The sequence below is a fragment of the Carassius gibelio genome, chromosome B14, assembly GCF_023724105.1.
Source record: "Carassius gibelio isolate Cgi1373 ecotype wild population from Czech Republic chromosome B14, carGib1.2-hapl.c, whole genome shotgun sequence".
In the NCBI taxonomy this organism is placed as follows: Eukaryota; Metazoa; Chordata; class Actinopteri; order Cypriniformes; family Cyprinidae; genus Carassius; species Carassius gibelio.
Window position 1 is genome coordinate 18869211 of NC_068409.1, and position 60948 is coordinate 18930158.

Here is a 60948-nt window from a genome sequence, read left to right on the forward strand (position 1 = left end):
CATAAGCTTTGGATTTATGCACTAAAAATCCACCATGGACCTTTTAAAGCTATCTGATATATATTCTCTTTTAAAACAACTTTCTGATCTCAGCTGAACAGTTACAGTATGTCTCTTTTTCACTTTCACTTCACTTTACTCCCCACACATGAATCTTTACACTAACTTTAGTGTAGTTCCCGAGGGACGTGTAATTGCATTCGTCTCAGACCAACAGTACAAGCAGACAAGACTTATGCATTATTCATCTGCATTCCCTTTGCTGTAGTTCAAATTAGAGGTCATCGTCTAGCAGTGGACGGGGTGATATTACACTAGCCCACTGGAAATAAGCTCCTGTGGTGGGAAGAAGAACCATAAAGCTTTCATTGTATTTACAAGTACTACCATGAGGTTTAGGTACCTTACAAGGTGTTGTCTGTCCAGCTCTCTTAACTGTCGTAATCTCCGCACCTTGACACGCTGCAGGAACTCTCTCTGATCACTGATTCTGCTGAAGAGGTAGAGGGCTCAATAACTCAGCAGGCTCACCCTAACACCTTAAGAGTGCAATTAACGACAGAGACACTCTCATTTCTCTTCTCTAGAATAAAAAATTGATCATTGAAATTCATACATCGGGTAGTGAAGGCACGGATATTATCAGTACAAACACATAATGGTGGATTACAAATCTGTTTGGCTCTCCATAAACGCACCAAAAGAAGTGTTTTTATTTGGCCTTTTCAGTGTTTTGCTAATCTGTTTACACACACACACACACACACACACACATATAGATCCTTGTTATTTAGAAAAGGGGGTTTCAATCTTTTGGGTCATAAAGGGATGCAAGCAGTATTACTATATTAAAATCCACACCAGTGTTCAAAAGTTTGGGGTCAGTAAGTTCAGGATTTATTTTTTATTTTGTTTTATTTTTTTACATTTGCTTGAAAGAAAACTTTTATGCTCACCAAGCTACATTTATTGGATCATAATCACAATAAAACAGAAATATTGTGAAACATTATTACAATTTAAAATGTTTTCTGCTCGAATATGTTTTAAAAGGTATTTTATTCCTTCAGCAGTATTACTTCAGCAGTATTACTTCAGTGTCACACGATCCCATGAATTATAACAGTTGTGCTTAATAATTTATCATGACACAATTTTTCCCCAGGTTTCTTTGATGAACAGAGAGTTCAAAGTGACATCTTTTTTAAAATCTTTTCACATCTTTAGAATTTTTTTTACTATCAACCTGGCTTAATCTCTGATGCGCTGTTAACATAAGAAAAAAATATTTCCTGATAACATATTAGCAATTTACTCTGGTGCTATGCTAATTATAACATTTTGTTGTCAATGTTATATCACACTTACTGTAATATTTTAGCGGCCTTTATAATTGAAGAAAGGGATCCGTTGCAAACAAATCATCATATCCGGGAGTCCTTGGTCTCAGAACATAATTTATTACAATGAATTTATTCCAATGGTCACCCCAAGCGGTCATATTCAGAGGTCTTTGCAACCTCAAAACACGCATCGCTTTATTATTTCTGAAATAGGACAGTGCTCATTTCCAGGGCAGTCAAATGTTGGGACCTAACACGCTGTGGCAGTAAAGCACCAGCCCTGCGATTTATCAGTCTTGCTAAATTAAGGAGAAAATGTGGTTCCCTGCGTGAATATGAACAAATGCGGCTTTTAATGTGATTGCCGGAGGCGGTTGTGCCATCAGTCAAGGTTAGGGCCGGTTGAGGTCAGGGAGTGGTTTCATAGCCGTCTTAAGCGTGAGACAACAGTACATGCGAATGCTTTGAAATAGCACCTGTTAAAATTAATGAGCCAGCTCTCCTCCCTTCATATGCATGAGATACTTCTGAAGACATGATGGCACCGCTGCGTCGGATTAGAAAATGCACGCTCTCACGTCCGATACAGAAAGCTGTAATTTACTTTGGCAAGTTGGTAGAATCATTCATAAGCCACTCGGTTAACACATAAATGAATTTGTCAGAACAGACAAATAATCTTGCATCGGCTTCTGCAGATTTGTCACACGGCATCAGCGACATGCGCTCCCTCTGATCATTTTGAGCCTGGATGAGAACCGGAGGATGTGCTCTTTCACTCCAGAGACAGGTGGATTTATCATCCCCATAACAAATGCTAGACACATAATTCCACTAAAACTGAAGCCAGATGGAGGCAGGAATCATAACTAGCAAATTGACTTTCTGCAGCAAGGTGTTCCTTCTTAAGATGAAGCAGCGAGGGATGAAAAATCGCTGACAGTTTTCAGAATTGGCATGTGTGACCTGCGAACATTGGCTCTCTGGCGTGTCCTTGCTCCTGGACGCGTGATCCCGAGCACAGGTGTGCCCATTCAGCATGAGTGATCAACATTATGTGCCATGCTGTTGTATACAGACACAGAATGTGTTTCCCAGTTGCTAAAATTTTATATGATCAGGATAGACAGAAAGTGAGGGATCCTCAGTCACACTTTTAACATCCATGGAGCCGTTCCACTGAATAAAAGGTTTGTTAGTGGATGGTTATTTTGGAAGCTTTGTTTTTATAGGAATAATTCACCCAGAAAGGAACATCTGCTAAAAATGTACTCGCCCTCAGGCTGTTTAAGATGAAGACGTGTTTGTTTTTTCATCAGAACAGATTTGGCAAAATGTAGCATTCCATCACTTGCTCATCAATGGATCCTCTGTAGTGAATGGGTGCCGTCAGAATAAGAGTCTAAACAGCTGATAAAAACGTCACAATAATCCACAAGTAATCCACATGACTCCAGTCCATCAGTTAACGTCTTTAGAAGCAAAGAGTTGCATGTTCATAAGAAACAAATTCACCGTTCTCTACCCATAATATTACTTTGTCCTGTGAAAAAGTCTGAATCAGGAGAAACATATTCACAGACCAAATACTGTTTACAAGAGAAAACAGCTTTAAACAAATATGTGACGGTATTTTAATGTGAGAGGACAACAGGAATGGGCTTTTTCACTCGAGGAAGCATTATTATGGATTATGTACTGGTATGTTAGCCAGAAGCGACAGCTTACAGATAAAACATTTTCATGATAAATTTGTTTTTATAAACATCAGACATTAATTGATGTACTGGAGTGTTTTTTTTATTACGCAACCTCTCTTGACTAGAAAGTAGCCCTACCTCAGGGAACTTTTTTGCAAGACACGAAATACGTACCATGTACTTTACGTGACATATTCAGAATCAGAATCAGAAAGAGCTTTATTGCCAAGTATGCTTGTGCATACAAGGAATTTGTTTTAGTGACATAAGCTTCCAGTACACAGAGACACCAAAACACAGAAAGAAAAAAAATTGCAGGCTAATAAATAAGTGTATAAACAATTGTGCTATAAATGATAACTGAATAGGATTGAATAAGATGCAGGGATGTACTAGGATGGAGGGTTAACAAATAAATATCAGGATATTGCACTTTTTTTGCATAAGTGGGGAACATTTAACTGTTCATGAAGTAGATTGCCTGGGGGAAGAAACTGTTTTTGTGCTTTACTGTTCTGGTGTTTGCGGCTCTGAGGCGCCGGCCAGATGGCAAAAGTAAAAAAATGGGGTGACTTGGATGTGAGGGATCCAGAGTGATTTTCTGAGCCCTTTTCCTCACTCTGGATGTATACAGTTCTTGAAGGGTGGGCAGGGGAGCACCAATAATCCTTTCAGCAGTCCGAACAGTTCTCTGTAGTCTTCTGATGTCTGATTTTGTTGCTGAGCCAAACCAGACAGTTATAGAAGTACACAGTACAGACTCAATGACGGCTGAGTAGAACTGTTTCAGCAGCTCCTGTGGCAAGTTAAACTTCCTCAGCTGGCGAAGGAAATACAACCTTTGCTGGGCCTTTTTCACAATGGAGTCAATGTGAATGTCCCACTTCAGGTCCTGAGAGATGGTGGTTCCCAGGAATCTGAATGACTCCACTGCAGTCACAGTGCTGTTCATGATGGTGAGTGGGGAAAGTGCAGGGGGGTTTCTCCTGAAGTCCACGGTCATCTCCACTGTTTTGAGCGTGTTCAGCTCGAGGTTGTTAAGACTGCACCAGACAGCCAGCTGCTCAACCTCTTGTCTGTAAGCAGACTCGTCACCGTCCTGGATGAGGCAGATGACCGTAGTGTCGACTGCAAACTTCAGGAGCTTGACAGAGGGGTATTTATAGGTGCATGTCCACGGAGTGACCATAAAAAAAAGAGCTCAGGGCCCCCCCCCCCCTGGAACAGATGAAGGTATATATTGTACAGTTTATGTGATGTTGCTTTTTCAGGTGCCACCGCAGTTCTGGACTTGAAATGTCCATTGAGTGGCACCACGAGTCTAATGCTCCGTGACATTTTAAAATACATTTCCATCTGTACAACACTTAAACCTACCCCATGGTATGAACAAAAGTGAATGTAATGTAAAAAATGCAATGCTTTTTCTTCGATCACTCATCTTTCAGCTCTTTCATCCTGAGTCATGTTTTTGAAAGGACTCGTACCCTAGGATTCCGCATCCAGTCCAATTCCATCCCTGCAAAAACATTATAATCATTGCTGTGCACAAAATAATTACAAGTGCTCACTGTTTTACTATCAGCAGTTTTCATTTCTGTTGGAAACTGCAGTGATATGTAATTATTGGTACGTATTTCGCATCTTGGCAAAAATGTTCCCAGAGGTATGTTTTTTGTCATGAGACCATGTAGTGATTATTTGTGGATTATTGTAATGTTTTTATCAGCTGTTTGGACTCTCATTCTGACGGCACCCATCCACTGCAGAGGATCTATTGGTGAGCAAGTGATGGAATGCTACATTTCTCCAAATCTGTTCTGTCCTGAAACAAACTCATCCTAATCTTGGATTGCCTGAGAGTGAGCACATTTTCAGCAAATATTTATTGTGTTAACTATTTCTTTAAGAGTCTATGTCAGTCTGACCGCAGCTGTAAAGAATAGCACACCGTCAAAGGTCAGTAAGACACATCACTTTCTTCACGTTATTTACCAGTTTAATTTATCAGCTGTAAATGCAAGCAGAAGATGTTTTATTGTGCATTTCTATTGCTGCTGAACCACATGTATAGAGATGATTACCAGCAAGCTGTTTCATCAAGAGAGAGATAATATGAGCACGCTACATTGAACTTATGAGTTTGTGCAGTCTTTGTGTCTCCTACTAAAACAGCTTTTAGTTTATGATGAAGCATACAACACATTTTCATCTTTTCATTTCGTGGCCTTTCCAGAGGAAACACATCCTTGATTACACTGAGAATATTCCTCATGTTTGCTATGTAGATCTGTATTGGGTCGTGTAAGGCTCAGGACAGTCGTAAGTCATTTTGATTAAGTCATAGTGATGGGCTGGCCGCTACAGAAGCCCACTTTTCATTTAAGGTAGAGAGGTGGGCTTGGGCTTATGGAAATACCTTAACAACATTCACAAAACAGCAGCCTGACTAATTCATCAATAACAGGAGATACTAAATAGTACAATATCTGCATTGATACATGCATACAGAGTTTAAAGGCATTGTGTTTTCATTAAAAAAAAAACAATTACATTAAATAAGAAAATGTTATCTATTTACGTGGCTTATAATGAAGATGTAAAGAATATGTATTTATATTTGCATTAATATATTTAGGATTTATTCAATTTTATAACTTTACTTACTCAAGATTTATAAATACACATTCCGATCTTGTTTAGTCAGAATTATAACTATATATTAAAATTAAAATTAAATTAAGATTTATGCATTTAGCGACGTACAGTGCATTCAGGCTATCAATGCTCTACCACTTGAGCTCCAGGAACACTATTTACAGTTAACAATCACGGATTCAAAATTATAACTATGTTTTTTTTTTTTTTTAATTCGACATATTCATATTCATACTTATAACTATATATTCAGATTTGAGATATATTCAGATTGTACATATGTATTAATATATTACATTTTGTATCTATATATTCAGACTTTTATCAATATATTCCAAGAGTTAAAACTAAATACTCATGATTTACATTTACTATTCACTGTATATACTCATAATTAGAACTACATACTACACTACATGTATATTATATTCAGATTTATACATTCAGACTTATGTGTTCTAACAATATAGGCTGATTTACTTCTGTATATTCAGGTTTTACATTCATATCTTAAGATTTGTATTTATAAATTCAGACTTATCTATATTCCAGTTTTCATGTAATATATACATGCAGATTTACATATATGCATGTGCATGTGTGGGTGTATTTAAAAATGATACAGGCTAATGATCACTACTGACGCAGGAAGCGCTATTGAAAGTTCATTTCTAATGTGAAGTAATCTCATAATGTATGCCTACCCAGTTACATTACATAAGAGAGACATTCAAAAGAAAAACAGTGTGTGTTGGGGTAATTGGGATATACTGATCTAGATGATTCAGTCAGCTCATTCACCTCCCACTGATGGAGATATGAGATGAGAGGAAGTGCTTTCTGTGCCTGAACAATAAGGGACGGTGTTTGCATAGCACCACTGAAAATAGACATTCGTCACACTGATCATATGAAACCAACCGGATTAAATTAGGAGCATTTTCTCATTAGATAACAATTAGAAATATTAATTCAGTGTTTAGATACAGTATATTTTAGACATTTAGTCACAGTGCCAGAATGTGGGGGAAAAAGTGCAAGAATCTGTTATTATATCATATATAAAATGGTTTGGCGGTCCGGTGCTGTACGACACAGGCATGTGAATGGAAATAAACATTTAAAGAAACATTTTTTTTTTTTTTATTCATTCTGTCATTCTGTCAGCTTGTCCAGCATCCAATGCTTGTGTTAGCGATTTTACATGGTAAATAACTTTTTAATCTTAACCTCCTATTCAAAGGTTTTAATATAGTACATTCAAAGCAGCCTGAACTGACATTATTCAATTCTGTCAGTGTTTTGGCCCACTTACAACAATGGCAGTGGGAACAATGCAGAACGGGCGAATCTACCTCCAGACTCAGCCGCCGAGCTGTTGATGTCTTTAATCACTTCTTTCTGTACTGTTGGTGTTGTCACGGATAACAAAATTTAACTGAATTTCTAGACTCTTTATTCATCATGAAATATTACAGCTGTCAAGGTGTTATAGAGTTTGACAAGAGATATACAGAGCTTATATGAATAAAAACAAATACAAGTCAGTAATTGATCACAGATCCAAACTGATCCAGGGAACGCTTCTGTGCTTAAGCAACACTTAGAGATATAATATATAACAGATATATAATATTCATCATTTGATAAACCAAGTCCAACTTTACTTTTTATCAAAATAAGAGGCTATGCCTTTTCTCAGGTATCATATTCATTAATAGAAAGACAATGATGCTGACTGTGTTACACTGTGACAGTGTTTATTCGAAACATGTTTGTTACGATTACGTCATGTCGGTTTTTACAGCAGCTGTGCGCCGGCGAACATCACGCTGGTTATTATCCCTGAAGTTGAGCTTCACTCCTGATGTGTGTCCAGAGGAGGCTGGGGCTAGTTGTCACATGGGATATATCTCACTAACTACAATTTTGACTCATGTCCAATTACAACAATGTATGTTTTCTCTAGCAAAGGGTTTGTGATTTTGTTATAAATGTCTAGTTCAAAACACTTTAAAATGAGATTTTTGTGAATTCTGTCTTCTAGATTAGAATTATTAAGAATTTTGTATGTTTTGTTTGTCAAGTTATAATTCATCTTAATCATAACTATAAAATTATGTTCTCTCTCTGTCTCTTTTACATGATATGTGTCATTATTCACCATTTTAACCAGTGTCTTGAAAATTAGCAGTTTTATACACCACCTCCAGATAACCTACCTATTCAAATGCACGTCATTTTTAAACTCTTGGAACATTGTAAGAACAAATGCTAACCTTAACGTGTTCTATTAATAAATTTAGTTGAAGGAACACTGTACTAACCTTTAAATAACATTGTTAACATTAACGTTTTTGGAATGTTCCGTGTTCCTGGAATGTTGTGGTGTAATAGAATTAGGGGGAAAGAACATTGCAGGAACATTATGCTAACATTGATTTTTGGCTTTAGTTATCAAGTTAACAAGTGAACTCAGACTATAGCTAAAGCATAACATTTGTTCAGAGCAAGTTATTACATGTGTTTATTTTTTCCCCTCAGTTTTATTAGGCCTGCTTGTTTTTGTTTCATAATTATTGTACTGTTTATATTTGACTGATTTCAGTGTATCCTGTTGACATGCCATAGAAAAGGTGGATGAATAAAATGGTTTAAAATTTGTTGTGGATTATACCTTTGTTGCCAAGATTTTAGTGTTGAGTATAAAATAAACAAACTAAAACTCGTTCCTTTTTAGGTAGGCTAGTCTATCCCTTCACCCATTTAATAAACATGGCAACTGGATGGTCAGAAATGGTTGTTATAGGCACTGCAGCTCTCTGCCATCCAATGTGTTTTTGTAGTATGTTTCAGAAAACTAACACATGTAAATACTGTACATAATACAGCCCCAAAACAGCGTAGCCCTACAAGTCCAACATATGGCAGTGCGCATCTCCAATCCGAGCAGGAGGCATTAGTCTGGAGTGCCATTCAGACCAATGACAGCAGCATGTGGGCGTGTGTTCAGAGTGTGTGAGCTGCTTCTGGAGTTTAGTAAATGACTGCAGCAAGAAATACTGTGCAGCTGAGGAGCTCACTAGCGATGGTACAGGCTCTGTGTGCCGAAATATCAACGTTTGGGCTTTTCTGACCAGGATTCGAGAAAAACGTTGAAACCCAAAATGAGCATCGTCTCCTAACTGGACCAGACAATGGAAGTCGCTTCCTGCAGCACTAACAATTCACCCCTGGGAGACAAGTACGTACTAAATCAGACTACCTCGGCCAGAGGTAGCTAAACTAACGCGTGGTTCAGAAGCAGCACATTTCTTTAGTGGGGATGCGTGTAAAAAGGAGCGCGGAGGAAAAGAGCAGACGCGTATGTGTAGATGCTACTGAATGACTTTGGAGACATTCCGGCGCTTCGAGGAGATATAGTGCATAGTTTCGGTTGTTCTGAATGTTTGCGATGGAGCGTCTTTGAATTTTCTTGCATTTAATGCTTCTATGGATCGTCCGGAATGAACGTCTGAATTTAGTTTTTTTTTTTCCTTTTTTTTTTCCTCTCAGCGCTGTTTCTTCCACCTGCAATTCCGCAACCCGCGTGAAACAGGAGCTCCGCTTCACCTGACGTTACACAGCCTCGCATCGGGAAGATGACCAGCTCGTCTGCATCCTCCTGAGATTTCTTTGGCCTTTCTGGGAATCCGAAACAAGCAAAGGACGACTTGTTCACGTCAGAAGTGAGAGAAGAAGGAATTGTAGCGTGCACTGAGCTGTAGCGAACTACATCCACACATCTCCAACCTGACACAATGTTCGCACTCGGGATATATTTGTGGGAAACTATTGTATTTTTCAGGTACGTATCGTGCTGAGTGTTTTATTATTTTTTACTCTAGCATGCTATTTATTCTCTTGTTTGGATATATAGCTGGTTTCTTTACTTTTGCTGAGAATGTTTGTATTTTGGCAAATAGGTACGATGATTTCAAGTAGGCTAGTAGTAATTATTGTCTAGTTGGGCCTGATAAATCATCTACTGTAATCTCATGTCTGCTAATTAAAAACAAACTAAGTCATAATTCTGTGTCATTCAGCTATCCGAGTCAGAAATGGCAAGGATTCCCTTTAAAACAGGCTAAACAGCGAACACTAGTGGCGATTCGACGAACAGCAAGTTATCAACAGGCATACAAAGGCGATAGTATTGGATAATGTCATAAATGTAGCAGTGTTATTAAAAACAATAATTCAGCAGAATTATGTACAGATTTAGTTTTTGTCAACACTATCCCCGCAAAAAAAAAAATGTTCTGAGAACGTTCTTAACGTTCGAATTTGGTTGAAGGAACGTTATTTTGAATGTTCCAAAAATGTGGAACTGTCCAGTTTGCTTAACGTTGCTAGAACGTTATTTTATGGTTAGCATAACGTTTCTACAACGTTCTTGAAACTTAAATTTCGTAAAAAATATATAATCAGTTAGCGATATAGTCAACTGTCTCAACGACAAAACAAAACACTAACATTATTTTTATGTGTTTGTGATGTGTACATCTGTAATAACGTGTTACGAACTTCTGTTGTTGATTGAAATAAAAATAATAATATTTATAATCATAAAATAGCATTTATTTATTTATAAATAATATGATCTATCTGTTGATTTTTTATCCATTTCTATTCTATCTACAAATCATTTTCATTCATTCATTCAAGGAACATTGCATTAAATTACAGTTGTATGACAAGAAAGCATAGGCCTCTAAAAATCTTACGTGTATGCAGATTTATTCATTATTACAGTTTAATTGAAACGGAACACTTGATTTGATAGATGCAATATCAGGCTCTAGGTTAATGGTCCACATACGGATTATTCTATCATAATGACGATTAGAATCCTTTAACAATAGCTGTATCACAAAAAGATTCACCTTATCTAGCCGGTGGTTTGCAGTAATTATTTTGCATTCAACGGCCAGTGTTTAGTTAATGAACTGGAATCAGGATATTGCAGTCTCAGCTCTTGCTGCTGAACTTTGCAAAGCCTGTTAATTGATATCTCTTTCCCCATCGTCTCTGCCTACACCCCAACCTCATTTCACATGCAGAATTATTATAGACATTGATCACTCTGTCAGTGCTAATGCCACTGACGAATACAAATTGTACACAACCATAATTTGCTCTATGAATTGCATTTCTCTAATTGATTTCCATATTAGCCTGCACATTTTCCATGCAGGAGTTTTCACGTGAGAGGCTGACGTGTGCATGTCACTGAGGCATAGCTATTAAAATACAGCACATGAATAAAGCAGACAGGATGTTATGTCATCAGGCTAAAATATGCAGGTAAAACCATGAACGGCTAATCCAATTAACGGCAGAGGCATGCGGTGAGCATTTAGATTATATGCACTGTAAAAAAACATGCTTCTTGTGGTGACATCTATATTAATTGGTTTAAGATGAACAAAAACATTATTTAATATGACCCTAAATAATCCCCAAATTAGCCTAACGAAAGCGACATATTACAAAATAGCTACATCAATTATTACAAGATATTAGGAAGTTTTCTCAAGTCTTCTTGTAATGCAAAATAATCTAAAATTATAATATTTAATTGTATAATTTAATAATATATAATAATAATATAATTATATTTAAGAATGATGAATATTTGCAATTAAAGATGTATGTTATTGTTATCAAATTTAATTAAAATACAAAAATTTATAAATAAATAAATAAATGGTTGGTTTGTAGGTTATGTTCAAGCTGAGTCAGAAAAAATATACAATGAACCCAAGCAAGGACTTGTCTTTGTAGTGTTGTGCCAATGACACTCTGTTCCCTGTGTCATTTTAATTTTTTTCTTTTTTACAATGTCATCTCCTCTGGTTTGCATGAAGTCCCAGATGTGCCCTGCACTCACTTTGAAACTGTAGTTGCATTGTTTTGGGACATTACTGCATATTCTTTCTCTGTTAAATTGCTGCTAAAAGCTCACCAATTAAAATTTGCAATTGCCTCAAGGGTTAATATCTGCTAATAGAGATTAGTATCAGAGTTTAGTTTTGGTCTCTTTGGTAATTACATATGCACAGGTAGTTACTGAAACAAGCAGATGCATATATGCTCTCAATTTTGTGCTCTGCTTTACAGCTTTTTACTGATTTTCTCATTAAAGGTATTGGAAGAAAAATGGAAGTAATGGGGGAAAGATAGCTAACTCAGTATCTGAAGATAAAGCCTACAAATAGTCATCTTTGTAAACATTATTTTTACTAATAATGTATCATTAATAATCAAAGACAAGATCATGCCATAAATAGCACTGACACGTCACTAGCCGTATGCATTTTTGGTTTTGGATCCACCAACTTTAATTTTTGTATTTGTAGAGGTTTGTTGTAGGTGTGCAAAGATCAGGTACTTTCGGGCATATTGTGATTTGTTCTCTTCTGTCCTTCAGTTCTGTAACCACACTGACAAATTAAGAGCGGCTTGTGGAAATGGCATTTTGGTGCCAGAGAGGATTTCTTGTGTGTTACAAGATCAATAAGGATTGTGTCCATCAGTGGTCCTAAGAACATAATGAGCTACACTTAGGGCTAATGATTGGATGCTCACATTAAAGTATGCAGGTCTCTGGGTTGTTTGCATATATTTTCTGGCAGGATGCTCTGCTTTGGTTCCTGCTGCATCAGCAGAAGGATCAGAGCGTCTCCACTGCCATGACCAGCATCGATCAAGGTTCATTTGTTCAGTGGTGCCTTGATTAGTGAAAGCATTAATTACTAAAGACGCAGTCTGAAACCCACATTACGTATCCGGCTTACTCCGTCCTTTGGCAGCTATGGTCACGATGAGCTGGATATGCAGGGAAGCAAAACTAATAGAGACTGTATCCTCAGATTTCACACTGTCACAAAGATTTTTTCAATGGCGCGTTCATGTAAAGAGTCTGTAGTGACAGAGAATGGCTCTGGAAGAGACTCGATAATCTGGCACGCTGTGACTAATCTTATTATGTTTGCATTGCAACATTTTATAGTAAATACAAAGGAAAGTGTTTCTCACAATGAGCGAATTCACATGTTTTATTTTATTATATATATGTAAACATTTGACTTCAGTACAAAAAATATGTTGGGTTTGCTGTCTCCTTTTTTGTTTTTTGGTAAAATAGCTTTGGATTTTAAAAACTGAAATACTGTGAAATATTATTACAATTTAAAATAACTTTTGTTTTAAAATGTAATTTATTCCTGTGATACAAAGCCTTTACTCCAGTATTCAAAGTCACATGGTCCTTCAGAAATCATACTAAAATGCTGATTTGCTGCTTATGAAGCATTTGTTATTAGGGGTTCAAGCACATAATCATTACCTGAGATTATCACTTTCATATTTTGTATGTTATTCCTGCTGCGACGTCGCAAAAAAAAAGAAAGTGTCTTTGTCACATGTGGTTAGTACAAAAACTACATGGAAGATATACTTTTTATCACATCGCGTCGATATTTGAGGAACCCTTCCCTATTGTAGAAGTTAGGTTTTTTATTATTATTATTAAACCATAAGGCCTAGAGAGCTGAAACTTGGTCAGATTGTAGTAGTCTGGCCTTCCTCTCATATCTAAAGCCTATCCGTGGTGTTCTTTTGTGAAAAACCTACTTTTGCAGAAATATTCTCTGGACAGTGATTATCAATAATTATTTTTAAAAAAGTAAAAACTTTGACTCACCGCAAAACGTTCGAAAGAGGCGGGGCAACTTTTACTAAAATGGCTGTAACTCTTGAATGCAATGAGATATCTTCACCAAACTTGATACACGTTTACAAGCTCAATCTTTGGTCAAATAAAAAGCCACTTAGATGGCACTATAAGATGGAAAAAAAAAACATATAAATTCTTATAACTACACCATTGTTGGTCCAGTCGACTTGAAACTTGGTATGCAGTGTTTTTGTCCAGTGTCCCACAAGTGTCTATGAGGACATTGGTGTATCTCAAAAACAATGAATTTTAAGCAACTATTAAACAAGGTTAACAGAGGCAGATCGGAACGAAACTTGGTGGGCATGTTTGACCCATGGGCCTAAAGGTCTATAAGAATTTTGAAAGAAATCAGCCACTAGTTCGCGCTAACAAGTTTTATACACATCCACACAATATGCATAGCATTTGATAGATCTCCTCATATTGCGCAACTGCTGTCGATTAAATAATCTCAATTATTTAAAACCTACTTTTGCGAACTAATCCTATCAAACTACTGCAGCTTCATGTCAAATGACAGATGTCAACCAATCTTAATTTGCTTCATTGCAGCTAGTTGACAAGTCAACATTTCTTGTTTTCTTTAAGTTCAACTCAATGTATTAAAATACAAATAAATTAATGAAAACTAAATGGACATTTTAAACACAAAACTAATAAAAATGCCCAAAACATTACTGAACATTTTACCTATCATGAAAAAAAAAGAAAGAAAGGTGTTGTTAGGACAAATCCCTAAATTTTTACCTCTAAAAGAGAAATGTAGAGCAGCACTTCCCAGAGAAGTTTTTCCTAAGATGTATCCGCATTTAAATGCCAAACACTTCTCCAATTTAATAGTTACCCGGCTCCAGTAAATGTTAATGAGCAGAAAGAATAATGATGTGCAAGAACAGAAAAAGCCTGACTATTGGTTACTTTGAAAACAAAGGATATCTGGTGACGCAGACGGTCAATGGCTATGAGAGAATAATGGATATGCTGCCAAAACAGTTCGACGGGATTCAGTGGCTGGTTAAGAAAATCGAGCAATTCCCCACAAAGAAAGACCCATGAAATTGGCAAGAAGAGGACCATGTCTCAAGGACTTAGATGAAATCAATATACCACAGGCTATTTTATGATTATTATCCTCCATTTTTGTCAGACACACTGATCCTGTAGATTACAAAAAAAATGTCCATTGTCCCTGTGAGTCTTCAGCCGTGTGTAGGACGACCTGAACAAGTCGATACATATTAAAGTCCATCATGTAGAGCAGATAAACAGCCCTATGGAAGCACTTAAAAATGCAACTAATCTGCACTAAAAGTGCTCATAGACTAAAAAGCCCATGGGATATGTTATCATGTGATTCACAGGCCGGTTAGTGACCTGACGTTTAGTGTAAACTCAGGTCATACTGAGTTGTCAAAGCCACAGACATGCACCCTTTTATCACTTATTCATTTCTAACAGCTTCCAATGCTAATGAAGATACTTGTGTATAGGGATGTCAAATTTCGATTATTTCCATGATCGATCGTCGTTTAAATTAACGATCAATTAATCGATTAATCGTTAACCATAATACTGCAAAATGCGTCTATTGCAGGCACGCAGTCAGCGGTATGACAGGATGTGCAAAAGCCACACACACACACACACACACACACAAAACGCTTTCTCACTTGAATTAAAGAGGTTTTAGTCTGAATAAAATGCTAGTAGCAGGATTATAAAATGAATAGATGCGATTATGATCATTTGATAAAATGAAGAGAGCGCGCCATACTTTTGAGGTCATTTTACTTTGTTGACAGTTTCCAATCCCGCACGGAGAACGCTGATCGCGCCTCTTTAAATGGTTTTGTGGTGCTCGTTGTTGTATTTTAAAGCACAATTGCAATGTTTTCAACTGACATTATTGTATTTAAAATAAAATTATCCGAAATGTGGAGCGCGTGTGACTGCGCTGCACATTAAGTGAACTACATCGGCGCTGCTGCACCAAAACACAGTTGCTCACATTAATTTGATCCTGCTGGATTCTGTCCTAGAAAATGCAGATTTTAAAAAATCCGGCATACAGCGCATTAGATCGTGACAGTGCATGCGTGCACACGAGGATGAGCGAGCGCGGCTTTGGCTAGATTTATTTGGAGGTTATTGCTCATGTCTCATTCGGCACAAATCGAAATGTTTCCATATTCGCAATGTATTTGAATGTTAAACTATTATTTGTAATGTAAACTAGGCTTGTACTTAACACGCATTCGCATATAGACGGAAAAGATGATCCTCTTCATATGAGCAAAAACGTCCTTGGCATAACAGCAGAGTGGACCGGTTTTAAATCCGTTAATCTTAATTATTTAAGTCGGATATATTTCGCATAGCCTATTTAAAAAAAAAAAAAAAAAAATTGTTATTTTTATGTTGGGCCTATTACTTAGTAGGCTATAAATTTTCCTTAAAGCATCCCATTTTGTCCCAGGGCTTAGAGCCCTAGTCAGGTCCATGGAGAAACTTGTGAACGATGCTCGGCGTCACCGTTTAGTGACAGCAGTGATAGCTCCAGGAATGTGTCGGTCACAGCGCCTATTAATCGCTGTTTTGAATCCAGCAATTATTTATTTAGAAATGATAAGATCTGATTATGACAAGTGTGGTATAAAAGCTTTGTTTATTAGAGGAATAATAGGTTAACTGGAAAATGTTAGATCGCGACCATGCTTTTGGACCCCATAGTCTTCATTTACGCGGCTTTGTTCTGGTTTGCCGGTTGGTCACGAATTTCCACAAATTCAGTATATTTAGGCATCGTTTCTTTTCCTAAATCTTCATAGTCTAACCCTCTAATTTCCCATTTTATTATCTTTCGCTTTTAATAACTGTTTTCGCATCTCTTACTGTGGTAAACATGGGAAGGGAAATTAAAGATTTCATGAATTAAGAATTCGTTCGATTTATTAATTTGTTCCCTTATTTCACTTAAATCATGGGTTATTTAGGGAACAAAATTAATGAAACATGGAAAATTGCCACATTAATAATTCGTAGGAATGAATTAACAAGTTGTAGGAATGAATAGACTACCTGTCCTGTCACTGTGTCCCGCAGCCCTGCAAAGCGCACGATATAAAACAGTTATCTGATGAAATGATTAGTAACTACATTTCTATTGCATTTAATGTTGAAGAACTTTTATGTTGTTTCTATTTTAATGTACTTTAAAGATTAAATCACATTAAAAGCTTAATTTGTACATTGTGAATGAATGATGATGCTTTTATATATCGTCACCGTCACTCACAGCCGCTCGCACGTGTTGAGTGCGCATGAGCCGCACGCAGCCCAACATTGAATCGGTTAACCGACCATCGACAGCCTTAATCGATTGCATCTCTTATCGACAATTAATCGATCATCGATTAATCGTTGACATCCCTACTTGTGTATGATGAGGTCTCGATTCACTTCCATGTTCACATAGCTCTTTTATTGCTTCTTTTTCTTTGCACCAGTGTGAATGAACTTTAAATCTAAAGCTATTTTCTTTTTATTAATTTTTAGTATTGAAAATGACAGTATATATTTACATTACATTTACGTTTAAACATATAGCAGACGCATCTATCTAAAGCGACTTACAAACGAGGACAATAGAAGCAATCAAATAAACAAAAGAGAAATAATATCATACGTAAGTGCTGTGACTAGTCACAGTTAGTCTAGTGCAGTACACATAGCAAAAAAAAAACATTAAATTAAAAGTATGAAAAGTAGATAGATTAGAAATAGAATAGAGCTAGTGTTTGAGGGTCATGTTATTATTATTTGATATAATATATAAAAAGAAAACAAGTAGATCGAATATAAATTGAATAGAGAGTGCTAGTGTTAGATGATCAAGTTTTTTATAAATATAAATAAAAGTAAACAGAACAGATTTTGAATAGAGTGCAAGTGTTAGAGGGTCAAGCTTTTTATATACAATAAATAAAAGAAAACAAGTAGATATCAAAGAAATAGAATTAAGTGCCTGTGTTAGATGGTCAAGTTTTTTAATAAAAAGAAAAGCAGATAGAAATAGAATAGAGTGCAAGTGTTATAGACTCGATCTTCAATAAAAAGAAAATACAATAGAAATAGAATGCAAGTGGTAGATGGTCAATTTTTAATAAAATATAATTGATATAGAATAGAATCCCATAGTTTTTTTATAAATTAAAAGAAAAGTATATAGAATAGAAACAGAATAGAGAGTGCAAGTGTTAGAGGGTCGAATTTGTTATAAATAAAAGAAAAGGTAGATGGAATAGAAATAGAATAGAGTGTGCAGGTGTTAGAAGATCAGGTGTAGATGGAAGAGATGTCACCACCTTAGAATTACAAGGTTCTATCTGCATCCTGAGCAGTTTTGAGATATAGAGCTTGAAAGGTTTTGGATTCCATATATTCCATATCCTTTGTGAATAGAAGCTTTCTGTTTTCAAAAAAAAAAAGTGCACAATTTAAAAATATATAAAATATATACAGAAATATATACTATGTAAATAAATTGCCACAAAATAAGAATAATTTTGACAATACTGTCAGACAGAACCTCATAATTCCAGGGTGACAGTGTGTGTTTAGCTGTTTCTTGAAGATGGCTAAAGCCTCGGCTGCTTGGATTGAGTTGGGCAGGTCGATCCTCCAGCAGGGAACAGTTGAGGTATGATGATGGACATATAATCTAACGTCAGCTTGAAATAAAAAACTGACTTGAGTCAGAGATATCCATTAGCCTCAGGGCAGAGAATGTAATAATAAAAATAAAAAAAATCTCATAATGCATAACGCTTGTCCTCCTCTGTTCATTAACACACCTGTCGTTGTCCCAATCCACAGCTTGGCAGCGTCCCAACAAGCAGCAGCTCGGAAAGCTGCCACCCCAATGCCTCCGTCAGAATTCCTGGACAAGCTTATGGGAAAAGTGTCCGGTTATGATGCAAGAATCAGACCTAATTTCAAAGGTAGGTGCATCCACCAAGACACTGCTGGAGGTCACAGGAATGTAACCAAGCACTAAAAGCTATTTCAGTGCAAACATATATACAATAAGTACATACAGATGATGGATCTTTTGACAATAAATAGAAACAGGTGATATATTATTATAATAATCCAACATGTTTCCACTGACATTTTAAAATTCTGATTTCAAATCACATGCAATTCAAAGCTGCTCCCAAAATGTAATTATTCACTCCAAAGGTTAAAGTTATCAAAGAACAGCAGCCTGCTGGATACCACAATAATAAAGTTTTGTGATCGTTATATTAAAAAAGCTGTGCCCAAGCTGGCTACATTCCTGTTATTGTCTTATGTGGTACTCGGTATCGTATATGTTATAGTGTGTGACGTGTGCTGGCAATGTTAGAAATAGCCACTGCAATATATTCATGTCAATCTTTACAAATTATAGTCTGCCTGTTGCTTAGCTATTGTTGGGAATACACTTTTATTTTTAATGCAACAAATGCAAATCAATTTTAAATGCAATATTTGCTTTAATACACATAGCAATTACAATGTAGCTTTTATTTTACAATGTAAAAAAAAAGAGATTGTGTATATAATATAAATTCCTTGCCAGATTAAATGGTAGTTTTTTTTCCTCATTCTGTCACAAAAGAAAAAAAATGTATATGTTCACTACTAATGTATTATGATTGTGTATATTGTATATATTTAATTCAATTTGAAAAAAAAAAACTAAAAAGTTTGAATCTGTATTGTTTATTAGAGCCAAATGTATTATATGTTTGGTATTTTGCATGTAAGTTGACCAGTAACACTTTATAATAAATTTAGCAAGCAACATAATATTATATTATATAGTGCTTAACAAATCATTATTGTGCATTGAAATATGAACTACTGATTTGTAAAGCTCTGATTCATGAAAATTATTATAAAGTGTTCCCTTTGACCAAGATATGTTTAATGCAATGCAGACACTTATAAGAAGTAAAATATCAGAAAATGTGTCAATTTTGTATGTGTAAAGTCTCACTCTTCCTTTGAAACTGAAGGTAGGTAAAAGCATCACTGAATGAGAGAAATATTAGAGTGATGTATCCCGAGACTTTGTCCAGACTGTTAAACCTGCTTGAACGCTTAAATGGCAGAGGGCCCCTGTCTGATTTTGAGGCCTTGCATCTTAACCTTGCTCGTGGCAGCAGATTTATTGCTTTTATTTATTTCTTTCTGTTGACAGTCCGTGCTGTGATACGGTGAATGAATCCTGACATCAGAAATGTTGCTGTTTGCTGAGTTTTGCTGCAACCTTGTTTATGGTGAACGGCGTCATATTTTGGAGTTGGCTGATTGTTTCCTCACTTTAATTTACCCTGAAGTAGCAGATCTTTCAACGTCACAAGCTCAGCACTGACTTTATGCTTTCGTTGTCTAATTAAATCCCTAGTAGCCAGAAATCTAAAATATGAATTTTCTTAGATTAACATATATAAAATACAAAACGAATCAATAGCTGCTATCTGAATAAACACTGGCGCTCTTTCAGGAACTCGTTATGTAATTCATTCAGTTCATTTGGTGAGGGCACATGGGTCCTGTGGTCACATGACCAGACCAGACATTATGAAATACAAAAGTTCGTCACGGCTGTCAGGTCGAGCGTGTAACTGCACTCAGAGCCGGAAGCTCACGCGTCCTCGGCCAGCTTTCTTAAAAAAAAATCATGCAGCAAGCGTCCTGACAGCATCTCTCCATAAATTCCAGAGGAAAAAGCAGAAAGAGAACATTTAAAGGGTCCTACGCTTCTGCATAAACAGCATTTGTTTCCAGCTCATGGCGTCTCCTACAAATTTGGTCGTACAGTAAAAAAAGGGGGTGAAAAAGATAAGAATTGCCTGTACCAACCAGTGTGCTGGCATGAGAAGAAATTAAACTGATCGTGACTGGAGCTCACTGTGGGAAATCCTTCCAACTGGTTTAGTTGGGACCTTTTGAAATGTAAAGCCCATAGCCTGGCATATTTGGGGCACTTCATGCTGAAAGAACCAGGAGAGAGATATTTTCAGATCTTTCCCGTGTATCTTTTCAGTCAATAAATTATTATGCAAGATTGTATTTTAAGGCTAAAGTATGTAGTTTGTACATTTGGTAACACTTTTTTAATAAGGTTTAATTCATTAATATTAGTTAATGCATTAGATATCATGAACTAACAATGGACAATACAGGATTTATTAATCCAGGTTTATGTTGATTTCTATATACACGTTTAGGAAATTGTATAAATTAATATTATTATGATTAAATATGAATTAACAGTAATTGTTAGTATAGTCTATCTGCACATACAAAATATGTAAAAGTAGTTTTTTTATACTTTTGAAAGAATTCTCTTATGCTCACCAAGGCTTCCTTAAAGATGCTGTAAAAACTGTATTATTGTAAACTATTATTATTATTAAAAATGTTTTCTATTTAAATATAATGTAAACTTTAATTTATTCCTGTGATGCACAGCTGAATTTTCAGCATCATTACCCTAGTCTTCAGTGTCACATGACCCTTCAGAAATCATTCTGATATTCTGATTTACTGCTCAACAAACATTTCTGATTATCAATGTTGAAAATAGGTGTGTTTCTTAATAATGGATGGAAATAGTCAGGATAAATATTTATTTTGTAACATGTATTTACTGTCACTTTTTCAAAATTGAATATGCCTTAAATATAAGTATTCATTAATTACTGATTAAAAAGTAAATACATTTTTTTTTACATAATAATAACAAATCTTACTGAACTCGTACTTTTAAATGGTAGTGCATATTTAAGTTATTACATTTTTTTTTAAGTTTGCTATTGTTATTTCATGAGACCTGATGCATTAACTAATGTTCACCAATTTAACCTTCCTGAAAAGTATTACCATAGTTTCTCCTATACCAGTTTCATGTGCATTTCCCCCTAAAATATCCATATTGTATGCATATATATATATATACATATATATGTATAATATGCATCCTGACCTGCTCAACATAGGGCTGTGAATTGGTGTTTTGGACTGTCTGTCTGTCTGACTGATAGTGAACTGTAGGGAAGCTTGTTTGAAAACATATTTATTTTTTCAAAGTCCATTTGGTATCACAGATATTACACATTTTAAATTTAACCGTAAGTTTTTAAATCATCTTCCCTCAAACAGACCATTTGGTTGTGCACGCTGACAGATCAAAGTGCTGCGTTAAACAAATTGGGGACGTGTGAACCTGAGAGGAGCGGGACTGTTCGTCCGCAGACAGGCCACTAGCTTGAGCTGTAATGAATGGTTTGGAGCGCAGCTGCGCCTCCCGTACCCACGTTAACCTTGTCCCTTCTCATCAGTCACAGCGAGGAGCTATGAGGCCGACAGCCACGAGGTGCTACAGATTCCACCCAAATCACATAATCATCGCTGCTTGCTGTTTCTCATAGACCGGCCGTCTCTCTCCCGCCCCGTTTCCAATGAGCTGCCACCACGCATTATAGTCATGATCACGTTAATGCTTTCTGATTACTATGTCACTTTGCTTCTGAATGGGTTCGATGAGACAAGTGTACATTTTGTAAATATACAATCTGCTGCGGTATATTTACTGATTGCTTTTTTAATTTCTTTTTGGATGTCCTGTATGTCTCTGTTACCTCTTTGCATCTCCTCCTCATTCATGTAAAGTGCAGAAGCGAAGCCTTATTAGCTGGTGGAGCTTGATGTTAATTTGGTGCTATCAGCACATGCTTAATGGGACTTTAATATAGGATTAATGGGAATTCTCTAATGAGTCGGGATGCAGCGTTCACATACAAACGGCAATGGTGAACCTACTGATGCTTGGTTTAAATGATGACAGATGACTCAAATCCTGATCAACAGTGTTTCTGGATAACTCATCTGCTGTCTTCAGAGAGTAGTAGAATATATGTTCCTTCCACAATCTGCTTTAAGAGGCTGCTGTAAACGATTTTGTAAGCTTTTTCAGAGATGCTATGAACTGTATTTCCACCATGGGGGTAACGAAGCGTCTCTGGATCACGCTAGATAATTGCGTTTTTATCTCATGGGTAGAGAGAGAAGGCAGTGTGTGGATGTGAGCCTCGAGAAACATCACAACAGAACAATCAAACGACACCGAGACGGAGCAAGGTTAGATGCGATTTTAATTTTTCATACACGTTTTAGCTCATCGCCTACAAATTGTTCCAATTCTCACAGGGACGCAGAGACGATCATCCATGGAAATTTAATTTTAAAACTTCTGTTATTCGCATTTGAACTTGAGGGTGCAACTCCAGAGCGATTTATCACTGTCTGCACACTCAACAAAAAAAAAAATGCATTTACTTTGAAACAGTTTTCACTCAGATATATTGCTTATAAATTTGACAAATAATTAGATAGAAACAGCAAGTTGCGCAGTGAATTAAATGTGAAGTTTAAAAGCCTGAAATAGTACTTTGGTTTTAAAAATTGTTTTAATTTACATAAAATGTTTACAGGTTTTAAATGAGATTGGCTTAAGATAATTGTAAATATTTAGTTATCAGTGCACTTAATCGATTTATTGTTTCATTTCCAGATACGTTTTCAATTAAAAGTTTGAACAGAAGACTGAAATAGTATTTTCTTATAAAACATGCTCCAATACAGTTTTTACAGTGCAAGAGGGTTCAGTTGAGATTGGCTTTAGATTATCTTTGGTAATAAGTGCGCTTTTTATAGGCCACAAGTGTACAAGTATAAAATGTGTTGTTGTTCAAGCCATTTAACATGCCTTTTCTTCTCTGACCTCTCTCATTATTAGCTGTGTGTGATTGGTGATGGAAATGCACCGAAAGAAGTGTGCTTCTCTAAAATATTTGCAGCTAATGTCATTTATCTAAGAGCTCTAGATGGGATAATCAATGTCGGGTCATGGGGACTGGGATTTGAATGGTTAACGTAGCTTTTTTCACAAAGGATAAGTCTCTTGGGAAGTCCTGGATTATGCCGGCGTCTGCGTTATTGGTGAACATGCAGTTGTGCTGAAGAAGACGGGCCTGATTTTGAAGTCTACTTTCATGTTTGTGTATGTTAATTAGGATCCATTAGATGAGTGATTTCTGTTTAGGATAATGCACAAATGATGGCCACCTGCAGCGCTGTTGCCTCATAGGAATAGACTGAAATGCATTCGCTGTGGCGCATTACTCTACACGATATCTGTGGTCACACATGTGCATGGTATTGTTTTATAAGGAGCATCTTTATCCTTACCATGCAGAACTGCACAAGAGATGCACTGTTGTTGTAGCTTCTGTATGGTTCTGATGAACATCACAAGAGACAACTGACTGGAATACAGTGCACTGTGACCTGCCGTATGTTTTCTAGACTGAACATTAGGGAAAATGCCCCAAATTGGTTCTCTTTGTAAAAGCGGGAGCTGTTTTGTGGTTCCCAAAGTAAGTTCCCATTCCTTTTGTATCGCACAATCCTGCAACTCAATGCCAGGCAAATCAATTCGATCTACAGAATTACAAAAAATATGTTTTTACAGTTTGTGCAAAACTCAAAGTGAAGCCAGTTTGACATGAAGTCTTTGCATTTTCCCTCTTTCTAGCGTATTGCATCTATTAGTGCATTTTGCCTCCCGTGACCAGATATGCATTGCAACCCCCATCCTTTCTTTCATTCCAGTGCTTTGCCTCTTGACCTGCCCGCTCTGAAGTTTTGGACGAATAAGTGCATCCCTCCTTACCTGCTCTCGCCCTTAGTATGCCCATAGCACCCAATGTTCCCTGCCACACACTTCAAGTGTTGGCGAGTGTAAAGTAGAATAAGTGAGCCATGTGGCTTTGTTTTATTTTCTGTTGTTGGTTCCGCAAAGAAAAAAAAAAAGAAAAAGCTAGACATCTTGCTGTTAGAATATCATGTTATTAATCCTGATCTTTTTTTCATTAGACCCGCAAGGCCCCAAATCGGATGGTACTCACAAGAAAGGTACTTTCTTTTTATTTATCCGGGTGATTTCTCATCTGAGAAACGGCTAAATGATATGAAGCGTTAAAGATGTGTGTGTGTTTTGTTAATAAGTGAGAGAAACCTAACTAATGCAAATGACATCAGTCATACACATGTTCTTTTTATAAATGGCATGCTAACTGAAAAACCAAATATTTATATGGGCATAGTGGTTTTAGTTTACTTTGTGGTATAATTGGATATTATCGTTTGACCTTTAATTACCGGTGGGAGAATCAGAGTAATTGGACTTCAGGCGGCACAATTGCAAAAAATCATGTATTTAATTATTAATTCGCTTCTTTTTGATTTTGTTGTGGAAATGAGTATTTATTTAATTTCGGATGTAGCCTCCAGTTGTTGGTTTAGCTTTGGAGCTTGTTGACTGCCACCATTTAGTGCCAATGTATCCCTTTGTGTAGCCAGGCGTGCTTTTTATCTGTGCACCATTGATCTTGGCTTAAATTCTAATATTGCATTTAAATAAGATCCCATACTGCATGTAATGTTGTTTTTGTGAGTATTGAGGCTGCAGAGATGCAGTTTTAGTCCTGTGGGTCGCACACTGCTGCTGGATTCTTATTACAGCCCTGTTATTTAGCTTTATTAAAGGCATTATATACACAGCTCCCTCTCTTTATGTAGACTAATGTGACATCTTCTGGATGTTTGTCACGGCTCCTGTGTTCTCAAATGAATGATCATAGGAGGACTATCCACAAATCATATTATTACAGTATTATATTGCATTTATCACACAATGTTTAATCATCGTTCATCCCAGCTGAGATTACTTCTAGCTACTGGTGTGCTGTAAAATGTCTGCAGTGTGTTTGATGTGTATTGTATGCATATAATAACAGTGCATTAAGAACCATGTTCATAATGTTAGTTATTAGTCATGTTCTTTTGTGTATACCTTTAACATAACTAGGCATGACCCATGTAAAGGTTGCTACTTGAAGCATCCGGTAGTAAACGTCTTTGAATATGATTTTTAATTTGTTGGGATGCAATGGTTCTGGGTTAGTTTTATTGCACATATTTTATTTTAAAGTAATTTACTGAGTCAGTATATAGCTCAATGTAAAGTCACAAGGAAATATGACTTTGCAACAATCAGTTTCTTGTTTTTTTTTTTTTTTTTTTTACTTTGCTTAGTTTTTTTTTCATAGTAACCATGCATGTCTCTGTTAGAGAAGCTATTTTTAGCTAATAACTTATTACTATTATTCTTTTAACAAGATAATCACAATTTAATGTTAAAATCAAGCTAGAAGATGCAAACAAAAAGAGTTTAAAGAGTACTATTAGCAATTTGTGTGACAGGATTAAAGTGTATCAAACTAGAAACATATCAACAATGTATAAACTGAAACGAGAATTGTTAAATATGTATTCAGTATTAAACCAGTATTTAGCCTTTTTTTTACTACAAAGAGGATATGAATTCCTGGAAAATTAACAATTTTTTTCCCAGGTTTATTAAAATAAATAGTCCAAACAGACTTCCTAAAAAGATTCAACTTGATTTGAAAGCGAAAGAAAGTGCAAGTTTGTTCATAAAAACAGACATATGTAGCATTTTGTCATCTTCACAGTTTGAAGAAGTGCTTGTTAACGGAAAATGACTCTCTTTTAAAAAATGAAATGTCAAATATTGCTTAAGTTAGTATTGTTAGTAAGTTAGTAAGTTAGTATTGTCATCTGGCTGGTTATTCCCAACATGTGTAGGACTGTAGTGTGATTACTAAATGATGAAATAGTTATGAATCTACACAGACAGATTACTAAATATCTAAACTATCTAAATAACCCCAACAGAATTTCAATGCAATGACCAATGAAATCTGAATTGGAGGATGAAGAAGCTCAGAGCCTTCTCTAGCCCCTTCGAGATTTTGGGCAGTTTAATAGAGACTCATCGCATTAATCTAATTTTCTTATTATCTCTTATCGTATTATTTCATACACATAGCTGCTCTGCATAATGAAACAACTGACACAGTCTCTCATATCATTAAAAGCATCAGTTAACCTCATTGTGAATCAATTTTGCTGCGATATTGACCATTTTATCTCATGATTCTGCGGCCGAAGCTAGCCAGGTAATCCAGTGTAATCAAACTGTAGTCGACTCATTCTCTATTCTGGACTCCGAGCCTCAGCCCTCCTATTGATTTATGTCTCTCTCCAGCCTCTCTCCTCCAAGGCTGTCATGTTTCCCCTATCAGTGATGCTAGCCTCAGGGGCAGGAAGAGATCCTGGTAATTTAGCAGGGTGTCATTACTTATAGGCATGTGACAATGCTAACTCAGACACTCTCTGAAACTAGCTGTCACTGCACGGGCATCTCTTCCCGTCTGAGCCGCCGCTGTCCGACTCTTATGAATTTTAATACAATCCCCTTAATGGTTAGGGTCGCCTCTAGCTGAACCGAACCTGGAGTGATGGATGGCTGTGACTCCTGCTCAATCTGGATTTGGTTTTGCTGGAATGGGTTGTTTTAAGTAGAGAACGCATGGAATATAGAATGATGTTTCAGGCTGGGATACATATAGCTGCTCTGTATATTCAGTAGCTAGGATATTAATTGTTGCTTTGTTCTTGGGGCGGTGTTGGTGCAGTGGATAAGACACATGCCTTTGGTGTTAGAGACCCGGGTTCGAATCCACTGTGAGACACCAATGTGTCCCTGAACAAGACACTTAACCCCTAGTTGGTCCAGAGGCGTGCGACCTCTGACATATATAGCAATTGTAAGTCGCTTTGGATAAAAGCGTCAGCTAAATGAATAAATGTAAATGTTTTGTCACAGTGCATTTCAGGGCCTGTTATTTTTTCAATGCATGGAATATTTTGTTTGTTTTTGAATATAGTAATCTAGTAAAATATTCCGAATTTTTCACTACTCTATATTATATTGTTTTTGTTCTTTGTTTTGTTATTCTAGAATTCTAAAAAAGTCGTCTGTTCTAGTTTGTTCTATTTTATACCATATTCTCTTTCATTAGTCTACTCTAGAATAGCATTCAGTTTTTTTATGTACTGTTTTATGCTATATTCTGTTTTTAGCGTTCTTTTTTTACTATTTTGTACTATAACTCTGCTTTTAATGCTAATGTATTATAGTGTTCTGTTTTTCTGTAGTATTCTATACTGTATTATGTTTTTATAGTATTCTTCTGTAGCATTCTGTTGTTGTATTTAATTGTAGCATTCCAGTGTAGTAATGTTTTTGTACTATTAAACTATATTCTGATTTGTAGTATTTTAGTGTAGTAATGTCTTGCACTGTTATTCTATTCTGTTTTTGTAATATTCTAATATATTATTCTGCTTTACTATTCTATATTTATGTTCTATTTATGTAGTATTCTAAAGCAGCATTTAGTTTTGGTAATATTCTACACCATATTGTTGTCTGTTTAATTGTAGTCTTGTATATTATTCTGTTTTTGCCATTCTATATTAAATTCTCTTTTTTGTAGTATTCTAAAGTTTATACCTTATTTTAGTTTTTGTTAAATAATTTTAGTCAAATGTTACATTTTGTTTGTGTATTATTCAATAACCATATTCTTTGGCAGTATTCTGTTTCATTTACTATTCTGTGCTACATTCTATTTTTATGTTGTTTTTTTACTATCCTGTATATTATTTTATTGTATATTATTATATATATATTGTATATTGTTAATTATGTTGTTTTATTGTATAAATCTCTTTGTAGTATTTTTATTAATGTTTCTTGTATTTTTGTTTTCTGTTGTTTTTTTTTTGTACTATTCTGTGCTCCATTATTATTATTAGTAGTAGTAGTTAATTAATAGTTTTTTCAGTAGTAGTAGTTTAGTATGTTATTTCTTTTTTTTTTTGGTACTATCAAATTATTTATTTAGTAGTGTTTTGTTTTGTACATTTTTGTTTTACTGTATCACACTATTTTCTAAAGTATTGTAGTTTTTAGTAGTGGTATATTTTAGTACAGTGTTCTGTATTATTATTATTATTTTTTTATTTTTTTTTGTAGTATTCTAGTATAGCATTGTATTTTTGGTGTTTACTTCTGTTCCCTAATCGTAGTACACAGTACTGTATTTTTTTTTTTTTTTTGTAGTAAACTATACTGTATTCTGTTTTTCTAGTATTCTATGAATATTATATAATAATATTAATAATATATATCTTTTCATTGATTTATGGTTTGTTAGGAGGAAAATATTTGACTGAGATACAGCTATTTCAAAATCTGAGGGTGCAAAAATATCACCTTTAAAGTTGTCCAAATGAAGTCCTTAGCAATGCATATTACAAATCAAAATGTATATATTTATGGTAGGACATTTACAAAATATCTTCATAGAACATGCTCTTTACTTAATATCCTAATTATCTTTGGCATAAAAGAAAAATCAATCATTTTGATCTATACAATGTATTGTGTTGGCTATTGTTAAAAATAAATGTATCCCAGCGACTTAAGATTGGTTTTGTGCTCCAGGGTCACATATAATATTATCTTTTTGTATTTTTCTTTACTTCAGTTATAATATATACTTCCAAGGACTATAAATCTGCTCTATTATATTCTATATACTATAAATGTTTTTGTGTGGGTTGTTTTTGTTGTAGGTAAATCTCTTTACACTTGAAGATATAAACCGCTGATGCCATCATCACGTCAAACAACAAAATCTCAACAGAAATGGATTTTGGATTATGTGGCTACATGATGTATTTGTTTTTCCTCGTTTCACTCTTTCTAAAGAAGCTCAGCTTTTTCACTGAAGCTTAACACCTTTTTTTTTTTACCATGTCAGTGTAACTAGAGCAGCGCAAATTGAAAATTGCCCCGTGCTAATAGATTTACTCCTCATCGGCCCGGATGTCAGTGTATGAGGGGTAAGAAGGAAGCCCTTGACATTTGCCCCAGCGTTGATTCAATGAGCTGTGATAAAAACATGGAAAAGCTGGTAGGGCACTTTGCTGTCCCATTGTTACCAGTAGATCTCACTCCGATCGCAAGCTGCTTTGCCAAGACCTTGTAGGTACTGCCGAAGCCATATAAATATTTAACGCCTCAGTGCCATTGTATTTCTGCTGAGAGCAGCTCGATTTTTACCATGAGCCATATCATTAAGCTTTCTTTATTTATATCAGACACTTTCATTTGTGGTGGTCCACTTACCCGGGAGGCATCTTAAGTGCCCGTTGTTTGTAATAAATCTGTTTTGCTCCTGTATTGAGAGTGTCCTCCGGGTACAACATCTCGTACGCCATTTTCCCACCAGCTGACCAGCGTAAAACAGACTAATGGCTTTATCGTTCTCCAGTCTCTGCTAGGGAAAGAGAAGGAATCTGCTATTGATCAGTTCAGACGTGGAGCTTGTTAATGAATGACTATAAACTTGTAACTGTAAAAATGTGTTGTTGTTGTTGTTGTTGGTTTATGAAGAAGTAATTGGTCTCTCGGCTCAATGTTTTTTTGTGTTCGGTGTAATTTATGGGTGTTCTAAAGAGGTTATACTTACCCAAGGGACTTTTGATTGATGATTGTTCTGTTTATGCACAAAATTTCATCACAGTAATGACTCTCTGATTGTCTCTCTTTTCTTCGTAAATACTTAATTGTTTAACGTCAATACCGAAAAGCACTCGTCCCTCACTTTCTCTCTGGGAAAGACGAGGGTGATCTTTGCGACTTGCGTGTCCTATTTGTGTCTGTGTAATAAAGGGGAGCGCAGTGAAACGTGTGAGGCTTTTAAACTGCCGTCACCTCTATGAGACGAGGATGGAGGCACGGCTCAGAAATTAAGGTCTGATTCGCTGGGAAAGACAGCGGAGTAAAAAATGTATAAATAACCTGAACGTCCCTTCACTGGCGGTTGCTTCACTCTGCAGTGAGCGGCTCTTAGGAGAGCAAAAACATGGCAAAGCAAATCATTCTTGGCAATGACTCACGCTTTCCTGACAGTTAACGAGCTCGGTCTTTCTCTCTCTTCTCTCCTTATTGGAGGCTGGGCTCACAAATGAACTGCAGTGGGGGTGAGGACATTAGATTTCCTCTGCGCTGCGTCACACACGGCAAGGAAAGCCACGAACAGACAAATGATAACAGCCGGTGTAATACCCAGTGGAAGAAATAAGCCAAGAGCAAGAAACTATGGGCCTGACACTGTATAGAGGCTCAAACAGGAACTTCCTGATAATGTGCTACAATTTGAGCCAGTTCCAAACCTAGTTAGTTGCCTGCAAAGGCTGGTTCAGTTGGCACTATCTTTAAAATAAAGGTTCTTTTTGGAATCTATGGTTCCGTGAAGAACCTTTAACATCCATAGACCCATTCCAGGATCTTTATAGTAGAAAAAGGCTCTTTTAAGAACTGGTTACTGAAACGTTCTTTGGGAAAAACCAAAAGTGTTCTTCTTAAAAACACTTGATTTAAAATATTTTTTTTTTTTTTTTTTTAGGTAAGTTGACCCAAAAATACAAATTCTGTCATTAATTACTTACTCTCATGTCGTTCTAAACCTGTAAGACCTTTCTTCATCTTTAAAACGCAAATTAAGATATTCTGATTTAATCCTCTCTGACCCTCCGTAGACAGCAACACAACTGCAGTGTTCCCAGGTCCAGGACATTGGTTGAATCGTCCCTGTGACATCAGGGGTTCAACCCTAATTTTCCAAGCTGCGAGAATACTTTTTGTGGCTGTCACATGGACTGTTTTACAACTATCATTGTTGTACATTTCTGAGAGGCGAGAATGGAAGTGTTATTATTGTAATATTATGTTATTTGTACTGTAATGTTTTCTCACCGGTGAATGAGACATGAGGTAATCTGGCGTTGTTGCATTCAATCCTCCACCAACGCCGTCTCTCCTCACGCTGTTGCCTGTGTGCAGTCATGGGTTTCGGAGGCGTGGCTTTGGAGAGTGATTTGCAGGAAGGGTGGGATCTTATGGTTTCCAAAACCACCTACCCAACCTACTGCACCCTTACAATCACATGTGACCTTCAACGCACTAATGCACTACAGTGAGTGAAAAAGTAAATCCAAGATGGCTGACAAAGCAATGTTTATTTATCAATATTACTATATTTAGTTCAGTCCTAAAAAAAATGAATAAACTGGCATATTGCATTGCATAAAACCTTTAATTCTACTGAACTACTTGTTTGTTAGAAAATTGGGTTTGTTAGCTTAACAAAATCAATTGCGAGTCTAGTCTTCATGAAGAAAGCTAATCACATGGTATCTGGATTGGTACAAAATTGGTTTGATTATGTATTGGATGCTCCCTTGGAAGGTAGCTGCCTTTGTTTGTAGGTAGTAGGCAATGAAGCTAGGTTTTGAAACAAAGCTGTTTTAAACATTAAGCCCTTATGAAAATTAACCAAGTATTTACTACAGATAAATCCAAAAAGCATGGTTATTGTAATTAAACTAGTAACCACAAATTAAACATGTCATCTGTAGTAAAACTGTGGCCATACAAATTGTACTCGATGGCAAAAAAACTTTTTCTACACTTTTAACTATAATAAAATCATGGCAAATTTTCATAAGGGAGATATAACTCTTAGTCAGGATATGCGCCATATTTGATTTAACTCGGATGAAAATTATGCTATGAAAGGTTGGATTACAGTCAATTTCACGCACTTTCTTAGATCATTGTTTCACAACGCACAATTTTCAAAAATGTTTTATAAAGTTTTTTTTTGTTTGTTTGTTTCTTCAACAACAATCTGTAACCAACCATACAATCCACTGATCGCACTGTACTTCTACCCCTCACAGCCTCATTTTCATTCTTGTCAAAAAGTAAATATGCCACTACCCTGACTAAGCACATTCCTCAATTAAAACATTTCTTATGGCACAATGCTATACACTGTAAAACGTTGTCAAATCACATATGTGACGTGGATTTATTTCCAGGTAATAGTTTTCTTGTGGATTACACTTCAGGAAGAAATTGCAGCCTTTATAGAATGACTAATAGATTTTGCCAGACTTTGCAGATTGCAATATGTTTCTTTGCAGTAATCTACTCATTCAGCACCTTAGGATGCTGCGTGTGGCTCGTCAGCAGGCAGAGAAATGGGGTTCAGACTAAATCAGAAGTCTGGAGAAGCCTGACAGGGTCTTTACAAGGTCACTCATAATATCCCTCCTTCTGTGTTTACAGAGCCATATGTGATGGAACAGCAGAAGTATGGTTTCTGTTCAGCAGGTTTTAATTTGTGCACCAGCATAAGAGATTTACTTATAATATTTCTAAAACAGAAATGGGAGGAGCAATGGCTTGCCTTTGAGGGTTTTTTCTGTCCTGATACTAAAACTGCTGGTCCTTGTCTTTACAGAAGACTCACCTCAACATTCTGTATTAATCATTTTACTCCATATTTTAACAATATCGTTGTTTTGTGAGAAATCTGATTTACACACTTTGGCAATGACAATGTGCATATTTAGCAGTAAGCAGGTAAGTTTTGGTTAGAATTGGTAGAGTTGCTTCTTAATAAAGAATATGTTTTGGTAAGTTTAAAATTTAAAGGATAACTTGATTAATTCAGTAGCCGTGTACTTATTTGTTGTTGTTTTTTTGTTGTTTTTCTTTTTCCACAGGTCCACCTGTGAACGTAACATGCAACATTTTTATTAACAGTTTTGGATCCATTGCTGAAACAACAATGGTGAGTATATGAATTAATTGATGAACTTTAAAATGACATAAATTTAAATATGCTTCTTTATGTTTCTTATAATGTTTTTTTTATCTGTTTTTAATATTTTAATGTTTTAAAGTTTTTAATATTTGTATCCAGATTTTAATTGAGTTGCCAGTATCTTCCCATAACTTCTCTAGAAATTCTACTAAAAATCCGAAATACTAAATACTAAAATACATTTAATGCTAAGCATACTACAAATACATTTACATATTCATGTAGTGCTGAGGTCCAACTAAAGGCATACATATGTATATTTGTGCTAAAGTGGAACTATTACAAGTATACTTCAGGTATAATTTTAAATATCTTGCATTTAAAGTTTATTCAAAATTATATTATTCAAAGATCATACAATCCTCATCAATAGCACACTTTTTAGGCATAATATTAAGAAATGTGCATTGTGCAATAAAACAACACTCCAAATAAAATGTCATTATAATTGTATATCAGTAAGTCTTAAGTGATGTGTCAGTGATATGATATGTTAATGTATTTGAACTATGCTTAACATGGATTAAATGTATTTTAAATAAATGGTGGAAAAAGTTTTTTCTTGGTTTTTGTTTTTTGTAGGGTTACTGAAATGATAATGACGCATAGGAACGATATTGTTGAAATCACTTTCACTATTTTTTTTTACTGAAGAACCATTTTGATTGATTGATTGATTAAATGTTTGTTTGATTGTTTGGTTGATTGATTGAATGAGTTCAATCCTTTAAAGCAGCAGATGACAGAACTGTAGCATAAGCTTATAATAGACAGACCATTATCCTCTGATGGTGTGGAGGCCAATAAAATGATCATTCTTGGGAAAAAATTGTGAATTGAAAATGTTAACAATGATTATGTATTGATTACATACCCATAAGTAAGTTTTGAGGCATGTTATTTTTAAAGTGCTTTCAATGTCCATGCATTTCTAGAAAAACTGATCTGGTGAAGGTCATACTTCTTCTGAAGCCTTTATGAGCACAAATATAAGTAATGCAAAGATTTCCTGTTTGGCACTAGCAGAGCAGCTCCAAAACTTCAGCCGCTTGCAGAAGTCCCTCAAGCAGAACAAATGCAGTGCTTTCTACTTTTTACTTTTTCTCCATAACCAGCGGAATTGATCCGAGTTGCTCATGTTCACACTGCGAGGTGGCGGGGCAGGAGCAGGTAACACCAGCCGTATCGATAAATCTTTAGTGCTTATAGGGCAGCCGAGAACAATGTTTCATCCAGTAATGATCAGAGCGACTCCAGCTTCTACTGAGACCGCCGTTCCCCCCGGCCTTTCACTGTCCTAATTGTTTACCCTTTTTGTAAGGCAAGTGGCCCATGGGAGAGGCGAGTGGCTATTTAATTAGCTCGCCGGCTCTTTCATTTTCTCGAGGAAGCACGAACGTGTAAATTTCAACGTCCGTCATTTGTTAGCATAGTTGGGCGCTCGAGAGTCGTGCAAACTTTTTCTAATATGTCACCGTCAGGATAGGATCTGGCCTTGGGCTTGAATCGCATTATGAGTGGGTTGTTGCCATAAATCACTCTCCTCAGCCTAGAGAAATCAAATCAGAAAAAAAGCTGATGAATGTGCGCCCACTCCTGGCTTGTATGCAAAATCATTCTGTCTGAAACTAGCTGTAAGTTTGACTGCGGGCGTCCTGTTCGGTTTTAGTAACGGATGTCGGATAATCGCAGTAGACAACAGCTAAAGGTTTTACTAATTTTGTTATATACATATATTCATGGCATGCGTTTGCTGAGGAGAACAGAGAACACCTGAGATAATTCTACCGGTAATGAAGTATCGCTTTGTTGTTTTTGCAGGGTTCATTTTACGTCCGTGGGCTGTTTATCATAAAGGACAAATATTGACAAAGTAAAATCGATGGGACTTGTTTTTTTTCCAGTGCTACGGTGGCTGCGCTCTCCGAAAGGCAAATCTAATAACCTGAGACAGATGGTTCTCCTCCATCAAAATATTTCGCAATTCTTGGGATGAACCGGTCACCTTACATTAGGATAATTGCCCTGAAATGTCCTTGCATGTTGAAGCTGATTGCCATTGCAAAGGTCATCCACTATATTCAGTGCCGTGCCGATCATCCCAAGGTACATTAGTGCCCAGACAGTTTAATGGTCTTCCTGAAATGATGTAACTGGATGCCTGTTTTTGGAGAAGAATGGACAATTACGGCAGTGTGTTGGGGCCAAATCCCACTTTTTATGCACTGGCCATCTCACAGCTAACAATTATCTCAGGCAAAATATATACTGAGACCACACCAAATTTACCTGGTCCAAGATTAGACATCCTAATAAAAAAGAGGGTGATGAAATGTGCTGGTCTGGCCTTTTCACCTCTGTTCTGTTGACATGGCTGTCTTTGTGCGCCCAACAGGATTACAGAGTGAACATTTTCCTGAGACAGCAGTGGAACGACCCTCGGCTGGCCTACAGCGAGTATCCCGATGACTCCCTTGACCTTGATCCCTCCATGTTGGACTCCATTTGGAAACCCGATCTGTTCTTTGCCAATGAAAAGGGAGCCAATTTTCACGAGGTTACTACTGACAACAAGCTTCTGAGGATCTCCAAAAACGGGAATGTTTTGTACAGTATAAGGTGAGAGGACAATATATAATCGAATTCAGACAATATATAATCTAAATACGGTGTGTTCGCACACTTGTTAGAGAGAGGGGGGCATGTTGTCTGCTGCCTGTATTTCTCAGGGTGGGTTTATTTCGGTGTGCCCTTTGAGAAAATGACATACAGTTCATTAAACACACGTTGACCTTTTGGATAACTTGGCTTAGTAGAGGGTCATGTTGTCACACTAAATGGTGTAAGCTATCGCAGTGGAGCCTGCCATTAAACACATATTATAGACTTTTCAACAAATAAATAAATAAATAAAATCATTATTAATCAGCAAAAATGTAAAAGGTAACATTCAAATATTTTAGTTAATACTAATTAATACAATAATAATGTCTCTTTCATGTAAAACAATGTTAGTATATTACATTAATATTTTAATTGGTTTTAAATTGTTACATATATTCAGCAAGCATGCATTCAATTAATTAATCCACAAGTTACATAATCAGAAATGCTTCTTGAGCATTAAAATGATTTCTGATCATTTAAGATCACAAATAAAGATTATGAAAATTCAGCTTTGCACCACAAAAATAAATAACATTTTACAATGTATTCAAAGAAAAAAACTGGTATTTGAAATAGTAATAATATTTCACAATTTTACTATTTTTACTGTATTATTGATCAAATGAATGCATTCTTGGTGAGCATAAGAGAGTTCTTGCTAATCCCAAACTTTGGAATGGTTCTGAATCTTGTTGAAATGTTTAAAATGCACAGAATTTTTGCTTAATTGTGCAGCAGATTTTACAATTATAGCATTATATTAAAAAAAATGTAATGGCTTAAAGCCTAAAAGATATGAGTATCCTTCTAAGCATGTTTCCAATGTCTTCTCGTTGTATCATTAAAGAGGACTGGGGATGTCGTGAATAGCCTCATCTCTTAACTTGACACTATCAAATGAACCATTTTAGATCAGTTTGGTCACAGTTAGCTGTGAATTTCCTCTAAATTGCAGCAGCAGCCACATCACACAGTTAAATTGAACATTGCAGGTAAATAAGCACTGTCCTGTGACGTGATAACAGCCTTGAGTGAGTTTTAAATCAGAGCTCGGTGCTGGGCTGTTTCTTTATCTAGTGTTCGATTCATATGAGACAGTTAATAAACATAGATTTCATACAGTTTGGATGCATTTCTTAAAGGTAAAGCCACCTAAATATGAAAAATCTCTCATTATTTGCATTTCTTCTTGTTGGTCCAGTCTTGTATGCTATTATTTGTGACTACAAGCTGATAAAAGGCACCACAGAAATGGTCTGTACAACTTCAGCACTATATTTTTAGCCATCTGAAGTGAAGAACATAATGATGTTTAAGCTATCCACTAATAATCCTACACTCTTCTGCAGCTCTCAAATCAAATTTGGCATCTATGTTCCAGTCTGGACATCAATAACATCAAACATTATTGGTTCTCCAGTGTCTCATAACCAGGTGTCTCATAAAACCATTTGATTTGATTCGAGAGCTGCAGCGGAAGTGGATTATGAGAAAAATTATGAGTGAAAAACAACTGAATTGTAATTATAGTTGCAGTGCTGATATTGTTAATCAAACCTAAAACCAAAAACAGTGTTGGCATTATTTGAAGAAAAGTTGAATTCTAATCAAATAAAAATAATATTACACTGCATCCTAACCAGATAAAAGGTATTCTTTTCTTTGTTAATAAGACTTTTTGTCCTAACTAACCGCAACAGAAAAATGTGATCTGATTCTATTTTAAAAACGATTTCTATTTCTGTTACATCACGGCAGGAACAACAACACACAAAATTAAAATGTTAAATGTCACCGTCCCGTATACGGGATGCCTAAATTTACTTCAATATATTACAATTATATAATAATCTAATCATGACAAACTATATATCGTTGGAAAGGTCTAAGACTCCTAAATAGATATTTGACCACGTTTTGTTGTTAAAAATGATGAAGGAACAGTAAAAGATTAATTTATAAAAAGAGTGCACCTCAAAACATATACATCATAACAGGAGTTCTGACCTTTGTCACAAAAAATCTACTCCGCTTCCTTTTTCCCTATCACATGTTTTAGTAATCATCATAAATTGTATATCCAAATTCATCTTATGAAAACCATTTTGAAATCGGACACTGCGTTACCATGGAAATCATACTTTAAAATCTTTTAGCGTGCTCCTCCCCCTTAGTGGGAGGGGTCATATTCCAAATATATTACGATCTTTTAGAATCAAAACTTTTCATAATCTTGACAAAATACATATCGTTGGAAAGGTCTGAGTCTCAAGATTCCATATTAGGTGGTTATTTTGTCTCAGACATAATATTGAGAGAGAAATTGATACATTTGTGACAGAAAAATGCATCCAAAAAATTCAATGGAGTTTCAATGGCCCCCGGTGGCTTTTTGTGGTATAACGCCTTAACAAAATTGCATATGAACCTACATTTTTTTTTTATATCAACTTCAAATTTGGAACAACTTATTTAGACATATGGCATTAATTTTATAGCAATTTTGGATTAAAACATATTTTATAAAATATTTACTTTATATAAAATATAATAAAAATAAAATAATAAATGTATTTACAGTAAATGTAAACTTCTATAACTTTTTTATGCTTTCATTTTTGTAAATGATTTCACTTCTGCAATAATCTGCAGATTGTCTTCTTTAAAAAGAGACCAACCTTTGGTCTGTATTCAAAAGCGTTTATGAATTATAACAATTTAAGTGTGAATAGTGTACTTTCACGTCCATGTTCAAAAATGGGGGTGACAGTTAAAAGGTTAATAATCTCAGGTTTTGATTATGTGCTTATTTAATGTTAAAATGGTCAGATGTTAGTTTGTGTGACCTTTATAGGCAAACTGCAAGCAACAATGGATACTTTAACTCAGATCTTGACAATAAATGAAAGGAAACATAAACATTAAAACTGTGAACTCACATGCATATGTTAAATAATATGATCAAGCCTTAAAGGGCATATAAATGAAAACTGCCAAACTTTATCAGGAAGTGGTTGAGGTGAAGCTGTGAAGCTTTAGAGGTGTTGATGAAAGCAATGTACTCTGTGTTTTGATCATCGTTCTGAATCTGGTCCAGAACAAAAGTGTGGTTCTCTTTGGTGTTCTTTATTAACAAAATTGTTCTTTTTTTTTTTTCTTTTTCTTTTACAAAACTCCCCCACATTCAAGTGTTGATTACAAAATGAATGCATGAATAAAACAGGTTCGTTTGTTGATTTAAAAGCAGGCCATTCTCAATTTGTGAAGATAATGCTGTTGGTGGCTGGCAACTTAAAAAAAAAAAAAAAAACACTGGTGAGGAAAGAGTTAAGTATTAAAGTCACTAATTATTCGTAATATTAATACAAATTATAAATGCAATTACTAAAGTTTAAATGAAAACTAAAAAAAATAAAGCTTGTTAGATACCATAATGTTATATAATAATACTAAAAATAAAATACTGATTGGGTGAAGGTTTTCTTTGAAGTTTGTACGGTTTGACCAGTGGAAAAGGAGGAAAGTAAGAGCTGTCTAATTTGATCTGTGGTGGAGTTTGTTGCTGACGGCGGTTCTGTTGTGTTTCTCAGAATAACACTGATTCTGGCCTGCCCCATGGACCTGAAGAATTTCCCTATGGATGTGCAGACCTGTATAATGCAGCTGGAGAGCTGTAAGTATGCCCTGATCCTTTCAGCCAGATGGAGAGGATTTATTCAGCGGTGCAGTGATGGATGTTGTACAGGCTTGCACCAGCAGATGAAGAGCGTAGTGATTTAAAGCCGCCTTCAAGTAGATTCAGCAGTCAGCAGAGAGACGCTTCGAGCACCGGCCCTTCCTGCCTTCACAGTTCTCTGTTATTTACTATTGATTCTCAAATTTACCAAATTATAGCATGCTTCTGTTGGGGAAACTTTGATTGATTGAAGCTTTGTGAAAATGATGATTACCAGGAGTCACATGACAGATGTGGCAGGTTTTTTGGGGGAATTTTGGAATGGGTGACAGGGGGCTATGTAATATTTGAAGAAATTTCTCCCATTAAAATCTGATTTCTACATGTCAAGCTGGCAAATGCACTAGCTTTGATTGTGGTCTGTGCAATTTATTTTTCACATTTTGCTGTTAAATGTTGATAATTCATCATTGCTGGGTAGAGATCTGGATTAGGAAATCAAATTCCAAAAATGAATGAAACTTGTAATTAGAGTATATTGCATTTTAAAATGCTCATAATCAAATTACAGTTACCATTTTATGGATTACATGCTCACATATTCACACAATGGTCATAAATTATTCCTAATTTATAGATTTTACCTAATTCTTGTTTTTTTCTCTTTCAAATTTTTTTATCTACTATACTACTCTTATGTACTCTTATGTACTACTAAATCTACTATTATGTGTTATGTACATGTACACCTACTGTTATGTACTATAAATACTTTTGCAAACCATGCATCTGAATTAGTGGGGGGGGGGGGCTATTAAGTGATTAGTCCATGTATGAAACAAATAATTATGCAGGTTACCAAACACTGATTATCTGATCTGTGCATAGAACTTGAAGACTTTGGGCATGTAATTTTTTTCATGTGTATTATATTAATGTTTGGGATAATGCAGGGATTCCCAAATGTTTTACAAACAAAATATTAACTTGAAATGTCCCTGAAGAAGTTAATATTACAGTAATTTAACAACACATTATTTATAATGTTTACAGTTCTCTGATGTTGGTTAATGGTCACATTGACATGCAGGTAAACAAATACAATATTAATATTTTTAGAGTTCAAATGTTTAAATGATTTTATATTGTACACTTGTATGATTTTTTTATTATTATTATTATTATTAGCTTTTTATCAACTCACTATCAACCAGAAAATTTGATAAATTGTCTTTCACTTTTTGTTTTTGTTGTTTTTTAATCAATATGGTAGGTTTAGTGGGGCATTTATAATAAATTAGAGAAATCATCTAAAAAGTAGTCTTTGTCTAAAATTGTCTAAAATGGGTAACCCCAGACTGTGTTACCAAGCCATCATGCGATCTGTAATCATTAACTAACTACCATTTGTAAGTAATCTACTCATCTGTGTGTGTGTGTTAAGATAATTTCTCCCAATGTTTGGGGATCCACTAAAATAGATGCTGCACAAATAAAAGCTCTTGTTTTACTTATCCATTGTTTCATTGTTCCTCCACTAGTTGGCTACACAATGAACGATCTTATATTCGAGTGGGACGAGAAGGGAGCCGTGCAGGTAGCAGACGGACTGACTTTACCTCAGTTTATATTGAAGGAAGAGAAGGATCTGCGCTATTGCACCAAACACTATAACACAGGTGAGTGTGGTTCATCTGCTGTGAAGCTGTGGTCTTTGTTCAGTTAAACGTCCAGACACAAATGCTAATCACTGTTGTTGGATCTATTGTTACGAAGCTCTTGGTACCCAAGGGGGTTCAGTCAAAGGTTGTAGACCTCAACTCTGCTTCGAATCTTCTTGGTGAACTTTCGATTGGGTTAAATACCATCTGTTCAGCCGGTGTTGACTGTCAGGATTTGTTACACTCCAGATAAACTGGAAAATTGCTAAAGGCCAGACTAGTTCAGATCGAAAATAGAAGCAAGCCAAAACAGCAGGGACAGTCAGAGCAGATTGTCTTTTTTTCTTGAATTATCATCATCGGGATAATGAGATTTTGTGGTTTTTGTTTTGTTCGATAAAGTTTCATTGAATATACTTTCTTTAATTTTGATTTAACATTAGATCAAAGTAGATCAAATTTATCTGAAATCATGAAGCTTAAGGGTTAAAAGGTTACTGTATTATGTTACAATTACATGAAGAATTATTAGATTGTTGTAGATTTTTAGAATGTTACGATTCCTATTGACTGTGTATAAAACAATAAAATAAAATAAAAACATTTTACTATCCCAAATGGTTATAGCATTGTTGCTCAATCATAAAACACAAGCAGAATGAAATTTAAATATTTAAATATAAATGACCTCTTTAAATTGAATTTACTCAAGAACAAAACAATGACATAATGTACGCTGTTTATAGCAAGCAATTACAGACAACCTGAGATATTAAATAAATCATGAAAGATATTTCATAATGGAGGAAAATATATGTTCTCCCTATTTTTGAGTATGTATGTTTTGTTTATTTTTCATCCTTTTTGTTTTTGTTTCTTTAAATGTATGTATGGAAAAACTTGAATTTGAATAGACACTTACTAATGAAACTATTAAAATTAATCTTTCTGATTAAAATTTTAAATGAAATTTGCTTACAAAATATAAATTATTTGAAATTAATTTGTTTATAATAGTTAACTTTATTAGTTATCAACTATCAATGCAAACTACTTCTAACACATTTATTAATCTTAGCTGTTAATTTTATCATTACTAATACATTATTAAAATCAAGTGTTGTATCTGTTAATATTATTTAATAGACCTGGGCTGACATGAACAAATAATGAACAGTTGTAATTTTATTCCTAACATTCAATTCTAAAGATTCATAAATATGGTAACAAATGTATTTCTTATTGTTTGCTAATGTTAGTTAATGCATTTACTAATGTTAATTAATAGGACCTTATTGTAAACCTGTACATAAATTGAAAGTTTAAAAATTAAATGTAAAAAAAAATGTATTTACAAAAAGTAAATGATTTCAAATCATTTGTGGTTCTTGCTGATAAACAATAAAGTTAAAAAATGTAACTTTAAAATGTTTACACAAATGTCTTCTCATACAGACCCATTGTTTTTATTTTGTATCAAGTATTATTCTGCTAGATATCCCTTTCCTCTTGTATGTATTTGTATATGTGACCAGGTATAGGTAATCCAGAACAAACTAATAGCAGTCAGACTTCAATACTTTAATAAACCTTAATATTCGCACAATTTTCTCTCTTTCTCTCTCTTTCTCTCACTCCTTTCTGAGCTGCATCTCACGCAGAAACAGGTCATATTTTTTTGGTTTGCTTGCTTTGCACTTCACCTATCAGGTGTTTGTGCTCATCAAAGTCCATGGAAGACCCTGAAGATGCCCCGATCGTCTCTCTCTCTCTCTCTCTCTCTGCATAGTCGTGGCTCTGGACAGTTGTACATGTTCTCTGCTGCTCCCCAGTCAAGCATTAACTGGAAATGAAAATGACGTTTTTCTTAGATTTATTAATGGCAATCTATTTTGCAGGCCTAGTAAGCTCTGCAGTCCAGCCTCCTCTCAGTTTGTCTTCCTCGTTCGATTGCATCTTCCAGGTCCCTTGGGAGAAATAGATTCTGATGTGCTTTTAATTTTAGCACTGGTCAGTTGCATCTCTCCTGTTTCTCACTCGGCTGTTTACGAACAACAGAGATCGCAGTGCAAATATAGTGTTTGCTCTCTGTGTTTGAGATTCTGTTTGAGTCAATACCTCAGTTTGCTTTTTATACTAGCATTTGTCTTTGTCTTTATTTATATTCATAAATGCAGCAGTGTAGTCAATACATAATATTCCCAAGGGTCAGGGAATAATCTAGAGGTTTATGCTGCATCAGCTCAATAACAACTGCGAAAGCTCGACAATCCCAGTTCAGCTGAGGAAATGCTGGAAGTTAAATGAACCTTGGCCTTGACATTTTCAGCTCAGCTGTCTAGTTATAGTGTGGGAACATGGAAGCATCATGGCCCTTCGAAACTAAGAAAGGGATTTGACAATTCTGGTTACAGTTTCTGTTCCTTATAGCAGTTCTGGATCCTTAATGGACCAATTTTTGGGGTCTTTGACAATTCTGGTTCCATTTCTGATTCTTGGTTAGCAGATCCTAAATGGTTCTTACTTTTTTTTTTTTGTAAATTGGTATTGCATTGCAATTGTTATCATATTTTGCATTTGTACATTTCAGTTCTACTCTTGCATGATTAGATAAATGCTTTTAACAGTTCTTCTAAAATTGGTTTGCATAGACTTTTTACTGATTTAATCAGGTTTGATTATTTATTGGTTCATTTTTGAGGTGGCATATAACTAAAGCAATACTAAGCTGACCAAAATGTCATATTTAATTTATTTATATGTCTCCAATTCCTGTTTAGCTGTTCATGATCCTTAATAGTTAATTTTCTTGAATTTTAAAGTAAGAAATACAATTCTATAGCCAAGTAATTAGATCATTTTAGTAAAAAATATTCTAAACAATTCTTCCAAAATGAGTTTGCATAGACTTTTAATGACTTTGATGATTTTAAATGACCTTTTATTAATTGATTGATTGATTGTTGTGGCATAAATGCTTTACAAGCTATACTTATTCAGAATGTAAAAACATTTAATTCATTTATTTTTACAGAGTACTATTGACAAGCACATAACATATATATTTAACTACTTGCTGTCATGTGGGAGAAAAAGTCTAAACTGGGCCAAGTCTGTAAGCTGTATATATTTGATTCACAAAATAATCGATTCACAAGAGTCATTTGTTTAGGATTCAGACTGCACTAGGTGCCAAGTATGCACTCAATTCTCTAAAAAGAACCGAAATCATTTGTTCTGTATTTGGACTTTACTAGTCTTGCTCTCTAATTTGCTTTATAGATTCAGTATCTGTGTTTTAGTTTGGGAAACTCATTTGATTCTGATATTTGGGAATCATTTCTGAAAAAGAACCACTTCTCGCTTCCCAGCCCTATAAAGCCTGTTTCAAACATGCAATGACAAAACTCTAGAGGATCAAATGAAACATGAGTTGACAATAAAATCTGCATGCTTTTTGTGTTCCAGGGAAGTTCACCTGCATAGAGGCTCGTTTCCACCTGGAGAGACAGATGGGCTATTATCTGATCCAGATGTACATTCCCAGTCTTCTGATCGTCATTTTGTCTTGGGTTTCCTTCTGGATCAACATGGACGCTGCTCCTGCCCGTGTTGGCTTGGGCATCACTACTGTGCTGACCATGACCACCCAGAGCTCAGGATCTAGAGCTTCTCTTCCCAAGGTCAGTCGTCATGCTCATCCCAACAGTAAAAATCCCTGATAGTGTAGCGTTCACCCTTTTTAGAAGCATATTATTGATTGTATCACTGCAGTGTGTTATGGGCTGTACTAGACTCAGTCACAGTCAACATGAACATCATCCTGACCACGCTGGAACCTCAGAGAGTTTTAAGACTTCATTTGCAGCAGCGTTGTCAACGGTCACACATGTGCTAGCATCTTTGTTTCTGTCCACACTGATTTAGATAAGTAGGGGTGCACTATTAATTGAAATAAAACTGAACATGGCTTAGTGCAATTATCCAATCACGAAGGCTAGTTAAATAAATATATGCAATGCAGAATCTGGTTTTTTAGTAAATGCTGCTCCACACAAACTCCATCTCTGCATCTGCTCTGAGTTCGGGTCATTTTAACGTGCATTTGCAACATGTGCCAACCGTCTTCACTTGTGATAAGAAGCACTAATCTAGAGACCTGTGCTGGAAAGATTTTTCAGTCCTGCTCCCGCAAGATTCTGTCCCAAAATATGTTATCTTGTCCCGCTCCTGCCCACAAAAGAAATTTACATGAAATGGTTCTGTAACATCTCCTAAGATCCACGACAGCCCAGCATAAACGCTCCAGATAAAATATTTATTTAGGCTGTAACATCAACGTTAATAAACCACTGTTATTTTTAACTAAAAAGCAAGCATGGGCTGCTGTGTGCATGGTTTGAACGCTACCTTTATTATTAACTAAAAGCTCACACGTCAGTTCATCACGATCTTACAAAGCTGTTATAACCGACGAACATATGCACAATGAATCTGTCACAATGTTTACACTTTATGTGTTAAAATGAGAGGATGCGTGACCATGCAAATTTCAGAACTGCAGTTAGTTATCTTAATCACCTCTGATTGGTCATTGCGTTCCAGAAATCAACAGCTATGCCTGTGATTGGCTACACTGTGCAACACTTTAAACACGTTATAAATAAAAACTGTGATTAGCTTGCGCATGTTAATCATTTTAATGTTAATATTATATGTTCTTTTTGCTTCAGTGCAACAGATAAATTACAGTTTGTGCAGTGTACAAACAAGCACAGAAAATCTAGTTTTAAAAACAAAAACACAGATATTTTAAATCGATCAGGGGGAAAAAAAATCATTTTTTTGTGCCACGTCATGACCTTGATGCCAAAATATGATGTCAAAGTGAACTTGGTTTCGAGAGACAGCCGTATATTTTATAATTTATAAACATATTTTGTTATTTTTTTTTATAAGGCTACTGCAAACTTTCCACTCTAGGATTAAATTTGTTGTAAATAATGTTTAGTACAAGATGCAGTACCAAAGGGCATTTTGTTAGAGACATGCCTCTGAAAAATATCAAATCCAATAATCAAGTACCTATTTATCCTGCGGCGCTGGGATGGCCAGCATGTGGCTGTACAGCTGATTGTTTATTCATTAATGCTTTGCACTGATAGCTGTTTGTGTTGATGATTATTCAATGACGTGCTATTATTGGCCATTTAATTACTTCATAATGTAATTCTGAAAGGGTTCTGTGAGTGGCGTGGCTGTTGAGATTTAATTACTTTCTAACAAAATAGAAATTGTGTCCATCATTTCCAAATCTCTCTCTGTGACCTTGAATGCACTTCTTCATCCTGCTGTAGTACATTGTACACAGGGGTTTCAGATCTTTCATGTTGCATTATGATGAGACAGGATAGTGCTGTAGTTTGACATGTTTTTCATCATTTACAAGCATCATGATTTGGCACACAAACTGTTCAGGTTCAAATAGGTTGTCATGCCTTACATAAAATCTTCCAGCATGGATTTATGAAATTAAAGAGGATTGTATAAGTATGTCCTGACATATTATTCCCAGTTCTGATATTCGGCAGGTGGTTTTTGAGTCAGACATGCTTCTTGTTGCAATAGGGGTTGGGGATATTGTGATCAATCTTTAAGATGTCCATGATGTACTTTTCAAGCAACTTGTGGAGACTGTGATCTTTTATATCCTGTAATAATGTAAAAAAAAATACTGAAATGATTGCCTATAAAAATTATTGTGACTGGCCAAATTAAATCATGCATCTTCTGCCATGTGTATTTTATGTATGCTGATGCATTTGAAAAACTAATTCAGCATGAGCTAGCAGTATTTAGTCTGCTTTGATTTTGACAAACATTTACATTGATGCATTTAGCAGAGACTTTTATCCAAAATGACTTACAGTGCATTCAGGATATGCATTTTTTTTTTACCAGGATATGTGTTTCCTGGGAATCAAACCCACAACCTTTTGTGCTGCTAATGCAGTGCTCTACCACTGAGCCACAGGAACTATTTTCCCAATCTGAAGAGTGCCTGTCCGAAGCACTACCGGGGATTTTGAAATATTTTGCATTCTGGATTTAAAGTTTAACTCCGGTTTTAATTACAATTCTGACAACTTTTTGTTTAATCCATGCACATTTTTCAAACAGATACATGCATATCCCATCTGGATATTCCCAATAGATCTCAAAATTGGGAAGATCGCGATTCAGATCTTTTTTTTGTGTGTTATAAGATTGTGATATGATATTTTGGGGCAGATCACCTACCGCTATGCTAGAGTAATGATTATGCATGTTTTTCTGTACCTCCCCTATATCCAGCTACATTTATCTACACAGCTTTGTCTTTGGCTAAGACTCAAAAGACTGTTAGGTTTTAATGGTAGGTGTTATTGGTGGAAATAATTCCAAAGGTTTCAATTAAGGCAGGAGAAGCGTTTCAGTAAGAGCATCTGAGATTAGCGGAGAAGATCAGAGGGGAGTATTTCATCAGCGCTGTCTCAGCCCAGCGCGCCCCCAACAATGCTTTGTGAACCGTGCGCTCTGTAATGCCACCTGAACTCCACAACCACTTTGGTCACTGGCTTGTCAAATAAAGCGAGTCTCAGCCAAGCGTTCGGGCCGGCAGCCGAGCTCTTTTCCAGGCCAAAGCAGCAGCTCTCAGCGCGCACTTCAATCGGGCCGATCACACTCTGAAAAAACCTGCATAAAGACTCAGCTGCTGAGCCAAAGTTCTGAAAATTGACATAGTTTATTCATTAACACTTTGATCCCCTATCTCAGACTAGGTAGAATAGTCCTTTGAGCTCTCTGGATTTCAGGTGAAAGGTATTCTTCCTTATAATGGGCGTATTTTATGACTTTCTAAACTTGAAAATTTTGAGCACCTGAGCTAAGTGAGTGAACTTTCAGCCAGACAGTGATTCAGAGTTGTTCTTCTTTGCTCGTCGCCAATCCTGTTGGTTTCATCTCGCTGCAGGTCTCGTATGTGAAAGCCATTGACATTTGGATGGCAGTGTGCCTTCTCTTTGTCTTCTCTGCACTGCTGGAGTATGCGGCCGTCAACTTCATTGCACGCCAACACAAGGAGCTGCTGCGCTTCCATAGGAGGAGAAGGCATCTTAAGGTGAGCCCTACAGTCCAAACACACTTCATCTATGAGCACTGACCCACTGTGAGGGATCCCTGGTTACATTCGGAGGTACAGAATACAGTAAATATTTCATCAGGTCATTGAAGAGCAGAGTCTGACAAAAACAATAGCATGATGCCACATTCAGGGCTTTCAAAACCTTCAACAGTGCATTACTGCGGATGAAAATAAAAATCACAACCTGGATTTACTAGTGTACTAGTCAAACTAGTGTCCTTAAGAGGGATGCTTAGGGGTCTGCAGAAAAGTATAGAGAAAAAAACAAAAACTATAACAAATATTATTCCTAACCTATTTATTAAATATGTTTAACACATTAAATGAATATATTATTATTATTATAATTTTTTTTGCCTTAATAAAAAATAATAATATAAAGTACTATTTATTTTCAGGAAAACATTGTCAACTCATGCTTGCAAATTTATTCCCATAGTGGGTTTATGTACATATATACATACACATAATATTTCTTACCACTTATACGTTTTGAGTAAGAAAAATACAGTAATATTGTAAAATATTTATTACTGTTTAAATAAATGTTTTCTTTTTGAATATATTGTAAAATGTAATTTATTCCTTTGATGCAAAGCTGTATTTTCACCATCATTACTCCAGTCTTCAGTGTCACATGGTCCTTCAGAAATCATTCTGATTTGCTGCTCAAGAAACATTTCTTATTATTATTAATGCTGAAAACTTGCTAAATAGAAAGTAACAGGATTTTCTGTAACATTACAAATGCATTTAATGTCACTTTTGATCAGTTTATGTGTCCTTGTTTTCATTTATTTAAAATGAATTCTTGCGGACCACAAACTTTTGAATGGTAGTATGCCATTATGTTTTAATAAAGCGCTCTTCCATAAGAGTGTCATCATATTTGGAGGTTCTGGTTTGATCTTCTCTCCTGACTTTGACATGCTAAGACTGAAACCAGTAATGTGAGATGAAGTTGAAACATCAGTGCTCCTTCCATTCATAGAGTAATGTGAGTTGGCATGGTGAGATCTTTCAAGTAGCTGAGAAAGCTCAGAATAAATCCTGAATCCCACCGTTGTAATCCTCACTTTGCCTCTGGGCTGCTGGTAATAGGTACAGTGAGATTAGCCCCACACAGGTAAATCCACAGAGACGGTCTACACAGCCCTCGCTGACAGTAGTCCTTCACATGACAAGGGCAAATGGTGAAACTGCAATTGAATGGCAGTATATATCGCAACTATTTCATTATCATATATTTGTTCTCCATTTCAAGCTTTTGAGAACAAAAATAATGACAGACTGTTTCTCCATTTTGTGTTGGACATCATGGATTTGGATAGACGCTAAAGGGAATGCTCACATGACCATGACTGCATGCTTAAATATTAGTGTGTATATGCCGTGTTTTCATTTGAGCAGGCGCAGCACAGCAGTAGGTTTGCTGCATTATCATGATCACCGCCTGGTTAATGAAACTCCCCGGCCACAGTGATCCACGGCTGGGGTTCAGCCCTTCATTCTGCCTCACTGGGGCTATCAGTCAGTGCCTGCTCTCTGCACTGCAGCCCGGAGCTGTCACCTCCCTGCACTACACAATAAAACAACTCCCCGGCATTACCACAGGAGCTTATCCACCTCCTCCTCCTCCTCCTCCTGCATGTGGCAGCTGGCGTCCCCCTCTCAGACAGCACAGAGATGTGTGCTCTTCAGTGAAGGGACTGGCCCTAGAGGAAGCTTGTGTTTTATATATATATAATTGTTGAAGCTGATATAAAAATGAAGTATAGGGTCCTGGAAGGTAGTGCACATTGGGCAGCCTTACTCTACCTGTGTTACTCTCATCCTAGTCTTGCTTAGCTGGCATTAGCTAGCTTACTACTGAGTGCCCTAAACTCTAAGACTCCTTCCAAAATCGCTGTAGTGATTTACACTGCGTGGTTCAAGTGACTCAAATCCGATTTTTTCCTCTCATGTGGCACAGATCGAATATGACTGGTGAACGTGTAAGCAGGAAAAAAACGCATGGATTCCGATGTTCTCAGATCGGATTCAGGCCTCATTCATATGTGGTAATAAATCAGACATTAATCGGATACTTGCATTTGCGTATGCCATGTAAGCAGACAAATCGGATATTCCCCAGTAAATGCGAGTCGTATGTCATTAAAAAAGTGACGTCAACTCAGATGGACACCACCCACTGAGATCACATGATGACTTATAGGCGCTAAATTCACCCAGGCTGCAACAAGGTCTCCTTTTTTTCCCCCGTACGAGAATGTTTTGCTGATTTTTTTGTTAACTTTACAAAATATTGTGGAAATCAAAACTCTGTATAATTGTATTTGCATCTGCATCCATTGTATTTCGTGCTGTTTTACTTCCTTTTTCGGGTCAGAGTGTATATGTTTGGTAGTTTCAGCAGTGTATAGTGTAAATGCAAAAATTGGATACAGGACACTTTTAAAGATGATGTGAGCGGGTCATAAAAAAAATCAGATGTAGTTAGAAAATCAGATTTGGACATCAAGACCTGCAGTGTATATGCAGCCTAAGTAATACTTTGCAGACATTAAAAAAATGTGTGTATCCGGATGTACCACATTCACTGCCCTTCACAAATCCTCTTCTGTGGCCCCCATGGGATAGTAAAGTGTCCGCAGAGTGCAATAGTTGGGTTCCGGATGTAAAAAATCCCATTAATTTTCTCTGTAGGGGAATTGATTTTAACCATAACTTGTAAACCATCGTAGACAGACCTACTGTGAGCGGCGAGGTTGTTAATCAATGGTAAATGCTTCTGTCGAAGCCATCAGCCTGCATTATTTCAACAAGGTTTTTTCTTTTTAAATAATGTTCGACCATGGAATTTCTGGTAAAAAAAAAAGAAAAAAAAAAAAAAAAAAAAAATATATATATATATATATACATAAATTATATTAAATTATTTGTGATAATTTCACCAAACAGAGAATAGCAAAACAAGCAAATCATGTAAAAAATCCAACTCTATCGTAAGTTGGTAAACTTGAAATGCTTAAATATTTGTGTATATGCATATTTTACATGCATAAATACATAACCAAAATCTTAAAATTTTTAAAAATCAATTTATATTGATCCATTGTTTTTAACTCAATTGTTCAGGGTGATTCATGAGATTGTAGTTCTTTCCCTCGTTGTCTTTTTGTCTGATTTTCAAATGCAGTTTTACTTCAAATCAAGTGTTTCTCTTTGTAGCTAGTTTGCTGATTTATGGCTAATAACTCTATTTTTATTTAAAAAAATTAATCCTTATATAAAAAATGGATGTAATAGAGAATCCAGAAACCAAAGCCACTGAAAAATTGTATGGACACTGTTACACTTTATTGGATGTGCACTTCAGTGTCTTTCTGGGAGCAGAAGGTCATTGGAGTAGTTTATTCTTCTGTTTTATGTGTATCCAAAATTATTACTTTTTTTACCTATTCATTTTAACTTACTATATAGAAGTAAAGTATGTATATATTTGTATGGTGCCTTAGTGTGACTGGAAAATAAACCCTGGGTACTCTTAGCTCCCAGAAATCAGCTAATCAGGTTTTACTTCAAAATGACTTCAGCCAATCAGAACTAATTATGCTAGAACAAGAATAAATAATACAAAATAACTGCATAGTAGCACATAAAGAAATGACAGAAATAAGAGTCGTGTGCTTCTACAGATTTAACCAATGCTTCAGTTTTATGTGCAAAATGCATCAGTCAGTGAACAAAGCCAAAACTGAATTAAAAATGCAAATATAATTTATTATTCTTGCATGCAGAACCTTTAGGGTTCAAATGAAAAAGCAAGCTCACTTCCCAGTGTTTAATCTTAAAAATGTATTACTCAGGAACAAGTTCATTTGCATAAACAGACTGTAATTTAGCTCTCGTTCTTTAATAAAATAGCATAACGTTTATGCTGTTTGACTTATATTAGATTATTTGCTGGAACCTGTCCAGTTTACTGCTTCAGCGCGTGGGACTGTACCAGACTGCGTGTCCTGGCAGAGCTGTGTTGATAACTGTGTGAAGCAATGCGACCTCTGGACTGCAGATGTCTTTGCTTTGCCTAACAATGACAGGAGCGTATTAGTGAGCAGCCTATTGATGGAGAGTAATCACCTCGTTAGGGCTGATTGTGATGCAAGGTGGAGCACTCGGGGAACTCTGAACGCTGCAGCTGCTGTTCATACCAGGGCAGATTGTCTATGCAAATAAGGCAAATAAGCACGAGCAGATAAGTAAACCACTGTCACTCATCTGGCTGGGATGTTAAAGGTGCAGAGTGAGGCTGATTTGTCTTGTGTTATTTGGTTTGGTGCAGCCTGAATTCTAGTGCAGCTCAGTGTGCTGGAGTGTTTAATGGAGCCAGAGGTGACGAGTGGACTTGGCACTGGACTGAAGTGTGCTGCAAAGTACTGCAGTCTTCTGTTGTTGCTTATAACGCCACTCTTTGGAATACTTGATTCCTATTGGTCAGTCAGATTATTCTAAAGTCAGGCTTTTTTGAATAATGTTTGTTCACCAGGTCAACTTTGTATAACTGATTGTACTTTGGATAATTATGAAGCGCAAGGTTGGGGGTTCAATTCCTCTGGAACACGATAGGTAAAAATTGATTGCCTGAATGCACTGTAAGTTGCGTTGGATAAAAGCGTCTGATAAATGCATACATTTATTTAATTTATTTGATAACTAAATTGTAGCCAGTTACTGATTACAAGTTACATGATGAGGGTTGTGGTTCGTGATATAATCTAGATTACTAATTCTAGGTAATGCACTCGGACTACTTTTGGATTACTTTTAGATTACTTTTTTTACATCGCGTTACTCCAGGGTTTCCCAAACTGGAGTTAATGCAGGAACTGTAGGGGTTTTATGTGGTGATGATTAATTACAATTATAAAAATATTGTATTACCATTAACCAGACTAAATCTGAGTTTAGTAGTGTTTGTCTCAATTATTTGTCTCATACATGGTAGAACTGAGTGAGAGGTGCTTTCGTTCCCAAATTCAGGAGCATAGATCGCAAATTAAGTTATAATTAAAGTTGCATGGCATTTCTTTATTGTGAATATTCAAAGCTAAATATGACACAAAGTAGAAGTTTTTAGAAACTAAAATATAAAAGGGGGGGAAAGGGAATTGGGAAGCTTAATTATTAATAATTTACTGCCATTAATGGTGTAATCCATAAAAAAGTAACTGTCATCTGATTAGGAGCCTTTAAAATGTAACAATCTAATAACAAGTGCTACATTTCTGGAATCTGATTACATAGAATACTAGAATACATGTAATCAGTTACTATCCAACAGTGTTTGCTAAAAACAGTAGCTAAATATCCATATTTCATGTTTATTATAGTGCACACTTGTGTTGCGGACATGAGTGACGTCTCGTATCATGTGGGCTGTTCGGGAGAGGATTACTTTTCTAAAATGGGTTGGAAAAAAATCCCATAATTACATAGAAAAAGAGAACCTGAATCATTTATAGAGACAAAAATAGCAGTTTCGGGTGATATCTTTTGACTCAGAAGAGCCTAAAAATAAGATTTAAAGTCTCCGACAACCTCGGGAGTCCCATTTAGCCAACTGCTGACAACCACCTTATTCAAGACACATAAAAACGTACGTAAAAAAAAATGTGTAAGATATTATTGATATATTTTATGTGGTAGAATAAAACATGAAAATATCTTGAGCTTGTGCTAACCTCTTATTTCAGACATTTAACCATAAACCCATTTAATAAGATGCATTCATTTTGGATTTTAGAGCTCATTCCTGTACCAGCCTCTGATGGGGTAGTAACTTTTGACTGGGCAAGCATCTGAATTTTTTTTTTCTTTTTTGCTATGTGATAAGGAAATGCACAAGGATAAATGCATAGCTCTATTAAAGCAAAAGGAAAGTGTTAATTTAATAAGCATATTCATAATCAGTGCTTGGCCTGAAAGCCAGCAGTTCTCATTATACTATATTAGGAATGGAGATTTTCAGATACGGTTGGACCGATACAGCTGATGTCAGTGACTGTTTCGAAACAGGCTTGAAAATGATTCTGGCCATTAAAGAAACCTGAAAGGCATAATATGCTTGCATGATATACACCGAGCGAATGCTATTCGTCGGCTTCTCATTTAAATTCCCAACATCTATGAGGGCACAGATGTTTATTGGAGAAAAATCTCATTTTTGTAAACATATATTCATTCAAGACTCATAACCACTGGGCACATCAGCATAATGTCTGAATCTGTTTCGCATGCAGCTCGTAAAATATTAATTCCAGCTCACCCATAGGTGATAAAACAACAGACATATGTAAATGCAGTGCAATGTAATGTCCTACACGGATAAATGCAGTAAATCATCCCGCTCTCAACATATACGATAAGAGCTGACTTTCACTTTAATATATGCTTTATATGAAATCATCCCTGTCCAGGACATCTGATGCTAAATATTTTGAATATATAGATATTTATATATGATAAAGGCACAAGGCTGGGACCATACAGCTATTTCGGTTTCTGTGGTTTATCACAACATCCCAATGAAAGACATCAAAGCACCTGTCAGATCCCCGGGCTTTGATTGATGAAGGAGCCGAGAGGCCACACCCCTGATTTGCAAACGCTAGCGTGAGCTGCATTCTGACGTGCGGCTATAATATCACATGCCGCTGTAAACCTCAAGGATGCGGGTGAGCGTTCTGCTTATTGTTTTTTTCCCTCCCCTCTAACAGTCGGACTGGGAAGGCGGCCCGCACGCCTAATGCAGTAATGGCTGAGTATTAATTAGGAAGGGAGGGTAATGAATCTGGCAGGGGCCGGGCCGGGAGGGAAAGTGACGCAGGACACAGCGGTGCTGCAGCCCGGCTTCTCTTTACAGCTCCACGTCACGTCTCGGAGCCACCACATTAATCACATGGCAGCAGAAATAAAGCCGAGCATCCGTAATACTTACAAATGGTGAGCCAGTGCAACTGAAGGACAAGGAAAGGTTGTAGCACCCCGGCATCAAAGACAGCGTCGTATACAAAAACAAAGGGACAGTGGAATGACATCAGTGTGATCTTCCATTTACCCCGGCACACATTAACAGTTACAAATGGGATGGCTGAAAGACAAGGACGGAAGGAGGACAAAGTGTCTAAAAATGGAGTCCTGCCTAGAAAATGGCTGGTCTTTCAGTAAAAGCAAGCGGGAGAGTTCCCAGCGCTAGATGTTTGCACCTGCAAATTAAAAACATGCATTACGAACATAATGATCCTATTTCGCATCCACGCTTCGTGTTTAAACAGGCAATCACGGTGAAATATCTATGCGTGCACTGAAATGTAATTAAGCGGGTGGTTATTTTGGTTCTGTTTTCATTAACGTTACGATCGAGTCCATCTGCTGAATCTCTAATAAGAGCGTGTGGAGGTGTAGAGCAGGGCAAGGTCAGTCCATTCACTTTTCTGAGAGATTGTGACCTCTGAATACACCTTGTGTCCTCTAGCTGACATATGTATATAGTTAATACTCATAAATATATGTAATCCACCCAAGAGGACTGGAGGATTTAAAGGGATAAGGAATTCTCTCACCCTCAGGCCTTCCCAGATGAATATGAATTTCTTTCTTCAGATGGACACTAATTTATTATTCTTTATTTTTTTCATAGACGGTAACCCAAGAGTTGATGCCTCAAAGACCACACAAAATGAACATGATAGTAATCCATATGAAAGAGGTGATATTTGTGTGAGAAAAATCATAGTATTTTAAACTTCTTTAGCTATAAACAATGTGCTTATGCCATGTTTCACAGTGCTGATGTTTTTGGTGAGTTTAAACTAATGAACCAATGTATGACAAAAAACAATAAAGTTATAGTTCTTAAAATTGTTCTCAATATTAAAGAATAGGAGTCCACAATACAACTATAACGATACAGGCAAAGAGAAACCATATCATCGGACTCATTTTCAGAATTATTTTTTTCCCGCCGATTAATGATACAAACACTGACAGCCAATCAGAATCCATCCTACTATAACTAGCTCTAGAATTTAAAGTGGCAGATGTGAGCTTAGAATAAACAGACTATACAGTTCGCTGGTATGGATGCTAATATCGTTTTCTTTAAAGTTATAATTCTTGCTGTGAATGGGGCTTTAACCTGAGTGGTACTGTTCAGTTTAGATCCCGAACCCAACAGAAAATCCCAAATCAGTTGCTCACAACAAATGCTGGATTTATGGATTACATGCAACAGTCAATAAACAAATATATGTAAGGAAACAAAAATGGAAAGAGAGTGAGATAAGAGCAGCAAGTTCAAAACAAGTTTCATTTTAAATACAGCAAACGGCACACACACATTACATCTGGGGGGTGGATTTGAGTCCTCAAAATTGAGGGTTTCATCCACTTGTTTTTCTAAAAATCTGAATGTGTTTATCTGAGCAAAGAACACCACATGCATCTGGGATGACATGAGGGTGAAGGGTGAATAAATGTTTTTTCACTTTAAAGCCACTGTTTGTAGTTTTGTGTATTTTTCCAACTTTGTTTTGCATCATGGTAAATTATTACTGAAATCAAATTCAGTGCTCAGTAAACTGGTCTACTCCTCACCAATGAAGACACTGGATTACAACATATACATTACTCGTTTAATAAGGGTTAGTGTTTGACTATTGTGTTTCCTGACCGATTGACAGGAGGACGAGGCGGGAGACGGCCGGTTCAGCTTCGCCGCCTACGGCATGGGTCCGGCGTGCCTCCAGGCCAAAGACGGCATGGCCATCAAGGGCAACAACAACAACGCGCCCACCTCCACCAACCCCCCTGAGAAGACCGTGGAGGAGATGCGCAAGCTCTTCATCAGCCGCGCCAAACGGATCGACACGGTGTCGCGTGTGGCCTTTCCACTGGTCTTCCTCATTTTTAACATTTTCTACTGGATCATTTACAAGATCATACGCAGCGAGGATGTTCACAAGCAGTAAAGAGATGCGAACCCATCCGCCTCCACGTCCCACCGTGCCCGCCTTCCTCTCACTGCAGCGCTCTCACTCGAGTCCCCAGCAGAGGTATTTATTCCTTTTTTCGTCTCTTTCTCTCCTGTCCTCCTGAATAATCCGGACCTGTGCAATAGCAATGCAGTAAAATGCATGATAAATGAATGTGGCAATATATTTACTAAAAAAAATGAAAATGACTAAAGGTAAATATTCAACTTAAGAACTTCTGAACGGATGACTGGCAATCCAAGAGGAAAACTTGTAAAACTTTTTTTTGCAACTTGAAGACGTACTGTATTGGGAGAATACTGAAAAACATTACTGCTGTAATATATCGTATATTTAAATGATAATACTTCAGTCACTGAAAAGGAACCATTTTTGGTCTTCTCGAGGCAGTTTGGGGCTTCCATGAATACACAGTGAAAATGTTGTCCTGGGGTCTGACGATGTTTCATTCTGATATCGATTATTAATGGGTCTTGATGATTGCCAGTGAAAAATATATATTTATTCAAGTTACGATAAATGTGTTCCTCTATCTGTGCTCATTTTTTCAGTTTGGTTTTGTTTGAAACGTCAGATTATGTTCTGCTCATGTGCCAACATCATCCTTTAGGTTGACCAAAAAAATTACTCCATTTAATCATTCATGTTTACACCTTTTGGATATGTAAGCTGAATAAACAAATTAAATATTAAATATTAGTATATGTAAAATAAAACATACTTTTAACTCTCGCCATTCCTTGGTTTTGGCATTTTCACCATTTCAGAATATGTCCGAAACGTGCAGAAGGAAAAGCTGAGGGATCTTTCATAACTCATATTTCATACAGTGTTATTTTTCTAAACGTGGTTTAGCTGTACAGCCAGTGCCATGATAACAGATCTATATTTCCAACCAAATGTATATTACAGTGATTTTTCAGTCTATATGTGTAAACACTGCATTGTGCAACAGAATAAACAATGCACAAAGGTTTAGTTTACGATATTTAGGATGCATCTTCATCTGGCTTCTCTATGCAATAATCGGATATGCAATTATTTCCAGTGTTCATCATGTCGAATAGGCCATTTTATTCTGAAGGCCCCCCAAAAAAATGCTATTTCATACATGTACAATTTTCTCTTCCAGTCATGCTCATTTGCTGTCGATGCATGGCTAGGGGTTTTTCTGTGGCGCAGATGATATAGATGTCATTTTTCACTTTTGTAATGTTTTGTTTGACTGCCGAACTGAAGAGAAACAGTGTTATATAAAGTGAGCATGTGTCAGGCTCTGTGATAGATGCTCTGTGCAAGATTTTGCCATGCGTTACATTCTTTGTGTGTGTGTGTGTGTAACTTTGTTTGTTTAAAACCAAAGAACAGTTTTGTTACTCTGTTGTCATTGCCTTTCAGGTTTTCATATTTCATAACTTGTGTTCATTTCATCCTGTTTGATGAGACACTGACCAATTTTGTAAGGCCTGTAACATTTGTAATTTATTCTGTTTTTCACACGTATTCAAGAAAACCCAACTAGATAGATTTTGTGACGGCAAAATATTACCAAGAAATACAAACTTGCATTTTGGTCTAAAAAATGGTATCATGATCTTTTGATGTATGTGTAAAATTTGAGTTAAGAATGAAGCTTGGAATTAATTGTTGATTAATGGCACATTTTATGTATTTAATAATTATTTGTTATATTTTTATTAATTTTTTTATTAATTTTTCTATTTAATAATTGAAATGACCAGGCACCATGGTATATTTAAAGGGCTAATTTTGATTATTAATGTCAAATCTTCTCCCTTAAATGAATTGGCTTGTGATGCAGTGCTCTGAAAACTGGTTTACACCTCACCGATGAAGACCCTGGTTTTTCCACGACATATTAGACCTCGCTGTATGTTGCATTAAGCAGAAACTGAATTCTGCTCCAGTTGCTCCCCAGAAGTTCAAGGAGGAAGATCGTTGTAATGTGAATCGCTCTCCACACGCTTACCTCCACGGGCCGCACAATGTAGCATTTCACACATCATTTGAATGTTCACACATGATGAATAGTGCTGAAGGAGTGTTCACGAGCGGATCTGTAACATTGCAAACAATATTAATCATTGTTATTTCAAACGAGTCCTTCTTCCAGCGGGTTACACTTCATCTGTGAGACTGATAGAGGCACACGATGTATAAAATACATCACAGTGTACAGTGTGGAAAGTGATAAAGTTACTTTATACACTTGATGTGCTCATTCTCGACTCAAATATGTAGTCAAAAACACGTGTAGAAATATGTTGCTGTTAATGACTGATTTCTTTATTAATGAACCCTGCTTAAGGCTACTCATGACGTCACGGGACTGTCCCGTGTGTAAATGACAGAAGTGATGCCCCGGGTCTTTACTCACACCACATGCTACATGCAATATACAAGACAACTTATAACAAATAATAAAACTGGCTCGGGAACACAAGAACAGTGTGATGTGAAATACATGCATTATGAAAATACGATTTCTTCTTTGGTTTAATAATCATGAAAATATCAATTTAATGTCCTGATGGTTTTAATTCACTTGTTCTTTGGTTATTTTGATTAATGATTTTAGAGCAAATGCCCAGGAAACGTTGATCTCTGAGTGACGAGGGACGTGGCGATCATATGTAACCTGAATGCAGAACTGTGGGTACATTTTTATTTTTGCACAAGTTGGTATGGCCTTAATTTTGGGGTTTTTTGCTTCTATTGTGTATTGGCACAAAGTGCATCTCTTCATTCGCTTTTCGTCATAATCCCAATGCACTTCCAAGCAGTGAAAAGAACAGCAAATTCTTATTTTTATGTTCCAATACTAAAACGTGGAATTTTGCATGAATAGAATTAAATGGCAGATATTTTTTGGCTTGTACAGAAAATGTGAGCAATTTGAAGAAAAAAGGAATGTACCATATCTGCTATATATGTATATAACACAATATTTATTGAAATATGTCATAATGCTAAATCTAATTCTACTATTAAAGTTTTTCTGAACTAAAACATCTGAAGGGTTTGTGAGAACTGTGATGTCTGTGTGAATCACCATGACCTGTGGGTAAATGACGTGTGTGTGTGTGTGTGTGTGTGTGTTTGTTGAATTTCATTTATTGCAAGAAAAGCATTCCATACCAATGACATAAAATACACCTCTTCTATTAAGAATATTTTCTTCAGCTTTTGAATATGATTTTTTATACTTTTGTGGGGAATACAAATGACAGGGTTGCTGTAATGACAAAAATGTGTGGTGAAATTCTTCACAATATTAAATTTTTTTATGACCAATAATATATGATTAAAAAAATGGTCTGCCAAGTCTAAGTCAGTATGATATAAATATAACATGCATGAAGCTATAGTCCATGTCAAAGTCATAGTTGTAACACATATCATATATAAAC

General features: G+C 36.0%; 1 protein-coding gene across 2 annotated transcripts; it reads left to right on the forward strand.

Moving 5' to 3' along the window:
• The first annotated feature begins 8759 nt into the window (after positions 1 to 8759).
• On the forward strand, positions 8760 to 60575 carry glra1 (glycine receptor, alpha 1). Of its 2 annotated transcripts, XM_052574881.1 has the most exons (10): positions 8760 to 9548; positions 18360 to 18484; positions 24474 to 24512; positions 33174 to 33241; positions 35670 to 35893; positions 39532 to 39614; positions 41159 to 41296; positions 44747 to 44961; positions 48291 to 48437; positions 57206 to 60575. In XM_052574881.1, the coding sequence occupies exons 1-10, from the start codon at positions 9502 to 9504 to the stop codon at positions 57491 to 57493; spliced, it is 1374 nt and encodes a 457-aa protein (XP_052430841.1). In that variant the 5' UTR covers positions 8760 to 9501; the 3' UTR covers positions 57494 to 60575. The 2 variants fall into 2 exon arrangements, with proteins under 2 accessions (XP_052430841.1, XP_052430842.1); XM_052574882.1 differs by lacking the exon at positions 24474 to 24512 and having other exon boundaries at positions 57206 to 60574.
• Positions 60576 to 60948: the final 373 nt, after the last annotated feature.

Coding starts and splice junctions, on each gene's coding strand:
- glra1 (XM_052574881.1), top strand. CDS start 9,502: ATGTTCGCACTCGGGATATATTTGTGGGAAACTATTGTATTTTTCAG. Junction 41,297..44,746: donor CACCAAACACTATAACACAG/GTGAGTGTGGTT, acceptor TTTGTGTTCCAG/GGAAGTTCACCTGCATAGAG. Junction 44,962..48,290: donor CTAGAGCTTCTCTTCCCAAG/GTCAGTCGTCAT, acceptor ATCTCGCTGCAG/GTCTCGTATGTGAAAGCCAT.